This window comes from Pristiophorus japonicus, unplaced genomic scaffold (genome assembly GCF_044704955.1).
Source record: "Pristiophorus japonicus isolate sPriJap1 unplaced genomic scaffold, sPriJap1.hap1 HAP1_SCAFFOLD_33, whole genome shotgun sequence".
In the NCBI taxonomy this organism is placed as follows: domain Eukaryota; kingdom Metazoa; phylum Chordata; class Chondrichthyes; family Pristiophoridae; genus Pristiophorus; species Pristiophorus japonicus.
The window spans coordinates 5,032,531-5,104,619 of NW_027253106.1; positions in this window are offsets into that span (position 1 = coordinate 5,032,531).

Here is a 72,089-nt window from a genome sequence, read left to right on the forward strand (position 1 = left end):
AATGATGTGTGGAATGATGATTGGAATGAGGTGAGGAATGTTGTGTGGAATGAAGTGTGGAATGATGTGTGGAATGATGTGTCGAATGATATCTGGAATGATGTGAAGAATGATGTGCGGAATGATGTTTGGAATGATGTGTGGAATGAGGTGAGGAATGATGTTTGGAATGAGAGTTGAATTGATGTGTGGAATGATGAAGTTTCAATTGATGTGTGGAATTAAGTGTGGAATGAGGTGTGGGATGAGATGTGGAATGATGTGTGGAATGATGTGTGGAATGAGATGTGAAATGATGCGTGGAATGATATGTGAAATGAGGAGTTGATGAAATTTGGAATGTTGTGTGGAATGATGTGTGTAAGGATGTGTTGAATGATGTTTGGAATGAGGTGTGGAATGATGTGTGCCATGATGTGTGGAATGCTGTGTGGAATGATATGTGGAATGATGTATTGAATGCTGTGTGGACTGATGAATGGAATGAGGTGAGGAATGATGTGTGGAATGAAGTGTGGAATGATGTGTGGAATGATATGTGGAATTATGCATTAAATGATGTGTGGAATGATGAGTGGATTGAGTTGAGGAATGTTGCGTGGAATGAATGTGTGCAATGATGTGTGGTATGCTGTGTGGAATGATATGTGGAATGATGTATATAATTCTGTGTGGAATGATGAGTGGAATGAGGTGAGGAATGATGTGTCGAATGATATCTGGAATGATGTGTGGAATGATGTGCGGAATGATGTGGGTAATGATGTGTGGAATGATGTGAGGAATGACGTGTGGAATGATGTGTGGAATGTTGTGTGGAATGATGTGTGGAATAATCTGTGGAATGATGTGTGGTATCTTGTGTGGAATGATGTGTGGAACGATGGGTGGAATGATATGTGGAATCATGTGTGGAAAGAGGTGTGGAATGATGTGTGAAATGAAGTGTGGAATGATATGTGGAATGATGTTGTGAATTATGCGTGGAATGATGTTTGGAATTATGTGTGGAATGAGGTGTGGAATGATTTCTGGAATGAGGTCTGTAATGATGTGTGGAACGTTGTGTGGAATGATGTGTGGAATGATGTGTGGTATGTTGTGTGAAATGATGTGTGGAATGATTTGTGGAATGATATGTGGAATGATGTGGGTAATGATGTGTGGAATGATGTGTGGAATGATGTGTGGAATGATGTGTGGAATGATGTGTGGCATGAGGTGTGGAATGATGTGTCGAATGATGTGTGGGATGATGTGTGGAATCATTTGAGGAATGACGTGTGGAATGATGTTAGGAATAATGTGGGAATGAGTTTTAGAATGAGGTGTGGAATGATGTTTGGAATTATGTGTGGAATGAGGTGTGCAATGATGTGTGGAATGAGGTATGGAATAATGTGTGGAATTTTGTGTGGAATGATGTGTGGAATGATGTCTGGAATGATGTGTGGAATCTTGTGTGGAATGGTGTGTGTAATGATGTGTGGAATGATATGTGGAATGATGTGTGGAATGATGTGTGGAATGATGTGTCGAATGATGCGTGGAATGATATGTGAAATGAAGTGTGGAATGATGTTTGGAATAATTTGTGGAATGTGTGTGGAATGATGTGTGGAATGATGTGTGGAATGATGTTTGGAGTGATGTGTGGAATTATTTGTGGAATGAGGTGAGGAATGAGATTTTTAAATGAGGTGTGGAATGTTTTGTGGAATGATGTGTGGAATGATGTTTGGTATGATGTGTGCAATGATGTGTGGAATGATGTGTGGAATGAGGTGTGGAATGATGTTTGGAATGAGGTGTGAATTGATGTGTGGAATGACACTTGGAATGCTGTGTGGAATGACGTGTGCAATGATGTGTCGAATGATGTGTAAAATGAGGTGTGGAATGATGTTTGGAATGAGGTTTGAATTGATGTGTGGAATGATGTGTGAATTGATGTGTGGAATTACTTGTGGAATGATGTGTGCAATGAGGTGTGGAATTTTGTGTGGAATGATGTGTGGAATGACGAGTGGAATGATGTTTGGAATGACGTGTGGAATGATGTGTGGAATGAATTGTGGAATGATGTGTGGAATGAAGTGTCGAATGTTATCTGGAATGACGTGTGGAATGATATGCGGAATGATGTTTGGAATGATGTGTGGAATGATGTGTGGAATGATATGTGGAATTATGTGTGGAATGAAGTGTGGAATGATGTGTCGAATGATGTGTGGGATGATGTGTGGAATCACATGAGGAATGACGTGTGAAATGAAGTTAGGAATAATGTGGGAATGTGTTGTGGAATGAGATGTTAAATGATGTGTGGAATGATGTTTGGAATGAGTTGTGGAATGATGTGTGTAATGAGGTCTTTAATGATGTGTCGAACGTTGTGTGGAATGATTGGTGGAATGATGAGTGGAATAATGTGTGGTATCTTGTGTTAAATGATGTGTGGAATGATGTGTTCAATGATATGTGGAATGATGTGTGGAATGATATGTGGAATGAGGTGTGGTATGAAGATTGGAATAATGCGTGGAATGTGTGTGGAATGATGTGTGGAATGATGTGTGGAGTGATTTATGGAATTAGTTGTGGAATGAGGTGAGGAATGAGGTGTTTAAATGAGGTGTGGAATGTTTTGTGCAATGATGTGTGGAATGATGTTTGGAATGATGTGTGCAATGATGTGTGGAATGACGTGCGAAATGAGGTGTGGAATGATGTTTGGAATGAGGTTTGAATTGATGTGTGGAATGATGTGTGAATTGATGTGTGGAATTACGTGTGGAATGATGAGTGGAATGAGGTGTGGAATGATGTGTGGAATGATGTGTGGAATGACTTGTGGAATGATGTGTGGAATCATATGAGGAATGACGTGTGGAATGAATTTAGGAATAATGTGGGAATGAGTTGTGGAATCAGGTGTGGAATGATGTGTGGAATGATGTGTGAAATGAGGTGTGGAATGATGTGTGAAATGAAGTGTGGAATGTTATGTGGAATTATGTTGTGAATTATGCGTGGAATGATGTTTGGAATTACGTGTGGAATGAGGTGTGGAATGATTTCAGGAATGAGGTCTGGAATGATGTGTGGAACGTTGTGTGGAATGATGTGTGGAATGATGTGTGGTATGTTGTGTGAAATGATGTGTGGAATGATGTGTGGAATGATATGTGGAATGATGTGGATAATGATGTGTGGAATGATGTGTGGAATGATGTGTGGAATGATGTGTGGAATGATGTGTGGCATGAGGTGTGGAATGATGTGTCAAATGATGTGTGGGATGATGTGTGGAATCATTTGAGGAATGACGTGTGGAATGATGTTAGGAATAATGTGGGAATGAGTTGTGGAATGAGGTGTGGAATGATGTTTGGAATTATGTGTGGAATGAGGTGTGCAATGATGTGTGGAATGAGGTCTGGAATGATGTGTGGAATTTTGTGTGGAATGATGTGTGGAATGATGTCTGGAATGATGTGTGGTATCTTGTGTGGAATGGTGTGTGTAATGATGTGTGGAATGATATGTGGAATGATGTGTGGAATGATGTGTGGAATGATGTGTCGAATGATGCGTGGAATGATATGTGAAATGAGGTGTGGAATGATGTTTGGAATAATGTGTGGAATGTGTGTGGAATGATGTGTGGAATGATGTGTGGAATGATGTGTGGAGTGATGTGTGGAATTATTTGTGGAATGAGGTGAGGAATGAGATTTTTAAATGAGGAGTGGAATGTTTTGTGGAATGATGTGTGTATTGATGTTTGGTATGATGTGTGCAATGATATGTGGAATGATGTGTGGAATGAGGTGTGGAATGATGTTTGGAATGAGGTGTGAATTGATGTGTGGAATGAAGTGTGTAATGCTGTGTGGGATGATGTGTGGAATGATGTCTGGAATGATGTGTGGAATGATGTGTGGATTGATGTCTGGAATGACACTTGGAATGCCGTGTGGAATGACGTGTGCAATGCTGTGTGGAATGATGTGTAAAATGAGGTGTGGAATGATGTTTGGAATGAGGTTTGAATTGATGTGTGGAATGATGTGTGAATTGATGTGTGGAATTACTTCTGGAATGATGTGTTGAATGTGGTGTGGAATTTTGCGTGGAATGATGTGTGGAATGACGAGTGGAATGATGTGTGAAATGACGTGTGGAATGATGTGTGGAATGAAGTGTGGAATGATGTGTGGAATGAAGTGTCGAATGTTATCTGGAATGATGTGTGGAATGATATGCGGAATGATGTTTGGAATGATGTTTGGAATGATGTGTGGAATGATGTGTGGAATGATGTGTGGAATTATGTGTGGAATGAAGTTTGGAATGACGTGTCGAATGATGTGTGGGATGATGTGTGGAATCACATGAGGAATGACGTGTGGAATGAATGTTAGGAATAATGTGGGAATGAGTTGTGGAATGAGATGTTAAATGATGTGTGGAATGATGTGTGGAATGAGTTGTGGAATGATGTGTGTAATGAGGTCTGGAATGATGTGTCGAACGTTGTGTGGAATGATGTGTGGAATGATGTGTGGAATAATGTGTGGTATCTTGTGTCAAATGATGTGTGGAATGATGTGTGGAATGAGGTGTGGTATGAAAATTGGAATAATGCGTGGAATGTGTGTGGAATGATGTGTGGAATGATGTGTGGAATGATGTGTGGAGTGATTTGTGGAATTAGTTGTGGAATGAGGTGAGGAATGAGGTGTTTAAATGAGGTGTGGAATGTTTTGTGCAATGATGTGTGGAATGATGTTTGGAATGATGTGAGCAATGATGTGTGGAATGATGTGTGGAATGAGCTGTGGAATGATGTCTGGATTGAGGTGTGAATTGATGTGTGGAATTATGTGTGTAATGCTGTGTGGAATGATGTGTGGAATGATGTGTGGAATGATGTATGGAATGATGCGTGGAATGACTTGCGAAATGAGATGTGGAATGATGTTTGGAATGAGGTTTGAATTGATGTGTGGAATTACGTGTGGAATGATGAGTGGAATGAGGTGTTGAATGATGTGTGGAATGATGTGTGGAATGACGTGTGGAATGATGTGTGGAATCATATGAGGAATGACGTGTGGAATGAATTTAGGAATAATGTGGGAATGAGTTGTGGAATGAGGTGTGGAGTGATGTGTGGAATGATGTGTGGAATGAGGTGTGGAATGATGTTTGGAATGTGGTGTGAATTGATGTGTGGAATGATGTGTGTAATGCTGTGAGAATGATGTGTGGAATGTTGTGTGGAATGACGTGTGGAATGATGTTTGGAATGATGTATGGAATGACGCATGGAATGCTGGGTGGAGTGACATGTGGAATGATGTGTGCATTTATGTCTAGAATGATGTGTGCAATGATGTGTGGAATGATGTGTGAAATGAGGTGTGGAATGATGTTTGGAATGAGGTTTGAATTGATGTGTGGAATGATGTATGAATTGATGTGTGGAATTGACGTGTGGAATGATGTGTGGAATGATGTGTGGAATGATGTGTGAAATGACGTGTGGAATGATGTGTGGAATGACGTGTGGAATGAGGTTTGGAATGATGTGTGGAATGATGTGTGGAATGAGATGTGAAATGATGCGTGGAATGATATGTGGAATGAGGAGTGGATGATGTTTGGAATGTAGTGTGGAATGATGTGTGGAATGATGTGTGGAATGAGGAGTGGAATGATGTGTGGAATGATGTGTGGAATGGTGCGTGGAATGATATGTGGAATGAGGTTTGGAATGATGTTTGGAATAATGTGTGGAATGTTTTGTGGAAAGATGTGTGGAATGACGTGTGGAATGATGTGTGGGATGATGTGTGGAATGGTGTGTGGAATGATGTTTGGAATGATGTGTGCAATGATGTGTGGAATGATGTGAGGAATGAGGTGTGGAATGATGTTTGGTATGAGGTTTGAATTGATGTGTGGAATGATGAAATGTGAATTGATTTGTGGAATTACGTGTAGAATGATGTGTGGGATGAGATATGGAATGATGTGGGAAATGTTGTGTGGAATGATATTTGGAATGAGGAATGGATGATATTTGGAATGTTGTGTGGAATGATCTGTCGAATGTTGTGTGGAATAATGTGTGGAATGATGTGTGGAGTGATGTGTCGAATTATTTGTGGAATGAGGTGAGGAATGAGATTTTTAAATGAGGTGTGGAATGTTTTGTGGAATGATGTGTGGAATGATGTTTGGTATGATGTGTGCAATGATGTGTGGAATGATATGTGGAATGAGGTGTGGAATGATGTTTGGAAATAGGTGTGAATTGATGTGTGGAATAAAGTGTGTAATGCTGTGTGGGATGATGTGTGGAATGATATGTGAAATGAGGTGTGGAATGATGTTTGGAATAATGGGTCGAATGTGTGTGGAATGATGTGTGGAATGATGTGTGGAATGATGTGTGGAGTGATGTGTGGAATTATTTGTGGAATGAGGTGAGGAATGAGATATTTAAATAAGGTGTGGAATGTTTTGTCGAATGATGTGTGGAATGATGTTTGGTATGATGTGTGCAATGATGTGTGGAATGATATGTGGAATGAGGTGTGGAATGATGTTTGGAATGAGGTGTGAATTGATGTGTGGAATGAAGTGTGTAATGATCTGTGGGATGATGTGTGGAATGATGTCTGGAATGATGTAAGAATGATTTGTGGATTGATGTCTGGAATGACACTTGGAATGCTGTGTGGAATGACGTGTGCAATGATGTGTAGAATGATGTGTAAAATGAGGTGTGGAATGATGTTTGGAATGAGGTTTGAATTGATGTGTGGAATGATGTGTGGAATGATGTGTGGAATGAAGTGTGGAATGATGTGTGGAAAGAAGTGTCGAATGTTATCTGGAATGATGTGTGGAATGATATGCGGAATGATGTTTGGAATGATGTGTGGAATGATGTTTGGTATGATGTGTGCAATGATGTGTGGAATGATGTGTGGAATGATGTGTGGAATGAAGTGTGGATTGATGTGTGGAATGAAGCGTCGAATGTTACCTGGAATGATGTGTGGAATGATATGGGGAATGATGTTTGGAATGATGTTTGGAATGATGTGTGGAATGATGTGTGGAATGAAGTTTGGAATGACGTGTCGAATGATGTGTGGGATGATGTGTGGAATCACATGAGGAATGACGTGTGGAATGAATGTTAGGAATAATGTGGGAATGAGTTGTGGAATGAGATGTTAAATGATGTGTGGAATGATGTGTGGAATGAGTTGTGGAATGATGTGTGTATTGAGGTCTGGAATGATGTGTCGAACGTTGTGTGGAATGATGTGTGGAATGATGTGTGGAATAATGTGTGGTATCTTGTGTCAAATGATGTGTGGAATGATGTGTGGAATGAGGTGTGGTATGAAGATTCGAATAATGCGTGGAATGTGTGTGGAATGATGTGTGGAATGATGTGTGGAATGATGTGTGGAGTGATTTGTGGAATTAGTTGTGGAATGAGGTGAGGAATGAGGTGTTTAAATGAGGTGTGGAATGTTTTGTGCAATGATGTGTGGAATGATGTTTGGAATGATGTGTGCAATGATGTGTGGAATGATGTGTGGAATGAGCAGTGGAATGATGTCTGGATTGAGGTGTGAATTGATGTGTGGAATTATGTGTGTAATGCTGTGTGGAATGATGTGTGGAATGATGTGTGGAATGATGTGTGGAATGATGTGTGGAATGAAGTATGGAATGATGCGTGGAATGACGTGCGAAATGAGATGTGGAATGATGTTTGGAATGAGGTTTGAATTGATGTGTGGAATTACGTGTGGAATGATGAGTGGAATGAGGTGTTGAATGATGTGTGGAATGATGTGTGGAATGACGTGTGGAATGATGTGTGGAATCATATGAGGAATGACGTGTGGAATGAATTTAGGAATAATGTGGGAATGAGTTGTGGAATGAGGTGTGGAGTGATGTGTGGAATGATGTGTGGAATGAGGTGTGGAATGATGTTTGGAATGTGGTGTGAATTGATGTGTGGAATGATGTGTGTAATGCTGTGAGAATGACGTGTGGAATGTTGTGTGGAATGACGTGTGGAATGATGTTTGGAATGATGTATGGAATGACGCATGGAATGCTGGGTGGAGTGACATGTGGAATGATGTGTGGATTTATGTCTAGAATGATGTGTGCAATGATGTTTGGAATGATGTGTGAAATGAGGTGTGGAATGATGTTTGGAATGAGGTTAGAATTGATGTGTGGAATGATGTGTGAATTGATGTGTGGAATTGACGTGTGGAATGATGTGTGGAATGATGTGTGGAATGATGTGTGAAATGACGTGTGGAATGATGTGTGGAATGACGTGTGGAATGAGGTTTGGAATGATGTGTGGAATGATGTGTGGAATGAGATGTGGAATGATGCGTGGAATGATATGTGGAATGAGGAGTGGATGATATTTGGAATGTAGTGTGGAATGATGTGTGGAATGATGTGTGGAATGAGGAGTGGAATGATGTGTGGAATGATGTGTGGAATGGTGCGTGGAATGACATGTGGAATGAGGTTTGGAATGATGTTTGGAATAATGTGTGGAATGTTTTGTGGAAAGATGTGTGGAATGACGTGTGGAATGATGTGTGGGATGATGTGTGGAAAGATGTATGGAATGACGCGTGGAATGCTGTGTGGAATCCCGTGTGGAATGGTGTGTGGAATGATGTTTGGAATGATGTGTGCAATGATGTGTGGAATGATGTGAGGAATGAGGTGTGGAATGATGTTTGGTATGAGGTTTGAATTGATGTGTGGAATGATGAAATGTGAATTGATTTGTGGAATTACGTGTAGAATGAGGTGTGGGATGAGATATGGAATGATGTGGGGAATGTTGTGTGGAATGATATTTGGAATGAGGAATGGATGATATTTGGAATGTTGTGTGGAATAATCTGTCGAATGTTGTGTGGAATGATGTGTGGAATGATGTGTGGAGTGATGTGTCGAATTATTTGTGGAATGAGGTGAGGAATGAGATTTTTAAATGAGGTGTGGAATGTTTTGTGGAATGATGTGTGGAATGATGTTTGGTATGATGTGTGCAATGATGTGTGGAATGATATGTGGAATGAGGTGTGGAATGATGTTTGGAAATAGGTGTGAATTGATGTGTGGAATGAAGTGTGTAATGCTGTGTGGGATGATGTGTGGAATGATTTGTGAAATGAGGTGTGGAATGATGTTTGGAATAATGGGTCGAATGTGTGTGGAATGATGTGTGGAATGATGTGTGGAATGATGTGTGAAATGACGTGTGGAATGATGTGTGGAATGACGTGTGGAATGAGGTTTGGAATGATGTGTGGAATGATGTGTGGAATGAGATGTGGAATGATGCGTGGAATGATATGTGGAATGAGGAGTGGATGATATTTGGAATGTAGTGTGGAATGATGTGTGGAATGATGTGTGGAATGAGGAGTGGAATGATGTGTGGAATGATGTGTGGAATGGTGCGTGGAATGATATGTGGAATGAGGTTTGGAATGATGTTTGGAATAATGTGTGGAATGTTTTGTGGAAAGATGTGTGGAATGACGTGTGGAATGATGTGTGGGATGATGTGTGGAAAGATGTATGGAATGACGCATGGAATGCTGTGTGGAATGACGTGTGGAATGGTGTGTGGAATGATGTTTGGAATGTTGTGTGCAATGATGTGTGGAATGATGTGAGGAATGAGGTGTGGAATGATGTTTGGTATGAGGTTTGAATTGATGTGTGGAATGATGAAATGTGAATTGATTTGTGGAATTACGTGTAGAATGAGGTGTGGGATGAGATATGGAATGTTGTGGGGAATGTTGTGTGGAATGATATTTGGAATGAGGAATGGATGATATTTGGAATGTTGTGTGGAATGATCTGTCGAATGTTGTGTGGAATGATGTGTGGAATGATGTGTGGAGTGATGTGTCGAATTATTTGTGGAATGAGGTGAGGAATGAGATTTTTAAATGAGGTGTGGAATGTTTTGTGGAATGATGTGTGGAATGATGTTTGGTATGATGTGTGCAATGATGTGTGGAATGATATGTGGAATGAGGTGTGGAATGATGTTTGGAAATAGGTGTGAATTGATGTGTGGAATGATGTGTGCAATGCTGTGTGGGATGATGTGTGGAATGATATGTGAAATGAGGTGTGGAATGATGTTTGGAATAATGGGTCGAATGTGTGTGGAATGATGTGTGGAATGTGTGGAATGATGTGTGGAGTGATGTGTGGAATTATTTGTGGAATGAGGTGAGGAATGAGATATTTAAATAAGGTTTGGAATGTTTTGTCGAATGATGTGTGGAATGATGTTTGGTATGATGTGTGCAATGATGTGTGGAATGATATGTGGAATGAGGTGTGGAATGATGTTTGGAATGAGGTGTGAATTGATGTGTGGAATGAAGTGTGTAATGATCTGTGGGATGATGTGTGGAATGATGTCTGGAATGATGTAAGAATGATGTGTGGATTGATGTCTGGAATGACACTTGGAATGCTGTGTGGAATGACGTGTGCAATGATGTGTACAATGATGTGTAAAATGAGGTGTGGAATGATGTTTGGAATGAGGTTTGAATTGATGTGTGGAATGATGTGTGGAATGATGTGTGGAATGAAGTGTGTAATGATGTGTGGAATGAAGTGTCGAATGTTATCTGGAATGATGTGTGGAATGATATGCGGAATGATGTTTGGAATGATGTGTGGAATGATGTTTGGTATGATGTGTGCAATGATGTGTGGAATGATGTGTGGAATGATGTGTGGAATGAAGTGTGGATTGATGTGTGGAATGAAGCGTCGAATGTTACCTGGAATGATGTGTAGAATGATGTGTGCAATGATGTGTGGAATGATGTGTGAAATGAGGTGTGGAATGATGTTTGGAATGAGGTTTGAATTGATGTGTGGAATGATGTGTGAATTGATGTGTGGAATTGACGTGTGGAATGATGTGTGGAATGATGTGTGGAATGATGTGTGAAATGACGTGTGGAATGATGTGTGGAATGACGTGTGGAATGAGGTGTGGAATGATGTGTGGAATGATGTGTGGAATGAGATGTGGAATGATGCGTGGAATGATATGTGGAATGAGGAGTGGATGATATTTGGAATGTAGTGTGGAATGATGTGTGGAATGATGTGTGGAATGAGGAGTGGAATGATGTGTGGAATGATGTGTGGAATGGTGCGTGGAATGATATGTGGAATGAGGTTTGGAATGATGTTTGGAATAGTGTGTGGAATGTTGTGTGGAAAGATGTGTGGAATGACGTGTGGAATGATGTGTGGGATGATGTGTGGAAAGATGTATGGAATGACGCGTGGAATGCTGTGTGGAATGACGTGTGGAATGGTGTGTGGAATGATGTTTGGAATGATGTGTGCAATGATGTGTGGAATGATGTGAGGAATGAGGTGTGGAATGATGTGTGGAATGATGTTTGGAATGAGGTGTGGAATGATGTGTGGAATGATATGTGGAATTATGTATTGAATGATGTGTGGAATGATGTGTGGAATGACGTGTGGAATGATGTTTGGAATGAGGTTTGAATTGATGTGTGGAGTGATGAAATGTGAATTGATTTGTGGAATTACGTGTAGAATGAGGTGTGGGATGAGATATGGAATGATGTGGGGAATGTTGTGTGGAATGATATTTGGAATGAGGAATGGATGATATTTGGAATGTTATGTGGAATGATCTGTCGAATGATGTGTGGAATGATGTTTGGAATGAGTTGTGGAATGATGTGTGGAATGATATGTGGAATTATATATTGAATGATGTGTGGAATGATGTGTGGAATGACGTGTGGAATGAGGTGTGGAATCATGTGTTGAATGATGTGTGGAATGAGATGTGGAATGATGCGTGGAATGATATGTGGAATGAGGAGTGGATGATATTTGGAATGTACTATGGAATGATGTGTGGATGATGTGTGGAATGAGGAGTGGAATGATGTGTGGAATGATGTGTGGAATGATGTGTGGAATGATGTGTGGAATGATATGTGGAATGAGGTGTGGTATGATGTCTGGAATGACACTTGGATTGCTTTGTGGAATGACGTGTGCAATGAGGTGTGGAATGATGCTTGGAATGAGGTTTGAATTGATGTGTGGAATGATGTTTGAATTGATGTGTGGAATTACTTGTGGAATGATGTGTGGAATGTGGTGTGGAATTTTGTGTGGAATGATGTGTGGAATGACGAGTGGAATGATGTGTGGAATGACGTGTGGAATGATGTGTGGAATGAAGTGTGGAATGATGTGTGGAATGAAGTGTCGAATGTTATCTGGAATGATGTGTGGAATGATATGCGGAATGATGTTTGGAATGATGTTTGGAATGATGTGTGGAATGATGTGTGGAATGATGTGTGGAATTATGTGTGGAATGAAGAGTGGAATGACGTGTCGAATGATGTGTGGGATGATGTGTGGAATCACACGAGGAATGACGTGTGGAATGAATGTTAGGAATAATGTGGGAATGAGTTGTGGAATGAGATGTTAAATGATGTGTGGAATGATGTGTGGAATAATGTGAGGTATCTTGTGTCAAATGATGTGTGGAAATAAGTGTGGAATGAGGTGTGGTATGAAGATTTGAATAATGCGTGGAATGTGTGTGGAATGATGTGTGGAATGATGTGTGGAATGATGTGTGGAGTGATTTGTGGAATTAGTTGTGGAATGAGGTGAGGAATGAGGTGTTTAAATGAGGTGTGGAATGTTTTGTGCAATGATGTGTGGAATGATGTTTGGAATGGTGTGTGCAATGATGTGTGGAATGATGTGTGGAATGAGCTGTGGAATGATGTCTGGAATGAGGTGTGAATTGATGTGTGGAATTATGTGGGTAATGCTGTGTGGAATGATGTGTAGAATGATGTGTGGAATGATGTGTGGAATGATGTGTGGAATGATGTATGGAATGATGCGTGGAATGACGTGCGAAATGAGATGTGGAATGATGTTTGGAATGAGGTTTGAATTGATGTGTGGAATTACGTGTAGAATGATGAGTGGAATGAGGTGTTGAATGATGTGTGGAGTGATGTTTGGAATGAGGTGTGGAATGATGTGTGGAATGATATGTGGAATTATGTATTGAATAATGTGTGGAATGATGTGTGGAATGACGTGTGGAATGAGGTGTGGAATCATGTGTGGAATGATGTGTGGAATGAGATGTGGAATGATGCGTGGAATGATATGTGGAATGAGGAGTGGATGATATTTGGAATGTACTATGGAATGATGTGTGGATGATGTGTGGAATGAGGAGTGGAATGATGTGTGGAATGATGTGTGGAATGATGTGTGGAATGATGTGTGGAATGATATGTGGAATGAGGTGTGCTATGAAGATTGGAATAATGCGTGGAATATGTGTGGAATAATGTGTGGAATGATGTGTGGAATGATGTGTGGAGTGATTTATGGAATTAGTTGTGGAATGAGGTGAGGAATGAGGTGTTTAAATGAGGTGTGGAATGGTTTGTGCAATGATGTGTGGAATGATGTTTGGAATGATGTGTGCAATGATGTGTGGAATGACGTGCGAAATGAGGTGTGGAATGATGTTTGGAATGAGGTTTGAATTGATGTGTGGAATGATGTGTGAATTGATGTGTGGAATTATGTGTGGAATGATGAGTGGAATGAGGTGTGGAATGATGTGTGGAATGATGTGTGGAATGACGTGTGGAATGATGTGTGGAATCATATGAGGAATGACGTGTGGAATGAATTTAGGAATAATGTGGGAATGAATTGTAGAATCAGGTGTGGAATGATGTGTGGAATGATGTGTGAAATGAGGTGTGGAATGATGTGTGAAATGATGTGTGGAATGATATGTGGAATTATGTTGTGAATTATGCGTGGAATGATGTTTGGAATTACGTGTGGAATGAGGTGTGGAATGATTTCAGGAATGAGGTCTGGAATGATGTGTGGAACGTTGTGTGGAATGATGTGTGGAATGATGTGTGGTATGTTGTGTGAAATGATGTGTGGAATGATGTGTGGAATGATATGTGGAATGATGTGGGTAATGATGTGTGGAATGATGTGTGGAATGATGTGTGGAATGATGTGTGGAATGATGTGTGGCACGAGGTGTGGAATGGTGTGTCGAATGATGTGTGGGATGATGTGTGGAATCATTTGAGGAATGACGTGTGGAATGATGTTAGGAATAATGTGGGAATGAGTTGTGGAATGAGGTGTGGAATGATGTTTGGAATCATGTGTGGAATGAGGTATGCAATGATGTATGGAATGAGGTCTGGAATGATGTGTGGAATTTTGTGTGGAATGATGTGTGGAATGATGTCTGGAATGATGTGTGGTATCTTGTGTGGAATGGTGTGTGTAATGATGTGTGGAATGATATGTGGAATGATGTGTGGAATGATGTGTGGAATGATGTGCCGAATGATGCGTGGAATGATATGTGAAATGAGGTGTGGAATGATGTTTGGAATAATGTGTGGAATGTGTGCGGAATGATGTGTGGAATGATGTGTGGAATGATGTGTGGAATTATGTGTGGAGTGATGTGTGGAATTATTTGTGGAATGAGGTGAGGAATGAGATTTTTAAATGAGGAGTGGAATGTTTTGTGGAATGATGTGTGTATTGATGTTTGGTATGATGTGTGCAATGATGTGTGGAATGATGTGTGGAATGAGGTGTGGAATGATGTTTGGAATGAGGTGTGAATTGATGTGTGGAATGAAGTGTGTAATGCTGTGTGGGATGATGTGTGGAATGATGTCTGGAATGATGTAAGAATGATGTGTGGATTGATGTCTGGAATGACACTTGGAATGCTGTGTGGAATGACGTGTGCAATGCTGTGTGGAATGATGTGTAAAATGTGGTGTGGAATGATGTTTGGAATGAGGTTTGAATTGATGTGTGGAATGATGTGTGAATTGATGTGTGGAATTACTTGTGGAATGATGTGTGGAATGTGGTGTGGAATTTTGAGTGGAATGATGTGTGGAATGACGAGTGGAATGATGTGTGAAATGACGTGTCGAATGATGTGTGGAATGAAGTGTGGAATGATGTGTGGAATGAAGTGTCGAATGTTATCTGGAATGATGTGTGGAATGATATGCGGAATGATGTTTGGAATGATGTTTGGAATGATGTGTGGAATGATGTGTGGAATGATGTGTGGAATTATGTGTGGAATGAAGTGTGGAATGACGTGTCGAATGATGTGTGGGATGATGTGTGGAATCACATGAGGAATGACGTGTGGAATGAATGTTAGGAATAATGTGGGAATGAGTTGTGGAATGAGATGTTAAATGATGTGTGGAATGATGTGTGGAATGAGTTGTGGAATGATGTGTGTAATGAGGTCTGGAATGATGTGTCGAACGTTGTGTGGAATGATGTGTGGAATGATGTGTGGAATAATGTGTGGTATCTTGTGTCAAATGATGTGTGGAATGATGTGTGGAATGAGGTGTGTTATGAAGATTGGAATAATGCGTGGAATGTGTGTGGAATGATGTGTGGAATGATGTGTGGAATGATGTGTGGAGTGATTTGTGGAATTAGTTGTGGAATGAGGTGAGGAATGACGTGTTTAAATGAGGTTTGGATTGTTTTGTGCAATGATGTGTGGAATGATGTTTGGAATGATGTGTGCAATGATGTGTGGAATGATGTGTGGAATGACCTGTGGAATGATGTCTGGATTGAGGTGTGAATTGATGTGTGGAATTATGTGTGTAATGCTGTGTGGAATGATGTGTAGAATGATGTATGGAATGATGTGTGGAATGATGTGTGGAATGATGTATGGAATGATGCGTGGAATGACGTGCGAAATGAGATGTGGAATGATGTTTGGAATGAGGTTTGAATTGATGTGTGGAATTACGTGTGGAATGCTGAGTGGAATGAGGTGTTGAATGATGTGTGGAATGATGTGTGGAATGACGTGTGGAATGATGTGTGGAATCATATGAGGAATGACATGTGGAATGAATTTAGGAATAATGTTGGAATGAGTTGTGGAATGAAGTGTGGAGTGATGTGTGGAATGATGTGTGGAATGAGGTGTGGAATGATGTTTGGAATGTGGTGTGAATTGATGTGTGGAATGATGTGTGTAATGCTGTGAGAATAATGTGTGGAATGTTGTGTGGAATGACGTGTGGAATGATGTTTGGAATGATGTATGGAATGACGCATGGAATGCTGGGTGGAGTGACATGTGGAATGATGTGTGGATTTATGTCTAGAATGATGTGTGCAATGATGTGTGGAATGATGTGTGAAATGAGGTGTGGAATGATGTTTGGAATGAGGTTTGAATTGATGTGTGGAATGATGTGTGAATTGATGTGTGGAATTGACGTGTGGAATGATGTGCGGAATGATGTGTGGAATGATGTGTGAAATGACGTGTGGAATGATGTGTGGAATGACGTGTGGAATGAGGTGTGGAATGATGTGTGGAATGATGTGTGGAATGAGATGTGGAATGATGCGTGGAATGATATGTGGAATGAGGAGTGGATGATATTTGGAATGTAGTGTGGAATGATGTGTGGAATGATGTGTGGAATGAGGAGTGGAATGATGTGTGGAATGATGTGTGGAATGGTGCGTGGAATGATATGTGGAATGAGGTTTGGAATGATGTTTGGAATAATGTGTGGAATGTTGTGTGGAAAGATGTGTGGAATGACGTGTGGAATGATGTGTGGGATGATGTGTGGAAAGATGTATGGAATGACGCGTGGAATGCTGTGTGGAATGACGTGTGGAATGGTGTGTGGAATGATGTTTGAATTGATGTGTGGAATGATGAAATGTGAATTGATTTGTGGAATTACGTGTAGAATGAGGTGTGGGATGAGATATGGAATGATGTGGGGAATGTTGTGTGGAATGATATTTGGAATGAGGAATGGATGATATTTGGAATGTTGTGTGGAATGATCTGTCGAATGATGTGTGGAATGATGTTTGGAATGAGGTGTGGAATGATGTGTGGAATGATATGTGGAATTATGTATTGAATGATGTGTGGAATGATGTGTGGAATGACGTGTGGAATGATGTTTGGAATGAGGTTTGAATTGATGTGTGGAATGATGAAATGTGTATTGATTTGTGGAATTACGTGTAGAATGAGGTGTGGGATGAGATATGGAATGATGTGGGGAATGTTGTGTGGAATGATATTTGGAATGAGGATTGGATGATATTTGGAATGTTGTGTGGAATGATCTGTCGAATGTTGTGTGGAATGATGTGTGGAATGATGTGTGGAGTGATGTGTCGAATTATTTGTGGAATGAGGTGAGGAATGAGATTTTTAAATGAGGTATGGAATGTTTTGTGGAATGATGTGTGGAATGATGTTTGGTATGATGTGTGCAATGATGTGTGGAATGATATGTGGAATGAGGTGTGGAATGATGTTTGGAAATAGGTGTGAATTGATGTGTGGAATGAAGTGTGCAATGCTGTGTGGGATGATCTGTGGAATGATATGTGAAATGAGGTGTGGAATGATGTTTGGAATAATGTGTCGAATGTGTGTGGAATGATGTGTGGAATGATGTGTGGAATGATGTGTGGAGTGATGTGTGGAATTATTTGTGGAATGAGGTGAGGAATGAGATATTTAAATAAGGTGTGGAATGTTTTGTGGAATGACGTGTGGAATGATGTTTGGTATGATGTGTGCAATGATGTGTGGAATGATATGTGGAATGAGGTGTGGAATGATGTTTGGAATGAGGTGTGAATTGATGTGTGGAATGAAGTGTGTAATGATCTGTGGGATGATGTGTGGAATGATGTCTGGAATGATGTAAGAACGATGTGTGGATTGATGTCTGGAATGACACTTGGAATGCTGTGTGGAATGACGTGTGCAATGATGTGTAGAATGATGTGTAAAATGAGGTGTGGAATGATGTTTGGAATGAGGTTTGAATTGATGTGTGGAATGATGTGTGGAATGATGTGTAGAATGAAGTGTGGAATGATGTGTGGAATGAAGTGTCGAATGTTATCTGGAATGATGTGTGGAATGATATGCGGAATGATGTTTGGAATGATGTGTGGAATGATGTTTGGTATGATGTGTGCAATGTTGTGTGGAATGATGTGTGGAATGATATGTGGAATGAAGTGTGGAATGATGTGTGGAATGAAGCGTCGAATGTTATCTGGAATGATGTGTGGAATGATATGCGGAATGATGTTTGGAATGATGTGTGGAATGATGTGTGGAATGATGTGTGGAATTATGTGTGGAATGAAGTGTGGAATGACGTGTCGAATGATGTGTGGGATGATGTGTGGAATCACATGAGGAATGACGTGTAGAATGAAGTTAGGAATAATGTGGGAATGTGTTGTGGAATGAGATGTTAAATGATGTGTGGAATGATGTTTGGAATGAGTTGTGGAATGATGTGTGTAATGAGGTCTTTAATGATGTGTCGAACGTTGTGTGGAATGATTGGTGGAATGATGAGTGGAATAATGTGTGGTATCTTGTGTTAAATGATGTGTGGAATGATGTGTTCAATGATATGTGGAATGATGTGTGGAATGATATGTGGAATGAGGTGTGGTATGAAGATTGGAATAATGCGTGGAATGTCTGTGGAATGATGTGTGGAATGATGTGTGGAATGATGTGTGGAGTGATTTATGGAATTAGTTGTGGAATGAGGTGAGGAATGAGGTGTTTAAATGAGGTGTGGAATGTTTTGTGCAATGATGTGTGGAATGATGTTTGGATGATGTGTGCAATGATGTGTGGAATGACGTGCGAAATGAGGTGTGGAATGATGTTTGGAATGAGGTTTGAATTGATGTGTGGAATGATGTGTGAATTGATGTGTGGAATTACATGTGGAATGATGAGTGGAATGAGGTGTGGAATGATGTGTGGAATGATGTGTGGAATGACGTGTGGAATGATGTGTGGAATCATATGAGGAATGACGTGTGGAATGAATTTAGGAATAATGTGGGAATGAGTTGTGGAATCAGGTGTGGAATGATGTGTGGAATGATGTGTGAAATGAGGTGTGGAATGATGTGTGAAATGAAGTGTGGAATGATATGTGGAATGATGTTGTGAATTATGCGTGGAATGATGTTTGAAATTACGTGTGGAATGAGGTGTGGAATGATTTCTGGAATGAGGTCTGGAATGATGTGTGGAACGTTGTGTGGAATGATGTGTGGAATGATGTGTGGTATGTTGTGTGAAATGATGTGTGGAATGATGTGTGGAATGATATGTGGAATGATGTGGGTAATGATGTGTGGAATGATGTGTGGAATGATGTGTGGAATGATGTGTGGAATGATGTGTGGCATGAGGTGTGGAATGATGTGTCGAATGATGTGTGGGATGATGTGTGGAATCATTTGGGGAATGACGTGTGGAATGATGTTAGGAATAATGTAGGAATGAGTTGTGGAATGAGGTGAGGAATGATGTTTGGAATTATGTGTGGAATGAGGTGTGCAATGATGTGTGGAATGAGGTCTGGAATGATTTGTGAAATTTTGTGTGGAATGATGTGTGGAATGATGTCTGGAATGATGTGTGGTATCTTGTGTGGAATGGTGTGTGTAATGATGTGTGGAATGATATGTGGAATGATGTGTGGAATGATGTGTGGAATGATGTGTCGAATGATGCGTGGAATGATATGTGAAATGAGGTGTGGAATGATGTTTGGAATAATGTGTGGAATGTGTGTGGAATGATGTGTGGAATGATGTGTGGAATGATGTGTGGAGTGATGTGTGGAATTATTTGTGGAATGAGGTGAGGAATGAGATTTTTAAATGAGGTGTGGAATGTTTTGTGGAATGATGTGTGGAATGATGTTTGGTATGATGTGTGCAATGATGTGTGGAATGATGTGTGGAATGAGGTGTGGAATGATGTTTGGAATGAGGTGTGAATTGATGTGTGGAATGAAGTGTGTAATGCTGTGTGGGACGATGTGTGGAATGATGTCTGGAATGATGTGTGGAATGATGTGTGGATTGATGTCTGGAATGACACTTGGAATGCTGTGTGGAATGACGTGTGCAATGATGTGTGGAATGATGTGTAAAATGAGGTGTGGAATGATGTTTGGAATGAGGTTTGAATTGATGTGTGGAATGATGTTTGAATTGATGTGTGGAATTACTTGTGGAATGATGTGTGGAATGTGGTGTGGAATTTTGTGTGGAATGATGTGTGGAATGACGAGTGGAATGATGTGTGGAATGACGTGTGGAATGATGTGTGGAATGAAGTGTGGAATGATGTGTGGAATGAAGTGTCGAATGTTATCTGGAATGATGTGTGGAATGAAATGCGGAATGATGTTTGGAATGATGTTTGGAATGATGTGTGGAATGATGTGTGGAATGATGTGTGGAATTATGTGTGGAATGAAGTGTGGAATGACGTGTCGAATGATGTGTGGGATGATGTGTGGAATCACATGAGGAATGACGTGTGGAATGAATGTTAGGAATAATGTGGGAATGAGTTGTGGAATGAGATGTTAAATGATGTGTGGAATGATGTGTGGAATAATGTATGGTATCTTGTGTCAAATGATTTGTGGAATGAAGTGTGGAATGAGGTGTGGTATGAAGATTGGAATAATGCGTGGAATGTGTGTGGAATGATGTGTGGAATGATGTGTGGAATGATGTGTGGAGTGATTTGTGGAATTAGTTGTGGAATGCGGTGAGGAATGAGGTGTTTAAATGAGGTGTGGAATGTTTTGTGCAATGATGTGTGGAATGATGTTTGGTATGATGTGTGCAATGATGTGTGGAATGATGTGTGGAATGAGCTGTGGAATGATGTCTGGAATGAGGTGTGAATTGATGTGTGGAATTATGTGTGTAATGCTGTGTGGAATGATGTGTAGAATGATGTGTGGAATGATGTGTGGAATGATGTGTGGAATGATGTATGGAATGATGCGTGGAATGACGTGCGAAATGAGATGTGGAATGATGTTTGGAATGAGGTTTGAATTGATGTGTGGAATTACGTGTGGAATGATGAGTGGAATGAGGTGTTGAATGATGTGTGGAATGATGTGTGGAATGACGTGTGGAATGATGTGTGGAATCATATGAGGAATGACGTGTGGAATGAATTTAGGAATAATGTGGGAATGAGTTGTGGAATGAGGTGTGGAGTGATGTGTGGAATGATGTGTGGAATGAGGTGTGGAATTATGTTTGGAATGTGGTGTGAATTGATGTGTGGAATGATGTGTATAATGCTGTGAGAATGATGTGTGGAATGTTGTGTGGAATGACGTGTGGAATGATGTTTGGAATGATGTATGGAATGACGCATGGAATGCTGGGTGGAGTGACATGTGGAATGATGTGTGGATTTATGTCTAGAATGATGTGTGCAATGATGTGTGGAATGATGTGTGAAATGAGGTGTGGAATGATGTTTGGAATGAGGTTTGAATTGATGTGTGGAATGATGTGTGAATTGATGTGTGGAATTGACGTGTGGAATGATGTGTGGAATGATGTGTGGAATGATGTGTGAAATGACGTGTGGAATGATGTGTGGAATGACGTGTGGAATGAGGTGTGGAATGATGTGTGGAATGATTTGTGGAATGAAGTGTGGAATGACGTGTCGAATGATGTGTGGGATGATGTGTGGAATCACATGAGGAATGACGTGTGGAATGAATGTTAGGAATAATGTGGGAATGAGTTGTGGAATGAGATGTTAAATGATGTGTGGAATGATGTGTGGAATAATGTGAGGTATCTTGTGTCAAATGATTTGTGGAATGAAGTGTGGAATGAGGTGTGGTATGAAGATTGGAATAATGCGTGGAATGTGTGTGGAATGATGTGTGGAATGATGTGTGGAATGATGTGTGGAGTGATTTGTGGAATTAGTTGTGGAATGAGGTGAGGAATGAGGTGTTTAAATGAGGTGTGGAATGTTTTGTGCAATGATGTGTGGAATGATGTTTGGAATGATGTGTGCAATGATGTGTGGAATGATGTGTGGAATGAGCTGTGGAATGATGTCTGGAATGAGGTGTGAATTGATGTGTGGAATTATGTGTGTAATGCTGTGTGGAATGATGTGTAGAATGATGTGTGGAATGATGTGTGGAATGATGTGTGGAATGATGCATGGAATGATGAGTGGAATGACGTGCGAAATGAGATGTGGAATGATGTTTGGAATGAGGTTTGAATTGATGTGTGGAATTACGTGTGGAATGATGAGTGGAATGAGGTGTTGAATGATGTGTGGAATGATGTGTGGAATGACGTGTGGAATGATGTGTGGAATCATATGAGGAATGACGTGTGGAATGAATTTAGGAATAATGTGGGAATGAGTTGTGGAATGAGGTGTGGAGTGATGTGTGGAATGATGTGTGGAATGAGGTGTGGAATGATGTTTGGAATGTGGTGTGAATTGATGTGTGGAATGATGTGTGTAATGCTGTGAGAATGATGTGTGGAATGTTGTGTGGAATGACGTGTGGAATGATGTTTGGAATGATGTATGGAATGACGCATGGAATGCTGGGTGGAGTGACATGTGGAATGATGTGTGGATTTATGTCTAGAATGATGTGTGCAATGATGTGTGGAATGATGTGTGAAATGAGGTGTGGAATGATGTTTGGAATGAGGTTTGAATTGATGTGTGGAATGATGTGTGAATTGATGTGTGGAATTGACGTGTGGAATGATGTGTGGAATGATGTGTGGAATGATGTGTGAAATGACGTGTGGAATGATGTGTGGAATGACGTGTGGAATGAGGTGTGGAATGATGTGTGGAATGATGTGTGGAATGAGATGTGGAATGATGCGTGGAATGATATGTGGAATGAGGAGTGGATGATATTTGGAATGTAGTGTGGAATGATGTGTGGAATGATGTGTGGAATGAGGAGTGGAATGATGTGTGGAATGATGTGTGGAATGATGCGTGGAATGATATGTGGAATGATGTTTGGAATAGTGTGTGGAATGTTGTGTGGAAAGATGTGTGGCATGACGTGTGGAATGATGTGTGGGATGATGTGTGGAAAGATGTATGGAATGACGCGTGGAATGCTGTGTGGAATGACGTGTGGAATGGTGTGTGGAATGATGTTTGGAATGATGTGTGCAATGATGTGTGGAATGATGTGAGGAATGAGGTGTGGAATGATGTGTGGAATGATGTTTGGAATGAGCCGTGGAATGATGTGTGGAATGATAAATGGAATTATGTATTGAATGATGTGTGGAATGATGTGTGGAATGACGTGTGGAATGATGTTTGGAATGAGGTTTGAATTGATGTGTGGAGTGATGAAATGTGAATTGATTTGTGGAATTACGTGTAGAATGAGGTGTGGGATGATATATGGAATGATGTGGGGAATGTTGTGTGGAATGATATTTGGAATGAGGAATGGATGATATTTGGAACGTTATGTGGAATGATCTGTCGAATGATGTGTGGAATGATGTTTGGAATGAGGTGTGGAATGATGTGTGGAATGATATGTGGAATTATGTATTGAATGATGTGTGGAATGATGTGTGGAATGACGTGTGGAATGAGGTGTGGAATCCTGTGTGGAATGATGTGTGGAATGAGATGTGGAATGATGCGTGGAATGATATGTGGAATGAGGAGTGGATGATATTTGGAATGTACTATGGAATGATGTGTGGATGATGTGTGGAATGAGGAGTGGAATGATGTGTGGAATGATGTGTGGAATGATGTGTGGAATGATGTGTGGAATGATATGTGGAATGAGGTGTGGTATGAAGATTGGAATAATGCGTGGAATTTGTGTGGAATGATGTGTGGAATGATGTGTGGAATGATGTGTGGAGTGATTTATGGAATTAGTTGTGGAATGAGGTGAGGAATGAGGTGTTTAAATGAGGTGTGGAATGGTTTGTGCAATGATGTGTGGAATGATGTTTGGAATGATGTGTGCAATGATGTGTGGAATGACGTGCGAAATGAGGTGTGGAATGATGTTTGGAATGAGGTTTGAATTGATGTGTGGAATGATGTGTGAATTGATGTGTGGAATTACGCGTGGAATGATGAGTGGAATGAGGTGTGGAATGATGTGTGGAATCAAATGAGGAATGACGAGTGGAATGAATTTAGGAATAATGTGGGAATGAGTTGTGGTATCAGGTGTGGAATGATGTGTGGTATCTTGTGTGGAATGATGTGTGGAATGATGTGTGGAATGATATGTGGAATGATGTTTGGAATGAAGTTTTGAATAATGTGTGGAATGTTGTGTGGAATCATGTGTGGAATGATGTGTGGAGTGATGTTTGGAATTATTTGTGGAATGAGGTGAGGAATGAGGTGTTGAATTGAGGTGTGGAATGTTTTGTGGAATGTTGTGTGGAATGATGTTTGCAATGATGTCTGCAATGATGTCTGCAATGATGTGTGGAATGAGGTGCGGAATGATGTTTGGAATGAGTTCTGAATTGATGTGTGGAATGATATGTGGAATGATGTGTTGAATTATTTGTGGAATGATGTGTGGAATGATGTTTGGAATGATGTTTGGAATGATGTGTGAAATGAGGTGTGGAATGATGTTTGGAATTAGGTTTGAATTGATGTGTGGAATGATGTGTGAATTGATGTGTGGAATTGACGTGTGGAATGATGTGTGGAATGATGTGTGGAATGATGTGTGAAATGACGTGTGGAATGATGTGTGGAATGACGTGTGGAATGAGGTGTGGAATGATGTGTGGAATGATGTGTGGAATGAGATGTGGAATGATGCGTGGAATGATATGTGGAATGAGGAGTGGATGATATTTTGAATGTAGTGTGGAATGATGTGTGGAATGATGTGTGGAAAGAGGAGTGGAATGATGTGTGGAATGATGTGTGGAATGGTGCGTGGAATGTTATGTGGAATGAGGTTTGGAATGATGTTTGGAATAGTGTGTGGAATGTTGTGTGGAAAGATGTGTGGAATGATGTGTGGAATGATGTGTGGTATGATGTGTGGAAAGATGTATGGAATGACGCGTGGAATGCTGTGTGGAATGACGTGTGGAATGGTGTGTGGAATGATGTTTGGAATGATGTGTGCAATGATGTGTGGAATGATGTGAGGAATGAGGTGTGGAATGATGTGTGGAATGATGTTTGGAATGAGGTGTGGAATGATGTGTGGAATGATATGTGGAATTATGTATTGAATGATGTGTGGAATGATGTGTGGAATGACGTGTGCAATGATGTTTGGAATTAGGTTTGAATTGATGTGTGGAGTGATGAAATGTGAATTGATTTGTGGAATTACGTGTAGAATGAGGTGTGGGATGAGATATGGAATGATGTGGGGAATGTTGTGTGGAATGATATTTGGAATGAGGAATGGATGATATTTGGAATGTTATGTTGAATGATCTGTCGAATGATGTGTGGAATGATATTTGGAATGAGGTGTGAATTGATGTTTGGAACGATATGTGTAATGCTGTGTGGAATGATGTGTGGAATGATGTGTGGAATGACGTGTGGAATGGTGTGTGGAATGTTGTGAAATGATGTGTGGAATGAGGTGTGGAATGACGTGTAGAATGATGTGTGGAATGATGTGTGCAATGATGTTTGCAATGATGTGTGGAATGATGTGTGGAATGAGGTGTGGAATGAGGTGTGGAATGAGGTGTGGAATGATGTTTGGAATGAGGTGTGAATTGATGTTTGGAACGATATGTGTAATGCTGTGTGGAATGATGTGTGGAATGATGTGTGGATTGATGTGTGGAATGGTGTGTGGAATGTTGTGAAATGATGTGTGGAATGAGGTGTGGAATGACGTGTAGAATGATGTGTGGAATGATGTGTGCAATGATGTTTGCAATGATGTGTGGAATGATGTGTGGAATGAGGTGTGGAATGAGGTGTGGAATGAGGTGTGGAATGATGTTTGGAATGACGTGTGCAATTTAGGTGTGGAATGATGTGTTATTGAGTTGTGGAATGAGATGTGGAATGATGCATGGAATGATGCGTGGAATGAGGTGTGGAATGATATGTGGAATGAGGTGTGGGATGATATGTGGAATGATGTGCGGTAATGACGTGTGGAATGTTGTGTTGAATGATGTATGTAATGATGCTTGGAATTATGTGTGGAATGATGCGTGAAATTTTATGAGGAATGAGGAGTGGAATGAGGTATTGACTGATGAGTGGAATGATGCGTGGAATGAGGTGTGGATTGATGTGTGGAATGATGTGTGGAATGTTTTGGAATGATGTGTGTTATGAGGTGTCGAATGTTATGTGGAATGATGTGAGGGAATGATGTGAGGACTGAGGTGTGGAATGAGGACTGGAATGGTGTGTGGTATGAGATGTGGAATGAGGTGTGGAATGATATTTGGAATACTGTGTGGAATGATGAGTGGTATGATGTGTTGAATGAGGTGTGGAATGATGTATGCAATGATGAGTTGTATGCTGTTTGGAATGGTGCGTGGAATGATGTGTGGAATAATGAGTGGAATGGTGTGTGGTATGAGATGTGGAATGAGGTGTGGAATGATATTTGGAATGCTGTGTGGAATAATGAGTGGTATGATATGTTGAATGAGATGTGGAATGATGTATGCAATGATGTGTTGCATGCCGTTTGGAATGATGCGTGGAATGATGTGTGGAATGATTTGTGGATTTATATTTGGAATGATGTATTGAATGATGTGTGGAATGATGTGTGGAATGAGGTGAGGAATGATGTGTGGAATGATATGTGGGATGATGTGTGGAATCATATGAGGAATGATGTGTGGATTGATGTGTGGAATGATGTGTCAATGATTTGTGGAATGAGGTGTGGAATGATGTGTGGAATGATGTGTGGAATGAGGTGTGGAATGAAGTTTGGAATGATGTGTAGAATGAAGTGTGGAATGATGTGTTGAATGATGTTTGGAATGTTGTGTGGAATGAGTTGTGGAATGCGGTGCGGAATGTTTTCTAGAATGATGTGTGGAATGATGTGTGTAATGATGTGTGGAATGTTATGGAATGATGTGTGGAATGAGGTTTGGAATGAGATGTGGAATGATGTGTGGAATGTTGTGTGGAATGATGGGTGGAATGATATGTGGAATGAGTTATGGAAGGCGTTGTGAAATGAGCTGTGGAATGAAGTGTGGAATGATGTGTGGAATGGTGGCTGGAATGTTGTCTGGCAAGATGTATGGAATGATGTGTGGAACGACGTGTGGAATGAGGTGTGGAATGATATGTGGAATGATGTGTGGAATGAGTGGTTGAATGATGCGTGGAATGATGTGTGGAATGATATGAGGAATGATGTCTTCAATGATGTGTGGAATGATGTGTGGAATGAGGTGAGGACTGATGTGTGGAATGAAGTGTGGTAAGATGTGTGGAAAGATGTGTGGAATGATGTGTGGAATGATATGTGGAATGAGGATAGGATGATATTTGGAAAGTTGTTTGGAATGATGTGTGGATTGATGTGTGTAATGATGTGTGGAATGTTATGTGGAATGATGTATTGATTGATGTTTGGAATTTTGTGTGGAATGAGGTGAGGAACGATGTGTGGAATGAAGTGTGGAATGATGTGTGGAATGATCGCTGGAATGTTGTATGGCAAGATGTGTGGAATGATGTGTAAAATGACGTGTGGAATGATGTGTGGAATGATATGTAGAATGATGTTTCGAATGATGTGCGGAATGATGTGTGGAATGATGTGTGGAATGATGTGTGGAATAATGTATGGAATGACGCGTGGAATGCTGTGTGGAATGAAGTGTGGAATGATGTGTGGAATGATGTTTGGAATGATGTGTGCAATGATGTGTGGAATGATGTTTGAAATGAGGTGTGGAATGCTGTTTGGAATGAGGTTTGAATTGATGTGTGGAATGATGTGTGAATTGATGTGTGGAATTACGTGTGGAATGATGAGTGGAATGAGGTGTGGAATGATGATTGGAATAATGTGTGGAATGTGTGTGGAATGATGTGTGGAATGATGTGTGGAATGATGCGTGGAGTGATGTGTGGAATGATGTGTGGAATGAGGTGTGGAATGATGTTTGGAATGAGGTCTGAATTGATGTGTGGAATGATGTGTGGAATGATGTGTGGAATGATGTGTGGAATGGTGTGTGGAATGATGTGTGCATTGATGTGTGGAATGATGTGTGGAATGATGTATGGAATGACGCGTGGAATGCTGTGTAGATTAACGTGTGGAGTGATGTGTGGAATGATGTTTGGAATGATGTGTGGAATGATGTCTGGAATGATGTGTGCACTGATATGTGGAATGATGTGTGGAATGAGGTGTGGAATTATGTTTGGAATGAGGTGTGAATTGATGTGTGGAATGATGTGTGTAATGCTGTGTGAAATGATGTGTGGAATGATGTGTGGAATGATGTGTGGAATGATGTGTGGAATGATGTGTGGAATGATGTTTCGAATGATGTGTGCAATGGTGTGTGGAATGATGTGTGAAATGAGCTGTGGAATGATGTTTGGAATATGGTTTGAATTGATGTGTGGAATGATGTGTGAATTGATGTGTGGATATACGTGTGGAATGATGTGTGGAATGTGGTGTGGAATGATGTGTGGAATGATGTGTTGAATGACGTATGGAATGATGTGTGGAATGAGGTGTGGAATGATGTTTGGAATGATTTGTGGAATGAATGTGGAAAGATGCGTGGAATGATATGTGGAATGAGGAGTGGATGATATTTGGAATGTTGTGTGGAATGATGTGTGGAATGAGCTGTGGAATCAGGTGTGAGATGATATGTGGAATGATGTATTGAATGCTGTGTGGAATGATGAGTGGAATGCGGTGAGGAATGATGTGTGGAATGATGTGTGGAATGATGAGCGGAATGATGTTTGGAATGAGGTGTGGAATGAGGTGTGGAATGATGTGCGGAATGATATTTGGAATGAGGTGTGGAATGAGGTGTGGAATGATGTGTGCAATAATGTGAGAAATGATGTGTGGAATGATATGTGGTATGATTTATTGAATGCTGTATGGAATGATGAGTGGAATGAGGTGTGGAATGTTGTGTGGATGAGGTATGGACTGATGTGTGGAATTTTGTGGAATGATGTGTGGAATGAAGTGTGGAATGTGTCGAATGATATCTGGAATGATGTGTGGAATGATTTATGGAATGATCTGACGAATGATATCTGGAATGATGTGTGGAATGATGTGTGGAGTGATGTGTGCAATTTTATGTGGAATGATGTGTGGAGTTATATGTGGAATGATGTGTGAATGAGTTGTGGAATGATGCGTGGAATTATATGTGGAATGAGGACTGGATGATATTTGGAATGTTGTGTCGAATGATGTGTGGAAAGCTGTGTGGAATGATATGTGAAATGATCTATTGAATGCTGTGTGGAATGATGAGTGGAATGAGGTGAGGAATGATGTGCGGAATTATGTGTGCAATGATGTGTGGAAAGCTGTGTGGAATGATATGTGGAATGATGTATTGAATGCTGTGTGGAATGATGAGTGTAATGAGGTGAGGAATGATGTGTGGAATGAAGTGTGGAATGATGTGTGGAATGATGTGTGGAATTTTATGTGGAATTATGTATTGAATGATGTGTGGAATGATGAGTGGAATTAGGTGAGGAATGTTGTGTGGAATGAAGTGTGGAAGGATGTGTGGAATGATGTGCCGAATGATATCTGGAATGATGTGTGGAATGATGTGCGGAATGATGTTTGGAATGATGTGTGGAATGATGTGTGGAATGATGTATGGAATGATGTGTTGAATGAGGTGTGGAATGAGGTGTGGAATGAGGTATGGGCTGATGTGTGGAATGAAGTGTGGATTGAAATGTGGAATGGTGTGTGGCATATTGTGGAATGATGTGTGGAATGAGGTGTGGAATGACGTGTAGAATGAAGTGTGCAATGATGTTTGCAATTATGTGTGCAATGATGTGTGGAATGATGTGTGGAATGAGGTGTGGAATGAGGTATGGAATGATGTGTCGAATGATGTGTGGAATGATGTGGAATGATATGTGGAATTATGTGTTGAATGAGGTGTGGAATGAAGTGGGGAATGATGTTTGGAATGATGTGTGCAATGATGTGTGGAATGATGTGTTATTGAGTTGTGGAATGAGATGTGGAATGATGCGTGGAATGATGCGTGGAATGAGGTGTGGAATGATGTGTGGAATGAGGTGTGGGATGATGTGTGGAATAATGTGCGGTAATGATGTGTGGAATGTTGTGTTGAATGATGTATGTAATGATGCTTGGAATGATGTGTGGAATGATGCGTGGAACTTCATGATAAGTGGAAAGAGGTATGGACTGATGAGTGGAATGATGTGTGGAATGACGTGTGGAATGATGTGTGGAAGTTGTGGAATGATGTGTGGAATGAGGTGTCGAATGTTATGTGGAATGATGTTTGGAATGATGTGTGGAATGAGGTGTGGAATGATGGCTGGAATGTTGTGTGCAAAGATGTGTGGAATGATGTGTGGAATGATGTGTGGAATGATGTGTGGAATGAGGTGAGGAATGATGTGTGGAATGAAGTGTGAATATGATGTGTGGAATGATGTTTGGAATGATTTGTGCAATGATGTGTGGAATGATGTTTCGAATGATGTGCGGAATGATGTGTGGAATGATGTGTGGAATGATGTGTGGAATAATGTATGGAATGACGCGTGGAATGCTGTGTGGAATGAAGTGTGGAATGATGTGTGGAATGATGTTTGGAATGATGTGTGCAATGATGTGTGGAATGATGTTTGAAATGAGGTGTGGAATGCTGTTTGGAATGAGGTTTGAATTGATGTGTGGAATGATGTGTGAATTGATGTGTGGAATTACGTGTGGAATGATGAGTGGAATGAGGTGTGGAATGATGATTGGAATAATGTGTGGAATGTGTGTGGAATGATGTGTGGAATGATGTGTGGAATGATGCGTGGAGTGATGTGTGGAATGATGTGTGGAATGAGGTGTGGAATGATGTTTGGAATGAGGTCTGAATTGATGTGTGGAATGATGTGTGGAATGATGTGTGGAATGATGTGTGGAATGGTGTGTGGAATGATGTGTGCATTGATGTGTGGAATGATGTGTGGAATGATGTATGGAATGACGCGTGGAATGCTGTGTAGAATAACGTGTGGAGTGATGTGTGGAATGATGTTTGGAATGATGTGTGGAATGATGTCTGGAATGATGTGTGCACTGATATGTGGAATGATGTGTGGAATGAGGTGTGGAATTATGTTTGGAATGAGGTGTGAATTGATGTGTGGAATGATGTGTGTAATGCTGTGTGAAATGATGTGTGGAATGATGTGTGGAATGATGTGTGGAATGATGTGTGGAATGATGTGTGGAATGATGTATGGAATGACGCGTGGAATGCTGTGTGAATGACGTGTGGAATGATGTGTGGAATGATGTTTCGAATGATGTGTGCAATGGTGTGTGGAATGATGTGTGAAATGAGCTGTGGAATGATGTTTGGAATGAGGTTTGAATTGATGTGTGGAATGATGTGTGAATTGATGTGTGGATATACGTGTGGAATGATGTGTGGAATGTGGTGTGGAATGATGTGTGGAATGATGTGTTGAATGACGTATGGAATGATGTGTGGAATGAGGTGTGGAATGATGTTTGGAATGATATGTGGAATGAATGTGGAAAGATGCGTGGAATGATATGTGGAATGAGGAGTGGATGATATTTGGAATGTTGTGTGGAATGATGTGTGGAATGAGCTGTGGAATCAGGTGTGAGATTATATGTGGAATGATGTATTGAATGCTGTGTGGAATGATGAGTGGAATGCGGTGAGGAATGATGTGTGGAATGATGTGTGGAATGATGAGCGGAATGATGTTTGGAATGAGGTGTGGAATGAGGTGTGGAATGATGTGCGGAATGATATTTGGAATGAGGTGTGGAATGAGGTGTGGAATGATGTGTGCAATAATGTGAGAAATGATGTGTGGAATGATATGTGGTATGATTTATTGAATGCTGTATGGAATGATGAGTGGAATGAGGTGTGGAATGTTGTGTGGATGAGGTATGGACTGATGTGTGGAATTTTGTGGAATGATGTGTGGAATGAGGAGTGGAATGATGTGTCGAATGATGTGTGGAATGATGTGGAATACTGTGTGAAATTATGTGTTGTATAAGGTGTTGAATGAGGTGTGGAATGATGTGTCGAATGATGTGTGGAATGATGTGTGCAATGAAGTTTGGAATGAGGTGTGGAATGATGTGTGCAATGATGTGTGGACTGCTGTGTTGAATGATATTTGGAATGTTGTATTGAATGCTGTGTGGAATGATGAGTGGAATGAGGTGAGTAATGATGTGTGGAATGTAGTGTGGAATGATGTGTGGAATGATGTGTGGAATGATATGTGGAATTATGTATTGAATGATGTGTGGAATGATGAGTGGAATGAGGTGAGGAATGTTGTGTGGTATGAAGTGTGGAATGATGTGTCGAATGAATTCTGGAATGATGTGTGGAATGATGTGCGTAATGATGTTTAGAATGATGTGTGGAATATTGTGTGGAATGATGTGTGCAATGATGTGTGGAATGACTTGTGGAATGAGGTGTGGAATGAGATATGGACTGATGTGTGGAATGATGTGTGGATTGATGTGTGGAATGAAGTGTGGAATGTTGTGGAATGATGTGTGGTTTGAGGTGTGGAATGACGTGTAGAATGATGTGTGGAAAGATGTGTGCAATGATGTGTGGAATGGTGCGTGGAATTTTATGTTGAATGAGCAGTGGAATGATGTTTAGAATGATGTGTTGAATGATGTGTGGAATGATGTGTGGAAAGATGTGTGGAATGATGTGTGGAATGAGGTATGGAATGAGGTATGGACTGATGTGTGGAATGATGTGTGGAATGATGTGTGGATTGATGTGTGGAATGTTGTGGATTGAAGTGTGGAATGATGTTTGGAATGAGGAGTGGAATGATGTCTGGTATGAGATGTGGAATGAGGTGTGGAATGATATTTGGAATGCTGTGTGGAATGATGTGTGGTATGATGTGTTGAATGAGGTGTGGATTTATGTGTGGAATGATGAATGCAATGATGTGTTGCATTTTGAGTGGAATGATGCGTGTAATGATGTGAGGAATGATTTGTGGATTTATATTTGGAATGATGTCTTGAATGATGTGTGGAATGATGTGTGGAATGAGGTGAGGAATGGTGTTTGGAATGATGTGTTGAATGATGTGTGGAATCATATGCGGATTGATGTGTGGATTGATGTGTGGAATGATGTGTGAATGAGTTGTGGAATGAGGTGTGGAATGATTTGTGGAATGAGGTGTGGAATGATGTTTGGAATGATGTGTAGAATGAAGTGTGGAATGATGTGTTGAATGAGGTGAGGAATGATGTGTGGAATGAAGTGTGGATATGATGTGTGGAATGACGTGTGGATATGATGTGTGGAATGAAGTGTGGAATGTTGTGGAATGATATGTGGAATGATGTGTGGAATGATGTGTCCAATGATGTGTCGAATGATATCTGGAATGATGTGTGGAATGATTTATGGAATGATCTGACGAATGATATGTGGAATGATGTGTGGAATGATGTGTGGAGTGATGTGTGCAATTTTATGTGGAATGAGGTGTGGAGTGATGTGTGGAATGATGTGTGGAATGAGTTCTGGAATGATGCGTGGAATTATATGTGGAATGAGGACTGGATGATATTTGGAATGTTGTGTAGAATGATGTGTGGAAAGCTGTGTGGAATGATATGTGAAATGATCTATTGAATGCTGTGTGGAATGATGAGTGGAATGAGGTGAGGAATGTTGTGCGGAATGATGTGTGCAATGATGTATGGAAAGCTGTGTGGAATGAAATGTGGAATGATGTATTGAATGCTGTGTGGAATGATGAGTGTAATGAGGTGAGGAATGATGTGTGAAATGAAGTGTGGAATGATGTGTGGAATGATGTGTGGAATTTTATGTGGAATTATGTATTGAATGATGTGTGGAATGATGACTGGAATTAGGTGAGGAATGTTGTGTGGAAGGAAGTGTGGAAGGATGTGTGGAATGATGTGCCGAATGATATCTGGAATGATGTGTGGAATGATGTGCGGAATGATGTTTGGAATGATGTGTGGAATGATGTGTGGAATGATGTATGGAATGAGGTGTGGAATGAGGTGTGGAATGAGGTATGGGCTGATGTGTGGAATGATGTGTGGATTGATATGTGGAATGGTGTGTGGCATATTGTGGAATGATGTGTGGAATGAGGTGTGGAATGACGTGTAGAATGAAGTGTGGAATGATGTGTGCAATGATGTTTGCAATGATGTGTGGAATGATGTGTGGAATGAGGTGTGGAATGAGGTATGGAATGATGTGTCGAATGATGTGTGGAATGATGTGGAATGTTATGTGGAATTATGTGTTGAATGATGTGTGGAATGAGGTGGGGAATGTTGTTTGGAAGGATGTGTGCAATGATGTGTGGAATGATGTGTTATTAAGTTGTGGAATGAGATGTGGAATGATGCGTGGAATGATGCGTGGAATGAGGTGTGGAATGATGTGTGGAATGAGGTGTGGGATGATGTGTGGAATAATGTGCGGTAATGAAGTTTGGAATGTTGTGTTGAATGATGTGTGGAATGATGCGTGGAATTTCATGAGGAGTGGAAAAAGGTATGGACTGATGAGTGGAATGATGTGTGGAATGATGTGTGGATTTATGTGTGGAATGATGTGTGGAAGTTGTGGAATGATGTATGGAATGAGGTGTCGAATGATATGTGGAATGATGTGTGGAATGATGTGTGGAATGAGGTGTGGAATGAGGCGTGGAATGGTGTGTGGTATGAGATGTGGAATGAGGTGTGGAATGGTATTTGGAATGCTCTGTGGAATGATGAGTGGTATGATATGTTGAATGAGGTGTGGAATGATGTATGCAATGATGTGTTGCATGCTGTTTGGAATGATGTATTGAATGATGTTTGGAATGATGTGTGGAATGATGTGTGGGATGATGCGTGGAATCATATGAGGAATGATGTGTGGATTGAGGAGTGGATTTATATTTGGAATGATGTATTGAATGATGTGTGGAATGATGTGTGGAATGAGGTGAGGAATGATGTGTGGAATGATGTGTGGAATGATGTGTGGAATGATATGTGGAATGATGTATTGAATGATGCGTGGAATGATGTGTGGAATGAGGCGAGGAATGATGTGTGGAATGAAGTGTGGAATGATGTGTGGAATGATCTGTGGAATGATGTGTGGAATGTTATGTGGTATGAGGTGTGGAATGATATTTGGAATGATGTGTGGAATGATGTGTGGAATGATGTGTGGAATGATGTGTGGAATGAGGTGTGGAATGAGGTATGGACTGATGTGTCGAATGAAGTGTTGAATGATGTGTGGAATGTTGTGGAATGATATGTGGAATGATGTGTGGAATGATGTATCGAATGATATGTCTAATGATATCTGGAATGATGTGTGAAATGATTTGTGGAATGATGTGTGGAATGTTATGTGGAATAAGGTGTGGTATGCATTTAGGAATGATGTTAAATGATGTGTGGATTGTTGTATGCAATGATGTGTGGAATGATGTGTGGAATGAGGTGTGGATTGAGGTATGGAATGACGTGTGATTGAGTTGTGGAATGAGATGTGGAATGATGCGTGGAATGATTTGTGGAATTATGTGTTGAATGCGGTGTGGAACGAAGTGTGGAATGATGTGTGGAATGATGTGTGGAATGATGTATGGAATGACGTGTGATTGAGTTGTGGAATGAGATGTGGAATGATGCGTGGAATTATGTGTGGAATACGGTGTGGAATGATGTGTGGAATGAGGTGTGGAATGATGTGTGGAATGATGTGCGGTAATGATGTGTGGAATGTTGTGTTGAATGATGTATGTAATGATGATTGGAATGATGTGTGGAATGATGTGTGGAATGATGTGTGGAATGATGTGTGTAATGACGTATGGAATGAGGTATGGACTGATGTGTGGAATGATGTGTGGAATGATGTGTGGATTGATGTGTGGAATGATGTGTGGAATGAGGTGTGGAATGAGGTGTGGAATGTGGTGTGGTATGAGATGTTGAATGAGATGTGGAATGATGGCGGGAATGTTGTGTGGAAAGATGTGAGGAATGATGAGTAGAATCATATGTGGAATGATGTATTGAATGATGTGTGGAATGATGTGTGGAATGAAGTGTGGAATGTTGTGGAATGATGTGTGGAATTATGTATGGAATGATCTGAAGAATGATATCTGGAATGATGTGTGGAATGAGATGTGGAATGATGCGTGGAATTATATGTGGACTGAGGAGTGGATGATATTTCCAATGTTGTGTGGAATGATATGTGGAATGATGTTTCGAATGCTGTGTGGAATGATGAGTGGAATGAGGTGAAGAATGATGTGTGGAATGATGTGTGCAATGGTGTGTGGAAAGCTGTGTGGAATGATATGTGGAATGATGTATTGAATGCTATGTGGAATGAAGAGTGGAATGAGGTGAGGAGTGATGAGTGGAATGAAGTGTGCAATGAGGTGTGGAATGATGTGTGGAATGTTATGTGGAATTATGTATTGAATGATGTGAGGAATGATGAGTGGAATTAGGTGAGGAATGTTGCTTGGAATGAAGTGTGGAATGATGTGTGGACTGATGTGCCGAATGATATCTGGAATGATGTGTGGAATGATGTGTGGAATGCTGTATGGAATGATGTGTGAAATGAGGTGTTCAATGAGGTGTGGAATGAGCTATGGACTGATGTGTGGAATGATGTGTGGATTGATGTGTGGAATGGTGTGTGGAATGTTGTGAAATGATGTGTGGAATGAGGTGTGGAATGACGTGTAGAATGATGTGTGGAATGATGTGTGCAATGATGTTTGCAATGATGTGTGGAATGATGTGTGGAATGAGGTGTGGAATGAGGTGTGGAATGAGGTGTGGAATGATGTTTGGAATGATGTGTTGAATGATGTGTGGAATCATATGCGGATTGATGTGTGGATTGATGTGTGGAATGATGTGTGAATGAGTTGTGGAATGAGGTGTGGAATGATTTGTGGAATGAGGTGTGGAATGATGTTTGGAATGATGTGTAGAATGAAGTGTGGAATGATGTGTTGAATGAGGTGAGGAATGATGTGTGGAATGAAGTGTGGATATGATGTGTGGAATGACGTGTGGATATGATGTGTGGAATGAAGTGTGGAATGTTGTGGAATGATATGTGGAATGATGTGTGGAATGATGTGTCCAATGATGTGTCGAATGATATCTGGAATGATGTGTGGAATGATTTATGGAATGATCTGACGAATGATATGTGGAATGATGTGTGGAATGATGTGTGGAGTGATGTGTGCAATTTTATGTGGAATGAGGTGTGGAGTGATGTGTGGAATGATGTGTGGAATGAGTTCTGGAATGATGCGTGGAATTATATGTGGAATGAGGACTGGATGATATTTGGAATGTTGTGTAGAATGATGTGTGGAAAGCTGTGTGGAATGATATGTGAAATGATCTATTGAATGCTGTGTGGAATGATGAGTGGAATGAGGTGAGGAATGTTGTGCGGAATGATGTGTGCAATGATGTATGGAAAGCTGTGTGGAATGAAATGTGGAATGATGTATTGAATGCTGTGTGGAATGATGAGTGTAATGAGGTGAGGAATGATGTGTGAAATGAAGTGTGGAATGATGTGTGGAATGATGTGTGGAATTTTATGTGGAATTATGTATTGAATGATGTGTGGAATGATGACTGGAATTAGGTGAGGAATGTTGTGTGGAAGGAAGTGTGGAAGGATGTGTGGAATGATGTGCCGAATGATATCTGGAATGATGTGTGGAATGATGTGCGGAATGATGTTTGGAATGATGTGTGGAATGATGTGTGGAATGATGTATGGAATGAGGTGTGGAATGAGGTGTGGAATGAGGTATGGGCTGATGTGTGGAATGATGTGTGGATTGATATGTGGAATGGTGTGTGGCATATTGTGGAATGATGTGTGGAATGAGGTGTGGAATGACGTGTAGAATGAAGTGTGGAATGATGTGTGCAATGATGTTTGCAATGATGTGTGGAATGATGTGTGGAATGAGGTGTGGAATGAGGTATGGAATGATGTGTCGAATGATGTGTGGAATGATGTGGAATGTTATGTGGAATTATGTGTTGAATGATGTGTGGAATGAGGTGGGGAATGTTGTTTGGAAGGATGTGTGCAATGATGTGTGGAATGATGTGTTATTAAGTTGTGGAATGAGATGTGGAATGATGCGTGGAATGATGCGTGGAATGAGGTGTGGAATGATGTGTGGAATGAGGTGTGGGATGATGTGTGGAATAATGTGCGGTAATGAAGTTTGGAATGTTGTGTTGAATGATGTGTGGAATGATGCGTGGAATTTCATGAGGAGTGGAAAAAGGTATGGACTGATGAGTGGAATGATGTGTGGAATGATGTGTGGATTTATGTGTGGAATGATGTGTGGAAGTTGTGGAATGATGTATGGAATGAGGTGTCGAATGATATGTGGAATGATGTGTGGAATGATGTGTGGAATGAGGTGTGGAATGAGGCGTGGAATGGTGTGTGGTATGAGATGTGGAATGAGGTGTGGAATGGTATTTGGAATGCTCTGTGGAATGATGAGTGGTATGATATGTTGAATGAGGTGTGGAATGATGTATGCAATGATGTGTTGCATGCTGTTTGGAATGATGTATTGAATGATGTTTGGAATGATGTGTGGAATGATGTGTGGGATGATGCGTGGAATCATATGAGGAATGATGTGTGGATTGAGGAGTGGATTTATATTTGGAATGATGTATTGAATGATGTGTGGAATGATGTGTGGAATGAGGTGAGGAATGATGTGTGGAATGATGTGTGGAATGATGTGTGGAATGATATGTGGAATGATGTATTGAATGATGCGTGGAATGATGTGTGGAATGAGGCGAGGAATGATGTGTGGAATGAAGTGTGGAATGATGTGTGGAATGATCTGTGGAATGATGTGTGGAATGTTATGTGGTATGAGGTGTGGAATGATATTTGGAATGATGTGTGGAATGATGTGTGGAATGATGTGTGGAATGATGTGTGGAATGAGGTGTGGAATGAGGTATGGACTGATGTGTCGAATGAAGTGTTGAATGATGTGTGGAATGTTGTGGAATGATATGTGGAATGATGTGTGGAATGATGTATCGAATGATATGTCTAATGATATCTGGAATGATGTGTGAAATGATTTGTGGAATGATGTGTGGAATGTTATGTGGAATAAGGTGTGGTATGCATTTAGGAATGATGTTAAATGATGTGTGGATTGTTGTATGCAATGATGTGTGGAATGATGTGTGGAATGAGGTGTGGATTGAGGTATGGAATGACGTGTGATTGAGTTGTGGAATGAGATGTGGAATGATGCGTGGAATGATTTGTGGAATTATGTGTTGAATGCGGTGTGGAACGAAGTGTGGAATGATGTGTGGAATGATGTGTGGAATGATGTATGGAATGACGTGTGATTGAGTTGTGGAATGAGATGTGGAATGATGCGTGGAATTATGTGTGGAATACGGTGTGGAATGATGTGTGGAATGAGGTGTGGAATGATGTGTGGAATGATGTGCGGTAATGATGTGTGGAATGTTGTGTTGAATGATGTATGTAATGATGATTGGAATGATGTGTGGAATGATGTGTGGAATGATGTGTGGAATGATGTGTGTAATGACGTATGGAATGAGGTATGGACTGATGTGTGGAATGATGTGTGGAATGATGTGTGGATTGATGTGTGGAATGATGTGTGGAATGAGGTGTGGAATGAGGTGTGGAATGTGGTGTGGTATGAGATGTTGAATGAGATGTGGAATGATGGCGGGAATGTTGTGTGGAAAGATGTGAGGAATGATGAGTAGAATCATATGTGGAATGATGTATTGAATGATGTGTGGAATGATGTGTGGAATGAAGTGTGGAATGTTGTGGAATGATGTGTGGAATTATGTATGGAATGATCTGAAGAATGATATCTGGAATGATGTGTGGAATGAGATGTGGAATGATGCGTGGAATTATATGTGGACTGAGGAGTGGATGATATTTCCAATGTTGTGTGGAATGATATGTGGAATGATGTTTCGAATGCTGTGTGGAATGATGAGTGGAATGAGGTGAAGAATGATGTGTGGAATGATGTGTGCAATGGTGTGTGGAAAGCTGTGTGGAATGATATGTGGAATGATGTATTGAATGCTATGTGGAATGAAGAGTGGAATGAGGTGAGGAGTGATGAGTGGAATGAAGTGTGCAATGAGGTGTGGAATGATGTGTGGAATGTTATGTGGAATTATGTATTGAATGATGTGAGGAATGATGAGTGGAATTAGGTGAGGAATGTTGCTTGGAATGAAGTGTGGAATGATGTGTGGACTGATGTGCCGAATGATATCTGGAATGATGTGTGGAATGATGTGTGGAATGCTGTATGGAATGATGTGTGAAATGAGGTGTTCAATGAGGTGTGGAATGAGCTATGGACTGATGTGTGGAATGATGTGTGGATTGATGTGTGGAATGGTGTGTGGAATGTTGTGAAATGATGTGTGGAATGAGGTGTGGAATGACGTGTAGAATGATGTGTGGAATGATGTGTGCAATGATGTTTGCAATGATGTGTGGAATGATGTGTGGAATGAGGTGTGGAATGAGGTGTGGAATGAGGTGTGGAATGATGTTTGGAATGACGTGTGCAATTTAGGTGTGGAATGATGTGTTATTGAGTTGTGGAATGAGATGTGGAATGATGCATGGAATGATGCGTGGAATGAGGTGTGGAATGATATGTGGAATGAGGTGTGGGATGATATGTGGAATGATGTGCGGTAATGACGTGTGGAATGTTGTGTTGAATGATGTATGTAATGATGCTTGGAATTATGTGTGGAATGATGCGTGAAATTTTATGAGGAATGAGGAGTGGAATGAGGTATTGACTGATGAGTGGAATGATGCGTGGAATGAGGTGTGGATTGATGTGTGGAATGATGTGTGGAATGTTTTGGAATGATGTGTGTTATGAGGTGTCGAATGTTATGTGGAATGATGTGAGGGAATGATGTGAGGACTGAGGTGTGGAATGAGGACTGGAATGGTGTGTGGTATGAGATGTGGAATGAGGTGTGGAATGATATTTGGAATACTGTGTGGAATGATGAGTGGTATGATGTGTTGAATGAGGTGTGGAATGATGTATGCAATGATGAGTTGTATGCTGTTTGGAATGGTGCGTGGAATGATGTGTGGAATAATGAGTGGAATGGTGTGTGGTATGAGATGTGGAATGAGGTGTGGAATGATATTTGGAATGCTGTGTGGAATAATGAGTGGTATGATATGTTGAATGAGATGTGGAATGATGTATGCAATGATGTGTTGCATGCCGTTTGGAATGATGCGTGGAATGATGTGTGGAATGATTTGTGGATTTATATTTGGAATGATGTATTGAATGATATGTGGAATGATGTGTGGAATGAGGTGAGGAATGATGTGTGGAATGATATGTGGGATGATGTGTGGAATCATATGAGGAATGATGTGTGGATTGATGTGTGGAATGATGTGTCAATGATTTGTGGAATGAGGTGTGGAATGATGTGTGGAATGATGTGTGGAATGAGGTGTGGAATGAAGTTTGGAATGATGTGTAGAATGAAGTGTGGAATGATGTGTTGAATGATGTTTGGAATGTTGTGTGGAATGAGTTGTGGAATGCGGTGCGGAATGTTTTCTAGAATGATGTGTGGAATGATGTGTGTAATGATGTGTGGAATGTTATGGAATGATGTGTGGAATGAGGTTTGGAATGAGATGTGGAATGATGTGTGGAATGTTGTGTGGAATGATGGGTGGAATGATATGTGGAATGAGTTATGGAAGGCGTTGTGAAATGAGCTGTGGAATGAAGTGTGGAATGATGTGTGGAATGGTGGCTGGAATGTTGTCTGGCAAGATGTATGGAATGATGTGTGGAACGACGTGTGGAATGAGGTGTGGAATGATATGTGGAATGATGTGTGGAATGAGTGGTTGAATGATGCGTGGAATGATGTGTGGAATGATATGAGGAATGATGTCTTCAATGATGTGTGGAATGATGTGTGGAATGAGGTGAGGACTGATGTGTGGAATGAAGTGTGGTAAGATGTGTGGAAAGATGTGTGGAATGATGTGTGGAATGATATGTGGAATGAGGATAGGATGATATTTGGAAAGCTGTTTGGAATGATGTGTGGATTGATGTGTGTAATGATGTGTGGAATGTTATGTGGAATGATGTATTGATTGATGTTTGGAATTTTGTGTGGAATGAGGTGAGGAACGATGTGTGGAATGAAGTGTGGAATGATGTGTGGAATGATCGCTGGAATGTTGTATGGCAAGATGTGTGGAATGATGTGTAAAATGACGTGTGGAATGATGTGTGGAATGATATGTAGAATGATGTTTTGAATGATGTGTGGAATGATGTGTGGAATGAGGTGAGGAACGATGTGTGGAATGAACTGTGGAATGATGTGTGGAATGCTGTGTGGAATGATGTGTGGAAAGATATGTGGAATGATGTATTGAATGATGTGTGGAATGATGTGTGGAATGAGGTGAGGAATGATGTGTGGAATGATGTGTGGAATGTTATGTGGAATGTGATGTGGAATGATGTTTGGAATGATGTGTGGAATGATGTGTCGAATGATATCAAGATAGATGTTTGGAATGATGTGTGGAATGACGTGTGGAATGATGTGTGGAATGAGATGTGGAAAGCGGTATGGACTGGTGTGTGGAATGATGTGTGGAATGATGTGTGGAATGTTGTGGAATGATGTTTGGAATGATGCGAGAAAAGATGTGTTGAATGTTGTTTGGAATGATGTTTGGAATGATGTTTGGAATGAGTTGTGGAATGATGTGCGGAATAATTTGTAGAATGACGTGTGGAATGATGTGTGGAATGAGGTGTGGAATGACATGTGGAATGACGTGTAGAATGACGTGTGGAATGATGTGTGGAATGTCGTGTGGAATGAGGTTTGGAATAATGTGTGGAATGATGTGTGGAATGATGTATGCAATGATGTTTTGAATTATGTGTGAATGAGGTGTGGAATGTGGTGTGGAATGATGCGTGGAATGATGTGTGGAATGATCTGTGGAATGATGTGTGGAATGGTTTGTGGAATGAGGTGAGGAATGATGTATGGAATGATGTGTGTAATGAGGTGTGGAACGATGTGTGGAATGTTGTGTGGAATGTCTTGTGGAATGATGTATGGAATGATGTGTGAAATGTTATGTGGAATGATGTGTGGAATGATGTGTGGAATGATATGTGGAATTCTGTGTGGAATGATGTGTGGAATGATGCGTGGAATGATATGTTGAATGAGCTGTGGATTGATGTTTGGAATGATGCGTAGAATGATGTGTGGAATGAGGTGTGAAATGACCTCATTCCACACATGTAGACTGAGGAGTGGATGATATTTGGAATGTTGTTTGGAATGTCGTTTGGAATGATGTGTGGAATGATGTGTGGAATGATGTGGGGAATGAGGTGTGAAATGACGTGTGGAATGATGCGTGGAATGTTATGTGGAATGAGGTGTGGAATGATGTTTGGAATGATGTGTGGAATGATGTGTGGAATGATGTGTGGATTGATGTGTGGAATGATGTGTGAATGAGTTGTGGAATGAGGTGTGGAATGATGTGTGGAATGATGTTTTGAATGAGGTGTGGAATGATGTTTGGAATGATGTGTTGAATGAAGTGTGGAATGTTTTGTGGAATGATGAGTGCAATGAGTTGTGGAATGAGGTGTGGAATGTTATGTGGAATGAGGTTTGGAATGATCTTTGGAATGATAGTGGAATGATGTGTGGAATGATGCGTGCAATCATATGTGGAATGAGATATGGAATGAGCTTTGGAATGATGTGTGGAATGCTGTGTGGAATGCTGTGTGGAATGCTGTATGGAATGATGTGTGGAATGATGTGTCGAATGATGTATGGAATGAAGCGGTAAATGTAATGTGGAATGGTGTGTGGAATGATGTGTCGAATGATGTGTGGAATGTTGTGTGGAAAGATCTGTTTAATGATGTGTGGAACGAGGTGTGAAATGAGTTGTGGAATGATGTGTGGAACGATGTGTGGAATGAGATGTGGAATGAGTTGTTGAATGATGTGTGCTATGAGATATGGAATGAGGTGTGGAATGATATTTGGAATGCTTTGTGAAATGATGTGTCGTATGATGTGTTGAATGAGGTGTTGAATGAAGTGTGGAAAGATGTTTGGAATGATCGCTGGAATGTTGTATGGCAAGATGTGTGGAATGATGTGTGGAACGAGGTGTGGAATGAGGTGTGGAATGATATGTGGAATGATGTGTGGAATGAGTGGTGGAATGATTCGTGGAATGATGTGTGGAATGATATGAGGAATGATGTCTTCAGTGATGTGTGAATGAGTTGTGGAATGAGGTGTGGAATGATGTGTGGAATGATATGTGGAATGAGGTGTGGAATGATGTTTGGAATGATGTGTGGAATGATGTGTTGAATGATGTTTGGAATGTTGTGTGGAATGAGTTGTGGAATGAGGTGCGGAATGTGGTGCAGAATGATGTGTGGAATGATGAGTGGAATGATGTGTGCAATGATTTGTGGAATGATGTGTGGAATGATATGTGGAATGAGGTGTGGAATGAGATGTGGAATGAGGTGTGGAATGATGTGTGGAATGATGTGTGGAATTGTGTGTGGAATAAAGTGTGGAATGATGAGTGGATTGATGTGTGGAATGAAGTATGAAATGACGTGTGGAATGAAATGTGGAATGGTGTATGTAATGCTTTGTGGAATGATGTGTGGAATGAAGTGTGGGAAGATGTGTGGAATGAGGTGAGGAATGATGTGTGGAATAAAGTGTGAAATGATGTGTGGAATGATGTGTGGAATGTTATGTGGTATGAGGTGTGGAATGATGTTTGGAATGATGTGTGGAATGATGTGTGGAATGATGTGTGGAATGATGTGTGGAATGAGGTGTCGAATCAGTTATGGACTGATTTGTGGAATGATGTGTGGAATGAAGTGTGGAATGTTGTGGAATGATGTGTGGAATGATCTGTCGAATTATGTATCGAATGATATCTGGAATGATGTATGGAATGATCTGACGAATGATATCTGGAATGATGTGTGGAATGATGTGTGGAGTGATGTGTGGAATGTTATGTGGAATGAGGTGTGGAATGATGTGTAGAATGATGTGTGGAATGATATGTGGAATGATGTATTGAATGCTGTGTGGAATGATGAGTGGAATGAGGTGAAGAATGATGTGTGGAATGATGTGTCAATGGTGTGTGGAAAGCTGTGTGGAATGATATGTGGAATGATGTATTGAATGCTATGTGGAATGATGAGTGGAATGAGGTGAGGAATGATGTGTGGAATGAAGTGTGGAATGATGTGTGGAATGATGTGTGGAATGTTATGTGGAATTATGTATTGAAAGATGTGTGGAATGATGAGAGAATTCGGTGAGGAATGTTGCGTGGAATAAAGTGTGGAATGATGTGCGGAATGATGTTTGGAATGATGTGTGGAATGATGTGTGGAATGCTGTATGGAATGACGTGTGGAATGAGGTGTGCAATGAGGTGTGGAATGAGCATTCCACATATAATTCCATGTGTGGAATGTGTGTGGATTGATGTGTGGAATGGTGTGTGCAATGATGTGTGGAATGATGTGTGGAATGAGGTGTGGAATGAGGTGTGGAATGAGGCTTGGAATGATGTTTGGAATGACGTGTGCAATTTAGGTGTGGAATGATGTGTTATTGAGTTGTGGAATGGATGTCGAATGATGCATGGAATGATGCGTGGAATGAGGTGTGGAATGATGTGTGGAATGATGTGCGGTAATGACGTGTGGAATGTTGTGTTGAATGATGTATGTAATGATGCTTGGAATGATGTGTGGAATGTTGCGTGAAATTTTATGAGGAATGAGGAGTGGAATGAGGTATGGACTGATGAGTGGAATGATGTGTGGAATGATATCTGGAATGATGTGTGGAATGATGTGTGGAATGTTTTGGAATGATGTGTGGAATGAGGTGTCGAATGTTATGTGGATGATGTGTGGAATGATGTGAGGAATGAGGTGTGGAATGCGGACTGGAAATGTGTGTGATAAGAGATGTGGAATGAGGTGTGGAATGATATTTGTAATACTGTGTGGAAGGTTGAGTGGTATGATGTGATGAATGAGGTGTGGAATGATGTATGCAATGATGTGTTGCATGCTGTCTGGAATGATGCGTGGAATGATGTGTGGAATGAGGAGTGGAATTGTGTGTGGTATGAGATGTGGAATGAGGTGTGGAATGATATTTGGAATTCTGTGTGGAATAATGAGTGGTATGTTATGTTGAATGAGGTGTGGAATGATGTATGCAATGATGTGTTGCATGCTGTTTGGAATGATGCGTGGAATGATGTGTGGAATGATTTGTGGATTTATATTTGGAATGCTGTATTGAATGATGTGTGGAATGATGTGTGGAATGAGGTGAGGAAGGATGTGTCGATTGAAGTGTGGAATGATGTGTGAATGATTTGTGGAATGAGGTGTGGAATGATGTGTGGAATGACGTCTGGAATGAGGTGTGGAATGAAGTTTGGAATGACGTGTTGAATGAAGTGTGGAATGCTGTGTGGAATGAGGTTTGGAATGTTGTGTGGAATGAGTTGTGGAATGAGGTGCGGAAAGTTTTCTAGAATGATGTGTGGAATGAGGTGTAATGATATGTGGAATGTTATGGAATGATGTGTGGAATGTTTTGTGGAATGATGTGTGGAATGATATGTGGAATGATGTATTGAATGATGTGTGGAATGATGTGTGGAATGAGGCGAGGAATGATATGTGGAATGATGTGTGGAATGATGTGTGGAATGATATATGGAATGATGTGTGGAATGTTACGTGGAATGACGTGTGGAATGATATTTGGAATGATGTGTGGAATGATGTGTGGAATGATGTGTGGAATGAGGTGTGGAATGAGGTATGGACTAATATGTGGAATGAAGTGTGGAATGATGTGTGGAATGTTGTGGAATGATATGTGGAATGATGTGTGGAATGATGTGTCGAATGATGTGTCGAATGATATCTGGAATGATGTGTGAAATGATTTGTGGAATGATGTGTGGAATGTTATGTGGAATAAGGTGTGGAATGCTGTTTGGAATGATGTGTATAATGATGTGTGGAATGAGGTGTGGAATGAGGTATGGACTGATGTGTGGAATGAAGTGTGGAATGATGTGTGGAATGTTGTTGAATGATGCGTGGAATGATGTGTGGAATGAGTTGTGGATTTATATTTGGAATGATGCATTGAATGATGTGTGGAATGAGGTGAGTAATGATGTATGGAATGATGTGTGGGATGATGTGTGGAATCATATGAGGAATGATGTGTGGATTGATGTGTGGAATGATGTGTGAATGATTTGTGGAATGAGGTGTGGAATGATGTGTGGAATGATGTGCGGAATGATGTGTAGAATTAAGTGTGGAATGATGTGTTGAATGATGTTTGGAATGTTGTGTGGAATTAGTTTTGGAATGTGGTGCGTAATTTGGTGTAGAATGATGTGTGGAATGATGTTTTCAATGATTTGTGGAATGATGTGTGGAATGATATGTGGAATGAGTTGTGGAAGGCGATGTGGAATGAGCTGTGGAATGTAGTGTGGAATGATATGTGGAATGTTGTGTGGAATGAGTGGTGGAATGATGCGTGGAATGATGTGTGGAATGATGTGAGGAATGATGTATTCAATGATGTGTGGAATGATGTGTGGAATGAGGTGAGGACTGATGTGTGGAATGAAGTGTGGTAAGATGTGTGGAAAGATGTGTAGAATGAAGTGTGGAATGATGTGTTGAATGATGTTTGGAATGTTGTGTGGAATGAGTTGTGGAATGAGGTGCGGAATGTGGTGCAGAATGATGTGTGGAATGATGAGTGGAATGATGTGTGCAATGATTTGTGGAATGATGTGTGGAATGATATGTGGAATGAGGTGTGGAATGAGATGTGGAATGAGGTGTGGAATGATGTGTGGAATGATGTGTGGAATGGTGTGTGGAATAAAGTGTGGAATGATGAGTGGATTGATGTGTGGAATGAAGTATGAAATGACGTGTGGAATGAAATGTGGAATGGTGTATGTAATGCTGTGTGGAATGATGTGTGGAATGAAGTGTGGGAAGATGTGTGGAATGAGGTGAGGAATGATGTGTGGAATAAAGTGTGAAATGATGTGTGGAATGATGTGTGGAATGTTATGTGGTATGAGGTGTGGAATGATGTTTGGAATGATGTGTGGAATGATGTGTGGAATGATGTGTGGAATGATGTGTGGAATGAGGTGTCGAATGAGTTATGGACCGATTTGTGGAATGATGTGTGGAATGAAGTGTGGAATGTTGTGGAATGATGTGTGGAATGATCTGTCGAATTATGTGTCGAATGATATCTGGAATGATGTATGGAATGATCTGACGAATGATATATGGAATGATGTGTGGAATGATGTGTGGAGTGATGTGTGGAATGTTATTTGGAATGAGGTGTGGAATGATGTGTGGAATGATGTGTGGAATGAGATGTGGAATGATGCGTGGAATTATATGTGGAATGAGGAGTGGATGATATTTGGAATGTTGTGTGGAATGATATGTGGAATGATGTATTGAATGCTGTGTGGAATGATGAGTGGAATGAGGTCAAGAATGATGTGTGGAATGATGTGTGCAATGGTGTGTGGAAAGCTGTGTGGAATGATATGTGGAATGATGTATTGAATGCTATGTGGAATGATGAGTGGAATGAGGTGAGGAATGACGTGTGGAATGAAGTGTGGAATGATGTGTGGAATGATGTGTGGAATGTTATGTGGAATTATGTGTTGAATGATGTGTGGAATGATGAGTGGAATTCGGTGAGGAATGTTGCGTGGAATGAAGTGTGGAATGATGTGCGGAATGATGTTTGGAATGATGTGTGGAATGATGTGTGGAATGCTGTATGGAATGATGTGTGGAATGAGGTGTGCAATGAGGTGTGGAATGAGCTATGGACTCATGTGTGGAATGATGTGTGGATTGATGTGTGGAATGGTGTGTGCAATGATGTGTGGAATGAAGTGTGGAATGAGGTGTGGAATGAGGTGAGGAATGAGGCTTGGAATGATGTTCAGAATGACGTGTGCAATGATGTGTGGAATGATGTGTTATTGAGTTGTGGAATGGATGTGGAATGATGAATGGAATGATGCGTGGAATGAGGTATGGAATGATGTGTGGAATGATGTGCGGTAATGACGTGTGGAATGTTGTGTTGAATGATGTATGTAATGATGCTTGGAATGATGTGTGGAATGTTGCGTGAAATTCTATGAGGAATGAAGAGTGGAATGAGGTATGGACTGATGAGTGGAATGATGTGTGGAATGATATATAGAATGATGTGTGGAATGATGTGTGGAATGTTTTGGAATGATGTGTGAAATGAGGTGTCGAATGTTATGTGGATGATGTGTGGAATGATGTGAGGAATGAGGTGTGGAATGCGGACTGGAATGGTGTGTGATATGAGATGTGGAATGAGGTGCGGAATGATATTTGGAATACTGTCTGGAATGATGAGTGGTATGATGTGTTGAATGAGGTGTGGAATGATGTATGCAATGATGTGCTGCATGCTGTCTGGAATGATGCGTGGAATGATGTGTGGAATGAGGAGTGGAATGGTGTGTGGTATGAGATGTGGATTGAGGTGTGGAATGATATTTGGAATTCTGTGTGGAATAATGAGTGGTATGATATGTTGAATGAGGTGTGGAATGATGTATGCAATGATGTGTTGCATGCTGTTTGGAATGATGCGTGGAATTATGTGTGGAATGATTTGTGGATTTATATTTGGAATGCTGTATTGAATGATGTGTGGAATGATGTGTGGAATGAGGTGAGGAATGATGTGTGGAATGATGTGTGGGATGATGTGTGGAATCATATGAGGAATGATGTGTCGATTGATGTGTGGAATGATTTGTGAATGATTTGTGGAATGAGGTGTGGAATGATGTGTGGAATGACGTCTGGAATGAGGTGTGGAATGCTGTTTGGAATGATGTGTTGAATGAAGTGTGGAATGCTGTGTTGAATGAGGTTTGGAATGTTGTGTGGAATGAGTTGTGGAATGAGGTGCGGAAAGTTTTCTCGAATGAAGAGTGGAATGAGGTGTAATGATGTGTGGAATGTTATGGAATGATGTGTGGAATGAGGTTTGGAATGAGATGTGGAATGGTGTGTGGAATGTTTTGTGGAATGATGTGTGGAATGATATGTGGAATGATGTATTGAATGATGTGTGGAATGATGTGTGGAATGAGGCGAGGAATGATATGTGGAATGATGTGTGGAATGATGTGTGGAATGATATATGGAATGATGTGTGGAATGTTACGTGGACTGACGTGCGGAATGATATTTGGAATGATTTGTGGAATGATGTGTGGAATGATGTGTGGAATGATGTGTGGAATGAGGTGTGGAATGAGGTATGGACTAATGTGTGGAATGAAGTGTGGAATGATGTGTGGAATGTTGTGGAATGATATGTGGAATAATGTGTGGAATGAAGAGTCGAATGACGTGTCGAATGATATCTGGAATGATGTGTGAAATGATTTGTGGAATGATGTGTGGAATCTTATGTGGAATAAGGTGTGGAATGCTGTTTGGAATGAAGTGTATAATGATGTGTGGAATGAGGAGTGGAATGAGGTATGGACTGATGTGTGGAACGAAGTGTGGAATGATGTGTGGAATGTTGTTGAATGATGCGTGGAATGATGTGTGGAATGAGTTGTGGATTTATATTTGGAATGATGCATTGAATGATGTGTGGAATGAGGTGAGTTATGATATATGGAATGATGTGTGGGATGATGTGTGGAATCATATGAGGAATGATGTGTGGATTGATGTGTGAAATGATGTGTGAATGAGTTGTGGAATGAGGTGTGGAATGATATTTGGAATTCTGTGTGGAATAATGAGTGGTATGTTATGTTGAATGAGGTGTGGAATGATGTATGCAATGATGTGTTGCATGCTGTTTGGAATGATGCGTGGAATGATGTGTGGAATGATTTGTGGATTTATATTTGGAATGCTGTATTGAATGATGTGTGGAATGATGTGTGGAATGAGGTGAGGAAGGATGTGTCGATTGAAGTGTGGAATGATGTGTGAATGATTTGTGGAATGAGGTGTGGAATGATGTGTGGAATGACGTCTGGAATGAGGTGTGGAATGAAGTTTGGAATGACGTGTTGAATGAAGTGTGGAATGCTGTGTGGAATGAGGTTTGGAATGTTGTGTGGAATGAGTTGTGGAATGAGGTGCGGAAAGTTTTCTAGAATGATGTGTGGAATGAGGTGTAATGATATGTGGAATGTTATGGAATGATGTGTGGAATGTTTTGTGGAATGATGTGTGGAATGATATGTGGAATGATGTATTGAATGATGTGTGGAATGATGTGTGGAATGAGGCGAGGAATGATATGTGGAATGATGTGTGGAATGATGTGTGGAATGATATATGGAATGATGTGTGGAATGTTACGTGGAATGACGTGTGGAATGATATTTGGAATGATGTGTGGAATGATGTGTGGAATGATGTGTGGAATGAAGTGTGGAATGATGTGTGGAATGTTGTTGAATGATGCGTGGAATGATGTGTGGAATGAGTTGTGGATTTATATTTGGAATGATGCATTGAATGATGTGTGGAATGAGGTGAGTAATGATGTATGGAATGATGTGTGGGATGATGTGTGGAATCATATGAGGAATGATGTGTGGATTGATGTGTGGAATGATGTGTGAATGATTTGTGGAATGAGGTGTGGAATGATGTGTGGAATGATGTGCGGAATGATGTGTAGAATTAAGTGTGGAATGATGTGTTGAATGATGTTTGGAATGTTGTGTGGAATTAGTTTTGGAATGTGGTGCGTAATTTGGTGCAGAATGATGTGTGGAATGATGTTTTCAATGATTTGTGGAATGATGTGTGGAATGATATATGGAATGAGTTGTGGAAGGCGATGTGGAATGAGCTGTGGAATGTAGTGTGGAATGATATGTGGAATGTTGTGTGGAATGAGTGGTGGAATGATGCGTGGAATGATGTGTGGAATGATGTGAGGAATGATGTATTCAATGATGTGTGGAATGATGTGTGGAATGAGGTGAGGACTGATGTGTGGAATGAAGTGTGGTAAGATGTGTGGAAAGATGTGTAGAATGAAGTGTGGAATGATGTGTTGAATGATGTTTGGAATGTTGTGTGGAATGAGTTGTGGAATGAGGTGCGGAATGTGGTGCAGAATGATGTGTGGAATGATGAGTGGAATGATGTGTGCAATGATTTGTGGAATGATGTGTGGAATGATATGTGGAATGAGGTGTGGAATGAGATGTGGAATGAGGTGTGGAATGATGTGTGGAATGATGTGTGGAATGGTGTGTGGAATAAAGTGTGGAATGATGAGTGGATTGATGTGTGGAATGAAGTATGAAATGACGTGTGGAATGAAATGTGGAATGGTGTATGTAATGCTGTGTGGAATGATGTGTGGAATGAAGTGTGGGAAGATGTGTGGAATGAGGTGAGGAATGATGTGTGGAATAAAGTGTGAAATGATGTGTGGAATGATGTGTGGAATGTTATGTGGTATGAGGTGTGGAATGATGTTTGGAATGATGTGTGGAATGATGTGTGGAATGATGTGTGGAATGATGTGTGGAATGAGGTGTCGAATGAGTTATGGACCGATTTGTGGAATGATGTGTGGAATGAAGTGTGGAATGTTGTGGAATGATGTGTGGAATGATCTGTCGAATTATGTGTCGAATGATATCTGGAATGATGTATGGAATGATCTGACGAATGATATATGGAATGATGTGTGGAATGATGTGTGGAGTGATGTGTGGAATGTTATTTGGAATGAGGTGTGGAATGATGTGTGGAATGATGTGTGGAATGAGATGTGGAATGATGCGTGGAATTATATGTGGAATGAGGAGTGGATGATATTTGGAATGTTGTGTGGAATGATATGTGGAATGATGTATTGAATGTTGTGTGGAATGATGAGTGGAATGAGGTCAAGAATGATGTGTGGAATGATGTGTGCAATGGTGTGTGGAAAGCTGTGTGGAATGATATGTGGAATGATGTATTGAATGCTATGTGGAATGATGAGTGGAATGAGGTGAGGAATGACGTGTGGAATGAAGTGTGGAATGCTGTGTGGAATGATGTGTGGAATGTTATGTGGAATTATGTGTTGAATGATGTGTGGAATGATGAGTGGAATTCGGTGAGGAATTTTGCGTGGAATGAAGTGTGGAATGATGTGCGGAATGATGTTTGGAATGATGTGTGGAATGATGTGTGGAATGCTGTATGGAATGATGTGTGGAATGAGGTGTGCAATGAGGTGTGGAATGAGCTATGGACTCATGTGTGGAATGATGTGTGGATTGATGTGTGGAATGGTGTGTGCAATGATGTGTGGAATGAAGTGTGGAATGAGGTGTGGAATGAGGTGAGGAATGAGGCTTGGAATGATGCTCAGAATGACGTGTGCAATGATGTGTGGAATGATGTGTTATTGAGTTGTGGAATGGATGTGGAATGATGCATGGAATGATGCGTGGAATGAGGTATGGAATGATGTGTGGAATGATGTGCGGTAATGACGTGTGGAATGTTGTGTTGAATGATGTATGTAATGATGCTTGGAATGATGTGTGGAATGTTGCGTGAAATTCGATGAGGAATGAGGAGTGGAATGAGGTATGGACTGATGAGTGGAATGATGTGTGGAATGATATATGGAATGATGTGTGGAATGATGTGTGGAATGTTTTGGAATGATGTGTGAAATGAGGTGTCGAATGTTATGTGGATGATGTGTGGAATGATGTGAGGAATGAGGTGTGGAATGCGGACTGGAATGGTGTGTGATATGAGATGTGGAATGAGGTGCGGAATGATATTTGGAATACTGTGTGGAATGATGAGTGGTATGATGTGTTGAATGAGGTGTGGAATGATGTATGCAATGATGTGTTGCATGCTGTCTGGAATGATGCGTGGAATGATGTGTGGAATGAGGAGTGGAATGGTGTGTGGTATGAGATGTGGATTGAGGTGTGGAATGATATTTGGAATTCTGTGTGGAATAATGAGTGGTATGATATGTTGAATGAGGTGTGGAATGATGTATGCAATGATGTGTTGCATGCTGTTTGGAATGATGCGTGGAATTATGTGTGGAATGATTTGTGGATTTATATTTGGAATGCTGTATTGAATGATGTGTGGAATGATGTGTGGAATGAGGTGAGGAATGATGTGTGGAATGATGTGTGGGATGATGTGTGGAATCATATGAGGAATGATGTGTCGATTGATGTGTGGAATGATTTGTGAATGATTTGTGGAATGAGGTGTGGAATGATGTGTGGAATGACGTCTGGAATGAGGTGTGGAATGAAGTTTGGAATGATGTGTTGAATGAAGTGTGGAATGCTGTGTTGAATGAGGTTTGGAATGTTGTGTGGAATGAGTTGTGGAATGAGGTGCGGAAAGTTTTCTCGAATGAAGAGTGGAATGAGGTGTAATGATGTGTGGAATGTTATGGAATGATGTGTGGAATGAGGTTTGGAATGAGATGTGGAATGGTGTGTGGAATGTTTTGTGGAATGATGTGTGGAATGATATGTGGAATGATGTATTGAATGATGTGTGGAATGATGTGTGGAATGAGGCGAGGAATGATATGTGGAATGATGTGTGGAATGATGTGTGGAATGATATATGGAATGATGTGTGGAATGTTACGTGGACTGACGTGCGGAATGATATTTGGAATGATTTGTGGAATGATGTGTGGAATGATGTGTGGAATGATGTGTGGAATGAGGTGTGGAATGAGGTATGGACTAATGTGTGGAATGAAGTGTGGAATGATGTGTGGAATGTTGTGGAATGATATGTGGAATAATGTGTGGAATGAAGAGTCGAATGACGTGTCGAATGATATCTGGAATGATGTGTGAAATGATTTGTGGAATGATGTGTGGAATCTTATGTGGAATAAGGTGTGGAATGCTGTTTGGAATGAAGTGTATAATGATGTGTGGAATGAGGAGTGGAATGAGGTATGGACTGATGTGTGGAACGAAGTGTGGAATGATGTGTGGAATGTTGTTGAATGATGCGTGGAATGATGTGTGGAATGAGTTGTGGATTTATATTTGGAATGATGCATTGAATGATGTGTGGAATGAGGTGAGTTATGATATATGGAATGATGTGTGGGATGATGTGTGGAATCATATGAGGAATGATGTGTGGATTGATGTGTGAAATGATGTGTGAATGAGTTGTGGAATGAGGTGTGGAATGATGTGTGGAATTATGTGCGGAATGATGTGTAGAATTAAGTGTGGAATGATGTGTTGAATGATGTTTGGAATGTTGTGTGGAATGATGTTTGCAATGATTTTTGGAATGATGTGTGGAATGATATGTGGAATGAGTCGTGGAAGGTGATGTGGAATGAGCTGTGGAATGAAGTGTGGAATGATGTGTGGAATGATGGCTGGAATGTTGTCTGGCAAGATGTGTGGAATGATTATTGGAAAGAGGTGTGGAATGAGGTGTGGAATGATATGTGGAATGTTGTGTGGAATGAGTGGTGGAATGATGTGTGGAATGATGTGTGGAATGATGTATCCAATGATTTTTTGAATTATGTGTGGAATGAGGTGTGGAATGTGGTGTGGAATGATACGTGGAATGATGTGTGGAATGATCTGTGGAATGATGTGTGGAATGATTTGTGGAATGAGGTGAGGAATGACGTATGGAATGATGTGTGGAATGAGGTGTGGAATGCTGTGTGGAATGAGGTGTGGATAATATTAGGAATGTTGTTTGGAATGATGTGTGGAATGATGTGTGGAATGAGTTATGGAATCATGTGTGGAAAGATTTGTAGAATGACGTGTGGAATGACGTGAGGAATGAGGTGTGGAATGACATGAGGAATGACGTGTAGAATGACGTGTGGAATGATGTGTGGAATGATGTGTGGAATGAGGTTTGGAATGATGTGTGGAATGATGTGTGGAATGATGTATGCAAAGATGTTTTGAATTATGTGTGGAATGAGGTGTGGAATGTGGTGTGGAATGATGCGTGGAATGATGTGTGGAATGATGTGACGAATGATGTCTTCAATGATGTGTGGAATGATGTGTGGAATGAGGTGAGGACTGATGTGTGGAATGAAGTGTGGTAAGTTGTGTGGAAAGATGTGTGGAATGATGTGTGGAATAATGTGTGGAATGAGGTGAGGAATGATGTGTGGAATGATGTGTGGAATTTTATGTGGAATGTGATGTGGAATGATGTTTGGAATGATGTGTGGAATGATGTGTCGAATGATATCTGGATAGATGTTTGGAATGATGTGTGGAATGACGTGTGGAATGATGTGTGGAATGATGTGTGGAATGAGATGTGGAATGTGGTATGGACTGGTGTGTGGAAAGATGTGTGGAATGATGTTTGGAATGTTGTAGAATGATGTGTGGAATGATGCCTGGAATGATGTGTTGAACGTTGTTTGGAATGATGTGTGGAATGATGTGTGGAATGAGTTGTGGAATCATTTGTGGAATGATTTGTAGAATGACGTGTGGAATGATGTGTGGAATGAGGTGTGGAATGACATGTGGAATGACGTGTAGAATGACGTGTGGAATGATGTGTGGAATGAGGTGTGGAATGATGTGTGGAATGATGTGTGGAATGATGTATGGAATGATGTATGGAAAGATGTTTTGAATTATGTGTGGAATGAGGTGCGGAATGTGGTGTGGAATGATGCGTGGAATGATGTGTGGAATGATGTGAGGAATGATGTCATCAATAATGTGTGGAATGATGTGTGGAATGAGGTGTGGACTGATGTGTTGAATGAAGTGTGGTAAGATGTGTGGAAAGATGTGTGGAATGATGTGTGGAATGATGTGTGGAATGAGGTGAGGAATTATGTGTGGAATGATGTGTGGAATGTTATGTGGAATGTGATGTGGAATGTTGCTTGGAATGATGTGTGGAATGATGTGTCGAATGATATCTGGATAGATGTTTGGAATGATGTCTGGAATGACGTGTGGAATGATGTGTGGAATGATGTGTGGAATGAGATGTGGAATGCGGTATGGACTGGTGTGTGGAATGATGTGTGGAATGATGTGTGGTATGTTGTGGAATGATGTTTGGAATGAGGTTTGAAATGAGTTGTGGAATCATGTGTGGAATGATTTGTAGAATGACGTGTGGAATGATGTGTCGAATGAGGTGTGGAATGACATGTGGAATGACGTGTAGAATGACGTGTGGAATGATGTGTGGAATGATATGTGGAATGAGGTTTGGAATGATGTGTGGAATGATGTGTGGAATGATGTATGCAATGATGTTTTGAATTATGTGTGGAATGAGGTGTGGAATGTGGTGTGGAATGATACGTGGAATGATGTGTGGAATGATCTGTGGAATGATGTGTGGAATGATTATTGGAATGAGGTGAGGAATGATGTATGGAATGATGTGTGGAATGAGGTGTGGAATGCTGTGTGGAATGAGGTGTGGAACGATTTGTGGAATGTTGTGTGGAATGTCTTGTGGAATGATGTATGGAATGATGTGTGGAATGATATGTTGAATGAGGTGTGGAATGATGTTTGGAATGATGCGTAGAATGATATGTGGAATGAGGTGTGGAATGATGTGTGGAGAGAGGTGTTGAATGATGTGTGGAATGATGTGTGAAATGCTATGTGGAATGATGTGTGGAATGAGGTGTGAAATGACGTGTGGAATGATGTGTCGAATGATGTGTGGAATGAGACGTGCAATGATGCGTGGAATGATATGTAGAATGAGGAGTGGATGATATTTGGAATGTTGTTTGGAATGACGCTTGGAATTATGTGTGGAATGATGTGTGGAATGATGTGCGGAATGAGGTGTGAAAAGACGTGTGGAATGATGCGTGGAATGTTATGTGGAATGAGGTGTGGAAAGATGTTTGGAATGATGTGTGGAATGATGTGTGGAATGATGTGTGGATTGATGTGTGGAATGATGTGAGAATGAGATGTGGAATGAGGTGTGGAATGATGTGTGGAATGATGTTTGGAATGAGGTGTGGAATGATGTTTGGAATGATGTGTTGAATGAAGTGTGGAATGTTTTGTGGAATGATGTGTGCAATGAGTTGTGGAATGAGGTGTGGAATGTTACGTGGAATGAGGTGTGGAATGATCTTTGGAATGATAGTGGAATGATTTGTGGAATGATGCTTGGAATCATATGTGATATGAGATGTGGAATGAGCTTTGTAATGATGCGTGGAATGATGTGTGGAATGCTGTGTGGAATGCTGTGTGGAATGCTGTGTGGAATGATGTGTGGAATGATGTGTCGAATGATGTTTGGAATGACGCGGTATATGAAATGTGGAATGGTGTGTGGAATGATGTGTCGAATGTTGTGTGGAATGTTGTGTGGAAAGATCTGTTTAATGATGTGTGGAACGAGGTGTGAAATGAGTTGTGAAATGATGTGTGGAATGATGTGCGGAATGAGATGTGGAATGATGCGTGGAATGATGTGTGGAATGATATGTGGAATGTTGTATTGAAGGATTTGTGGAATGATGTGTGGAATGAGGTGTGGAATGATGTGTGGAATGCTATGTAGAATGATGTGTGGAATGATATGTGGAATGAGTTGTTGAATGATGTGTGGTATGAGAATTGGAATGAGGTGTGGAATGATATTTGGAATGCTTTGTGGAATGATGTGTGGTATGATGTGTTGAATGAGGTGTGGATTGATGTGTGGAATGATGTATGCAACGATGTGTTGCATGCTGTGTGGAATGATGCGTGGAATGATGTGTGGAATGAGTTGTGGATTTATATTTGGAATGATGCATTGAATGACGTGTGGAATGATGTGTAGAATTAAGTGTGGAATGATGTGTGGAATCATACGAGGAATGATGTGTGGATTGATGTGTGGAATGATGTGTGAATGAGTTGTTAAATGAGGTGTGGAATGATGTGTGGAATGATGTGCGGAATGATGTGTAGAATGAAGTGTGGAATGATGTGTTGAATGATTTTTGGAATGTTGTGTGGAATTAGTTGTGGAATGAGGTGCGTAATGTGGTGTAGAATGATGTGTGGAATGATGTGTGGAATGATGTTTGCAATGATTTGTGGAATGATGTGTGGAATGATATTTGGAATGAGGTGTGGAAGGCGATGTGGAATGAGGTGTGGAATGAAGTGTGGAAAGATGTGTGGAATGTTCGCTGGAATGTTGTATGGCAAGATGTGTGGAATGATGTGTGGAACGAGGTGTGGAATGAGGTGTGGAATGATACGTGGAATCATGTGTGGAATGATATGTGGAATGAGGAGTGGATGATATTTGGAATGTTGTTTGGAATGATGTGTGGATTGATGTGTGTAATGATGTGTGGAATGTTATGTGGAATGATGTATTGAATGATGTTTGGAATGATGTGTGGAATGAGGTGAGGAACGATGTGTGGAATGAAGTGTGGAATGATGTGTGGAATGCTGTGTGGAATGCTGTGTGGAATGATGTGTGAAATGATGTGTGGAATGATGTGATGAATGATATGTAGAATGATGTATTGAATGATGTGTGGAATGATGTGTGGAATGAGCTGAGGAACGATGTGTGGAATGAAGTGTGGAATGATGTGTGGAATGCTGTGTGGAATGATGTGTGAAATGATGTGTGGAATGATGTGTGGAAAGATATGTGGAATGATATATTGAATGATGTGTGGAATGATGTGTGGAATGAGCTGAGGAACGATGTGTGGAATGAAGTGTGGAATGAAGTGTGGAATGCTGTGTGGAATGAGGTGAGAAATGATGCGTGGAATGATGTGTCGAATGATATCTGGACAGATGTTTGGAATGATGTGTGGAATGACGTTTGGAATGATGTGTGGAATGATGTGCGGAATGAGATGTGGAATGCGGTATGGACTGGTGTGTGGAATGATGTGTGGAATGATGTGTGGAATGTTGTAGAATGATGTGTGGAATGATGCGTGGAATGATGTGTTGAATGTTGTTTGGAATGATGTGTGGAATGATGTGTGGAATGAGTTGTGGAATCATGTGTGGAATGATTTGTAGAATGACGTGTGGAATGATGTGTGGAATGAGGTGTGGAATGACATGTGGAATTACGTGTAGAATGACGTGTGGAATGATGTGTGGAATGATGTGTGGAATGAGGTTTATAATGATGTGTGGAATGATGTGTGGAATGATGTATGCAAAGATGTTTTCAATCATGTGTGGAATGAGGTGTGGAATGTGGTGTGGAATGATGCGTGGAATGATGTGTGGAATGATGTGAGAAATGATGTCTTCAATGATGTGTGGAATGATGTGTAGAATGAGGTGAGGAATGATGTGTGGAATGATGTGTGGAATGTTATGTGGAATGTGATGTGGAATGATGTTTGGAATGATGTGTGGAATGATGTGTGGAATGAAGTGTGGTAAGATGTGTGGAAAGATGTGTGGAATGATGTGTGGAATGATGTGTGGAATGAGGTGAGGAATGATGTGTGGAATGATGTGTGGAATGTTATGTGGAATGTGATGTGGAATGATGTTTGGAATGATGTGTGGAATGATGTGTCGAATGATATCTGGATAGATGATTGGAATGATGTGTGGAATGACGTGTGAAATGATGTGTGGAATGATGTGTGGAATGAGATGTGGAATGCGGTATTGAGTGGTATGTGGAATGATGTGTGGATGATGTGTGGAATTTTGTAGAATGATGTGTGGAATGATGCGTGGAATGATGTGTTGAACGTTGTTTGGAATGATGTGTGGAATGAAGTATGGAATGAGTTGTGGAATCATGTTTGGAATGATTTGTAGAATTACGTGTGGAATGATGTTTTGAATGAGGTGTGGAATGACATGTGGAATGACGTGTAGAATGACGTGTGGAATGATGTGTGGAATGATGTGTGGAATGAGGTTTGGGATGATGTGTGGAATGATGTTTGGAATGATGTATGGAAAGATGTTTTGAATTATGTGTTGAATGCGGTGTGGAATGTGGTGTGGAATGATGCGTGGAATGATGTGTGGAATGATCTGTGGAATGTTGTGTGGAATGTCTTGTGGAATGATGTATGGAATGATGTGTGGAATGATATGTTGAATGAGGTGTGGAATGATGTTTGGAATGATGCGTAGAATGATATGTGGAATGAGGTGTGGAATGATGTGTGGAGAGAGGTGTTGAATGATGTGTGGAATGGTGTGTGAAATGCTATATGGAATGGTGTGTGGAATGAGGTGTGAAATGATGTGTGGAATGATGTGTGGAATGATGTGTGGAATGAGACGTGCAATGATGCGTGGAATGATATGTAGAATGAGGAGTGGATGATATTTGGAATGTTGTTTGGAATGACGTTTGGAATGATGTGTGGAATGATGTGTGGAATGATGTGTGGAATGATATGTGGAATGTTGTATTGAAGGATTTGTGGAATGATGTGTGGATTGATGTGTGGAATGATGTGTGGAATGTTGTTGAATGATGTGTGGAATGAGGTGTGGAATGATTTGTGGAATGCTATGTAGAATGATGTGTGGAATGATGTGTGGAATGAGTTGTTGAATGATGTGTGGTATGAGATATGGAATGAGGTGTGGAATGATATTTCGAATGCTTTGTGGAATGATGTGTGGTATGATGTGTTGAATGAGGTGTGGATTGATGTGTGGAATGATGTATGCAACGATGTGTTGCATGCTGTGTGGAATGATGCGTGGAATGATGTGTGGAATGAGTTGTGGATTTATATTTGGAATGATGCATTGAATTAAGTGTGGAATGATGTGTTGAATGATGTTTGGAATGTTGTGTGGAATTAGTTGTGGAATGAGGTGCGTAATGTGGTGTAGAATGATGTGTGGAATGATGTGTGGAATGAAGTTTGCAATGATTTGTGGAATGATGTGTGGAATGATATGTGGAATGGGGTGTGGAAGGCGATGTGGAATGAGGTGTGTAATGAAGTGTGGAAAGATGTGTGGAATGTTCGCTGGAATGTTGTATGGCAAGATGTGTGGAATGATGTGTGGAACGAGGTGTGGAATGAGGTGAGGAATGATATGTGGAATCATGTGTGGAATGAGTGGTGGAATGATGCGTGGAATGATGTGTGGAATGATATGAGAAATGTTGTCTTCAATGATGTGTGAATGAGTTGTGGAATGAGGTGAGGAATGATGTGTGGAATGATGTGTGGAATGAAGTGTGGAATGATGTTTGGAATGATGTGTAGAATGAAGTGTGGAATGAAGTGTGGAATGATGTGTTGAATGATGTATGGAATGTTGTGTGGAATGAGTTGTGGAATGTGGTGCGGAATGTGGTGCAGAATGATGTGTGGAATGATGAGTGGAAGGATGCGTGCAATGATTTGTGGAATGATGTGTGGAATGAGGTGTGGAATGTGATGTGGAATGAGGTGTGGAATGATGTGTGGAATGATGTGTGGAATGATGTTTGGAATGATGTGTGGAATGATGTGTGGAATGATGTGTGGAATGATGTGTGGAATGAGGTGTCGAATGAGGTATGGAGTGATTTGTGGAATGATGTGTGGAATGAAGTGTGGAATGTTGTGGAATGATGTGTGGAATGATCTGTCGAATTATGTGTCGAATGATATCTGGAATGATGTATGGAATGATCTGACGAATGATATCTGAAATGATGTGTGGAATGATGTGTGGAGTGATGTGTGGAATGTTATGTGGAATGAGGTGTGGAATGATGTTTGGAATGATGTGTGGAATGAGATGTGGAATGATGCGTGGAATTATATGTGGAATGAGGAGTGGATGATATTTGGAATGTTGTGTGGAATGATATGTGGAATGATGTATTGAATGCTGTGTGGAATGATGAGTGGAATGAGGTGAAGAATGATGTGTGGAATGATGTGTGCAATGGTGTGTGTAAAGCTGCGTGGAATGATATGTGGAATGATGTATTGAATGCTATGTGGAATGATGAGTGGAATGAGGTGAGGAATGATGTGTGGAATGAAGTGTGGAATGATGTGTGGATTGATGTGTGGAATGTTATGTGGAATTATGTATTGAATGATGTGTGGAATGATGAGTGGAATTCGGTGAGGAATGTTGCGTGGAATGAAGTGTGGAATGATGTGTGGAATGATGTGCCGAATGATATCTGGAATGATGTGTGGAATGATGTGCGGAATGATGTTTGGAATGATGTGTGGAATGATGTGTGGAATGCTGTATGGAATGATGTTTGGAATGAGGTGTGCAATGAGGTGTGGAATGAGCTATGGACTGATATGTGGAATGATGTGTGGATTGATGTGTGGAATGGTGTGTGCAATGATGTGTGGAATGATGTGTGGAATGAGGTGTGGAATGAGGTGTGGAATGAGGCTTGGAATGATGTTTGGAATAACGTGTGCAATTTAGGTGTGGAATGATGTGTTATTGAGTTGTGGAATGGATGTGGAATGATGCATGGAATGATGCGTGGAATGAGGTGTGGAATGATGTGTGGAATGAGGTGTGGGATGATATGTGGAATGATGTGCGGTAATGACGTGTGGAATGTTGTGTTGAATGATGTATGTAATGATGCTTGGAATGATGTGTGGAATGATGCGTGAAATTTTATGAGGAATGCGGAGTGGAATGAAGTATGGACTGATAAGTGGAATGATGTGTGGAATGATATCTGGAAGGATGTGTGGAATGTTTTGGGATGATGTGTGGAATGAGGTGTCGAATGTTATGTGCATGATGTGTGGAATGATGTGAGGAATGAGGTGTGGAATGCGGACTGGAATGGTGTGTGGTATGAGATGTGGAATGAGGTGTGGAATGATATTTGGAATACTGTGTGGAATAATGAGTGGTATGATGTGTGGAATGAGGTGTGGAATGATGTGTGAAAAGGATGTGTGGAATGAGGTTTGTGATGATATGTTGAATGACGTGTGGGATGATGTGTGGAATGAGGTTTGGTATGATGTATGGAATTATGTGTGGAATGATGCGTGGAATGATGTGGAGAAATGTTATGTGGAGTGAAGTTTGGAATGAGGTTTGGAATGATGTGTGGAATGACGTGTGGAATGACGTGTGGCATGAGTTGTGGAATGATGTGTGGAATGCGCTGTGAAATGATGTGTGGAAAGATGTGTGGAATGGTGTGTGGAATGATGTGTGGAATGATGTGTGGAATGATACGTGCAATGAAGTGTGGAATGATATGTGGAATGATGTGTGGAATGATGCGTGGAATGATGTTTCGAATGATGTGTGAAATGAAGTAAGGAATGATGTGTCGAATGACGTTTGGAATGATGTGAGGAATGATGTGTGGAATGATGTGTGGAATGATGTGTGGAATGATGTGTGGAATGAAGTTTGGAATGATGTGTGGAATGATGTGTGGAATGATGTGAGGAATGATGTGTGGAATGATGTGTGGAATGATGTGTGGAATGACGTGTGGAATGATCTGTGGAATGAAGTGTGGAATGATGCGTGGAATGATGTTTCGAATGATTTGTGGAATGATGTGTGGAATGATGTGTGGAATGATATCTGAAATGAGTTGTGCAATGATGTTTGGAATGAGGTGTGGAATGATGTGTGGAATGATGTGTGGAATGATGTGTGGAATGACGTGTGGAATGACGTGTGGAATGAGTTGTGGAATGATGTGTGGAATGCGCTGTGAAATGATGTGTGGAAAGATGTGTGGAATGGTGTGTGGAATGATGTGTGGAATGATGTGTGGAATGATACGTGCAATGAAGTGTGGAATGATGTGTGGAATGATGTGTGGAATGACGTGTGCAATGATCTGTGGAATGAAGTGTGGAATGATGTGTGGAATGATGTTTCGAATGATTTGTGGAATGATGTGTGGAATGATGTGTGGAATGATATCTGGAATGAGTTGTGCAATGATGTGTGGAATGAGGTGTGGAATGATGTGTGGAATGATGTCTGGAATGATGTGTGAAATGACGAGTGGAATGATGCGTGGAATGAGGTTTGTAATGATGTGTGGAATGTTGTGTGGAATGAGGTGTGGAATATCGTGTAGAATGAGTTGTGCAATGATGGTGTAATGAGTTTTGGAATGATCTGTGGAATGAGGTGTGGAATGAGGTGTGGAATGATGTGTGGAATGATTTGTGGAATGATGTGAGGAATGATGTGTGGAATGAGGTTTGGAATGATGTGTGGAATGAATTGTGGAATAATGTGAGGAATGTTCAGTGGAATGATGTGTGGAGTGATATGTGGAATGAGGTGTGGAATGATGTGTGGATTGATGTGTGGAATGATATGTGGAAGGATGTGTGGAATGAGGTTTGTGATGATATGTTGAATGACGTGTGGGATGATGTGTGGAATGAGGTTTGGAATGATGTGTGGAATTATGTGTGGAATGATGTGTGGAATGATGTGGAGAAATGTTATGTGGAATGAAGTTTGGAATGAGGTTTGGAATGATGTGTGGAATGATGTGTGGAATGATGTGTGGAATGACGCGTGGAATGATGTGTGGAATGAGGTTTGTAATGATGTGTGGAATGATGTGTGGAATGATGTGTGCAATGTTGTGTGCAATGACGGGTGGAATGAGTTGAGGAATGATGCGTGGAATGATGAGTGGAATGATGTGTGGAATGATGTGTGGGATGAGGTGTGGAATAAGGTGTGGAATGAGGTGTGGGATGATATCTAAAATGAGTTGTGCAATGATTTGTGGAATGAGGTGTGGAATGAGTTATGGACTGATATGTGGAATGATGTGTGGATTGATGTGTGGAATGGTGTGTGCAATGATGTGTGCAATGATGTGTGGGATGAGGTGTGGAATGTGGTGTGGAATGAGGTGTGGAATGATGTTTGGAATGATGTGTGGAATGAAGTTTGGAATGATGTTTGGAATGATGTTTGGAATGATGTGAGTAATGATGTGTGGAATGATGTGTGGAATGATGTGTGGAATCAAGTTTGGAATGATGTGTCGAATGACGTTTGGAATGATGTGAGGAATGATGTGTGGAATGTTGTGTGGAATGATGTGTGGAATGATGTATGGAATGCAGTTTGGAATGATGTGTGGAATGAGGTTTGGAATGATGTGTGGAATGATGTTTGGAATGATGTGTGGAATGATGTTTCGAATGATTTGTGCAATGATGTGTGGAATGATGTGTGGACGGATATGTGGAATGATGTGTGGAATGAGGTGTGGAATGATGTGTGGAAGGATGTGTGGAATGAGGTTTGTGATGATATGTTGAATGAAGTGTGGAATGATGTGTGGAATGAGGTTTGGTATGATGTTTGTAATGATGTGTGGAATGTTGTGTGGAATGCGGTGTGGAATATCGTGTGGAATGAGTTGTGCAATGAAGGTGGAATGAGGTTTGGAATGATCTGTGGAATGTGGTGTGGAATTAGGGGTGGAATGATACGTGGAATGACATGTGGAATGATATGTGGAATGATGTGTGGAATGATGTGTGGAATGATGTGTGGAATGATGTGTGGAATCAAGTTTGGAATGATGTGTCGTATGACGTTTGGAATGATGTGAGGAATGATGTGTGGAATGATGTGTGGAATGATGTGTGGAATGATTTGTGTAATGATGTGTGGAATTAAGTTTGGAATGATGTGTGGAATGATGTGTGGAATGATGTGAGGAATGATGTGTGGAATGATATCTGGAATGAGTTGTGCAATGATGTTTGGAATGAGGTGTGGAATGATGTGTGGAATGATGTCTGTTATTATGTGTGGAATGACGAGTGGAATGATGTGTGGAATGAGGTTTGGAATGATCTGTTGAATGATATGTGGAATGAGGTGTGGAATGAGGTGTGGAATGATGTGTGGAATGAATTTTGGAATGATGTGAGGAATGATGTGTGGAATGAGGTTTGGAATGATGTGTGGAATGAATTGTGGAATAATGTGAGGAATGATCAGTGGAATGATGTGTGGAGTGATATGTGGAATGAGGTGTGGAATGAAGTTTGGAATGATGTGTAGAATGAAGTATGGAATGATGTGTTGAATGATGTTTGGAATGTTGTGTGGAATGAGTTGTGGAATGAGGTGCGGAATGTGGAGCAGAATGATGGTGGAATGATGAATGGAATGATGTGTGCAATGATTTGTGGAATGATGTGTGGAATGATATGTGGAATGAGGTGTGGAATGAGATGTGGAATGAGGTATGGAATGATGTGTGGAATTATGTGTGGAATGAGGTGTGGAATGAGGAATGGACTGATGTGTCGAATGAAGTGTTGAATGATGTGTGGAATGTTGTGGAATGATATGTGGAATGATGTGTCGAATGATGTGTCGAATGATGTGTCTAATGATATCTGGAATGATGTGTGAAATGATTTGTGGAATGATGTGTGGAATGTTATGTGGAATAAGGTGTGGAATGCATTTTGGAATGATGTGGAATGATGTGTGGATTGTTGTATGCAATGATGTGTGGAATGATGTGTGGAATGATGTGTGGAATGAGGTGAGGAATGATGTGTGGAATGAAGTGTGGAATGATGTGTGGAATGATGTGTGGAATGTTATGTGGTATGAGGTTTCGAATGAGATATGGACTGATGTGTGGATTGATGTGTGGAATTTTACGTGGAATGCGGAGTGGAATGATGTTTGGAATGATGTGTCGAATAATGTATGGAATGTTGTGTGGAATGATGTTTGGAATGATGTGTGGAATGAGGTATGGAATGAGGTATGGACTGATGAGTGAAATGATGTGTGGAATGATTTGTGGATTGATGTGTGGAATGATGTGTGGAATGTTGTGGAATGAAGTGTGGAATGATGTGTGGAATGAGGAGTGGAATGATGTTTGGTATGAGATTTTGAATGAGATGTGGAATGATATTTGGAATGCTATTTGGAATGATGTGTGGTATGATGTGTTGAATGAGGTGTGGATTAATGTGTGGAATGATGTATGCAATGATGTGTTGCAAGCAGTGTGGAATGATGCGTGGAATGATGTGACGAATGATTTGTGGATTTATATTTGGAATGATGTATTGAATGATGTGTAGAATGATGTGTGGAAATAGTTGAGGAATGATGAGTGGAATGATGTGTGGAATGATGTGTGGAATCATATGAGGAATGATGTGTGGATTGATGTGTGGAATGATGTGTGAATGTTGTGCGGAATGAGTTGTGGAATGAGGTGCGGAATGTGGTGCAGAATGATGTGTGGAATGATGAGTGGAATGATGTGTGCAATGATTTGTGGAATGATGTGTGGAATGGTATGTGGAATGTGGTGTGGAATGAGATGTGGAATGAGGTGTGGAATGATGTGTGGAAAGATGTGTGGAATGGTGTGTGGAATAAAGTGTGGAATGATGTGTGGATTGATGTGTGGAATGAAGTATGGAATGACGCATGGAATGAAATGTGAAATGGTGTATGTAATGCTGTGTGGAAGGATGTGTGGAATAATGCGTGGAATGATGTGTGGAATGATGGCTGGAATGTTGTGTGGAAAGATGTGTGGAATGAGGTGAGGAATGATGTGTGGAATAAAGTGTGGAATGATGTTTGAAATGATGTGTGGAATGTTATGTGGTATGAGGTGTGGAATGATGTTTGGAATGATGTGTGGAATGATGTGTGGAATGATGTGTGGAATGATGTGTGGAATGAGGTTTCGAATGAGGTATGGACTGATTGTGGAATGATGTGTGGAATGAAGTGTGGAATGTTGTGGAGTGATGTGTGGAATGATCTGTCAAATTATGTGTCGAATGATATCTGGAATGATGTGTGGAATGATGTATGGAATGATCTGAAGAATGATATCTGGAATGATGTGTGGAATGATGTGTGGAGTGATGTGTGGAATGTTATGTGGAATGAGGTGTGGAATGATGTGTGGAATGATGTGTGGAATGAGATGTGGAATGATGCGTGGAATTATATGTGGAATGAGGAGTGGAAGATATTTGGAATGTTGTGTGGAATGATATGTGGAATGATGTATTGAATGCTGTGTGGAATAATGAGTGGAATGAGGTGAAGAATGATGTGTGGAATGATCTGTGCAATGGTGTGTGGAATGATGTGTGGGATGTTATGTGGAATTATGTATTGAATGATGTGAGGAATGATGAGTGGAATTAGGTGAGGAATGTTGCGTGGAATGAAGTTTGGAATGATGTGTGGACTGATGTGCCGAATGATATCTGGAATGATGTGTGGAATGATGTGTGGAATGCTGTATGGAATAATGTGTGAAATGAGGTGTGCAATGAGGTGTGGAATGAGCTATGGACTGATGTGTGGAATGATGTGTGGATTGATGTGTGGAATGGTGTGTGGAATGTTGTGGAATGATGTGTGGAATGAGGTGTGGAATGACTTGTAGAATGATGTGTGGAATGATGTGTGCAATGATGTGTGCAATTTTGTGTGGAATGATGTGTGGAATGATGTGTGGAATGAGGTGTGGAATGAGGTGTGGAATGAGGTGTGGAATGATGTTTGGAATGACGTGTGCAATTTAGGTGTGGAATGGTGTGTTATTGAGTTGTGGAATGAGATGTGGAATGATGCATGGAATGATTCGTGGAATGAGGTGTGGAATGATATGTGGAATGAGGTGTGGGATGATATGTGGAATGATGTGCGGTAACGACGTGTGGAATGTTGTGTTGAATGACGTATGTAATGATGCTTGGAATGATGTGTGGAATGATGCGTGAAATTTTATGAGGAATGAGGAGTGGAATGAGGTATGGACTGATGAGTGGAATGATGTGTGGAATGAGGTGTGGATTGATGTGTGGAATGATGTGTGGAATGTTTTGGAATGATGTGTGGAATGAGGTGTGGATTGATGTGTGGAATGATGTGTGGAATGTTTTGGAATGATGTGTGGAATGAGATATCGAATGTTATGTGGAATGATGTGTGGAATGATGTGAGGAATGAGGTGTGGAATGAGGACTGGAATGGTGTGTGGTATGAGATGTGGAATGAGGTGTGGAATGATATTTGGAATACTGTGTGGAATGATGAGTGGTATGATGTGTTGAATGAGGTGTGGAATGATGTATGCAATGATGATTTGTATGCTGTTTGGAATGGTGCGTGGAATGATGTGTGGAATGATGAGTGGAATGGTGTGTGGTATGAGATGTGGAATGAGGTGTGGAATGATATTTGGAATGCTGTGTGGAATAATGAGTGGTGTGATATGTTGAATGAGATGTGGAATGATGTATGCAATGATGTGTTGCATGCCGTTTGGAATGATGCGTGGAATGATGTGTGGAATGATTTGTGGATTATTATTTGGAATGATGTATTGAATGATGTGTGGAATGATGTGTGGAATGAGGTGAGGAATGATGTGTGGAATGATGTGTGGGATGATGTGTGGAATCATATGAGGAATGATGTGTGGATTGATGTGTGGAATGACGTTTCAATGATTTGTGGAATGAGGTGTGGAATGATGTGTGGAATGATGTGTGGAATGAGGTGTGGAATGAAGTTTGGAATGATGTGTAGAATGAAGTGTGGAATGATGTGTTGAATGATGTTTGGAATGTTGTGTGGAATGAGTTGTGGAATGAGGTGCGGAATGTTTTCTAGAATGATGTGTGGAATGATGATGTAATGATGTGTGGAATGTTATGGAATGATGTGTGGAATGAGGTTTGGAATGAGATGTGGAATGACGTGTGGAATGTTGTGTGGAATGATGTGTGGAATGATATGTGGAATGATGTATTGAATGATGTTTGCAATGATTTGTGGAATGATGGGTGGAATGATATGTGGAATGAGTTTGGAAGGCGATGTGAAATGAGCTGTGGAATGAAGTGTGGAATGATGTGTGGAATGGTGGCTGGAATGTTGTCTGGCAAGATGTGTGGAAAGATGTGTGGAACGACGTGTGGAATGAGGTGTGGAATGATATGTGGAATGATGTGTGGAATGAGTGGTGGAATGATGCATGGAATGATGAGTGGAATGATATGAGGAATGATGTCTTCAATGATGTGTGGAATGATGTGTGGAATGAGGTGAGGACTGATGTGTGGAATGAAGAGTGATAAGATGTGTGGAAAGATGTGTGGAATGATGTGTGGAATGATATGTGGAATGAGGATAGTATGATATTTGGAAAGTTGTTTGGAATGATGTGTGGATTGATGTGTGTAATGATGTGTGGAATATTA